Consider the following 51,572-nt stretch of genomic DNA (forward strand, 5'->3'; position numbering starts at 1 on the left):
GTGTCCAAAGGCAACACGAGCCAAATCCCTCTGAATCCTTCTGAGAGCCTTAACCCTCAGAAATGAATCCTTCAGCAGATATTTCAAAGCACAATTCACCTCTGCCGGTAACTCCAGCCCCCCAGCACCGCCTGCCGATGGCACAGCCCGCAACTCCCGCCCCACCAACCGCGGCGGCTCGGGCGGGAAAAGCTGGTTTTAACCAACACTTGAGCTGCACCCATGTGTAAGAGAAGGCTGGAGAAAAGATGAAGGATGCTTCAAGCCACAACATAATTCCTGATCTTAACTCTGCAGCAAATGATTACAGCAGCAAATGAAAAAAGCCTGCTGCTAAATGCATGCCAGGCAGGACAGCAGGGCAAGCTATGCCAACACCAAAATAAAACCTTTTAACTGCAAGATGAACATATTGTACTTACAAATACTGAATATCCCAACGCTGGCTTTAGAGCCAGGTTTCAGCCTGGTGCAATGCTGATGGCACAGCAAGCATTTGCTCACATCCATTTTTTCCATGTAGTTGCTCTCTTTAGACAGAGACTACAGAGATGACAATGCCCACTAATTGATGCTTTTGACATGTCTCACACCTTCCACATATTTAGTTTCCAACAAACTTCTAATAGCTCTCTTTAGTGATTTCAGGTGTTGACTGAGCAGCAAGCTAGAGACTGAGGAGTGACCAAACTGTGATAGCATTACTCAAGAAGGCAGAAGAAGGATTTTCAGTGCATCAGCAGATTCAGATTAACAGGCAGGCAGCCTGTCAGCTAGATCCAAATCCCATCCAAGACACATCCAATAACCAGGACTCTTGTAAGTTTTGCCAAGTGGAGGAGTCTGTACATTTGGGATCCTCACATCAGCTTTACACGACAATGAAAGAGACTATGTGCCTCATGCAAAATCAAATCCACAGCCACTCCATGCTGTCAGCTGAATTGTTAGTCCACATGTCTAACTGGAGCACCAAATGGGTTAATTAGTATGAAGATACTCAGAAATCTCCTTATATGTCATTGCTGTGAAAGTACTAAATTATGCTATCCATGCAATGATGCTAGAGCACATGATGTTAGGTTCAAAGAAGGCCAAAAAAAAAAGCCTTCGGTAATTGGTAATTTCAGTCTTTTTCAGCATTTATTGCTTCTCTCTTGAGTTTCAGACTACCTAGTCCAAGTCCAAGAGCAAGAGGAGAGGACAGGGAGAGAATAGTTTGTATGTCATGGTTCAAGATGAGTAGAAAATTGCAGAGGTGAGTTGAGAAATATTCACGGTAGCCTTTCTTTTTAACTGTTCAAAGCCAGGCCTCTCAAGGGAATGCCTGGACTGTTCCTGCACCCTGCAAATCACCAACAGATGGACCAGGATGTATCCTTAGCAATGCAGAAAGCCCACAGTGTCCAGTTGGATGGCTTATGCAGGGGTTTGCCCTTTCTGTCTTGGGAGGTTTTCTGGTGTATTTAGACAATGACTTAAACCCCAGTGTATCCGTGTTGAAGGACTCTTGAACAACAGCTAAGAACCTTGAATAATGGCCACTCCATACCTGTTACAGGTGCTGACAGAGAATACAATAGCTTAAATGCAAAAAACGAGCCACACTTGCAAGCAAAAGTGGGGAGTCTGTCCTTTCATAACTCTGCATATGCTCTCCTAGGAAAAAATGTTGAGATGCCAACTGAGGAAGTTCTGTCTCCTTCATGTCCAATGATCTCAAGAGCTGCAGGATCTGGCAGCAAGTCAGGCCAAGCAGCTTTCATGTGTCAAGTCAAACACAGACCAGATGCTACCACTTTTCGCTGCAGGCATTTATTCCTCATTAGTATTTTTTCAATAAAACTGTTGCTTATCACAGTACAACTTCATACCCAACTGGCACAAGATGATGTATTTACTTCCTTATAATTCATTTTCACCGTGTTAAAACTGTCTCTGGAAGCATTTTGCAGGATTCTCTGCATTGTTACTTTAACCTGCTCAGTAGGAACACTCCTTGGCACCACACTTGTGAATGGGCCTAAGCCAGAAGCAGATCTTGCCATCTTCCTCTGATTGCCTTAATGAAGAGCTGTGTTAAATCCAGTAGCACAACAGAGTCTGCTGTAATCCATTGTCTTCCCCTAAACTGCTGGTTTGGTTAACTTCAAGTTGAGGTATCAGACTTAACAAGGTTCTGAGAATTTTCTGATACCACTGATAGCAAGAGAAAATGAGGACAGCAAGCACTTAGCTAATCCAATTCTAAATTTAACAAAACCCCTGCTTTTTTCTGTCTTCATCCATCAGTCACTTAGAAGTATAGAGACAGACTCTCAGCTGTAATCCATCTTCCTCTTGTAACACAGCCAGAAAAGTCCATCTGGAGGCCACTCTGGCACAGTGGAAAAACTCCACATAGTTTAGCATTAAACCAGCTGACTTTTCCTCTGCTCTGCCTGCTTGCCAAGTTGGACTTAACAGATTTTAAAAGCCTATGTGAAGAAATATGCCTTCTTTGGATTATAAGAATGGTGTGACACAATGGGTGGCTCAGCAAAGCAGGGCTGTGCTCACTTACCTCCACATAGGCCAGCTTTAGAGTCTCATCATGAAGAATCCTTTAAGGCTTTATAGCCTTCCAGTAAGACGAACACTAAAGGCTCAATAACATGAGCCCTTCAAACAAAGTGCTCCTGTATCTTCCTAGTCATCTTGCCCTTGTAGTTGTGCACTGCTGCTTTCACTGGCTTTTTCATAATACTGTTACTGTGTGAGCTGGGGAGCAACAACAAGATGGGCAGCAACTTTTATACTGTTCTGCAGTGGTGCAGCCCACCATCCAAAGGCATAATAGGCTCACTCTGCTGCTGGTGGTCAACAATACATTGAAACATCAGGTATTTGTAAATTATGAGACTTCATCCGTATTTCCTAAAACATGACTAAAAAAAAAAATAAATATATATATATATATATGCAGGCATTTCAAAAACAACTTCATCACTTTGTCAGTCCTCCTCCATTTCAGCAAGCACTTCTGTGGATCCTGATGTCTCAGCAACATTTAGAAGCTGGTCCTGCCTGTGGGTCTGGACTTTGATCTCAGTATTTTTGCTATGATGATCTCATTTGCTTTTCTATCTCACTGATGTGGCAAGATTCTATAGTGACATGCCTCTGAATTTAACATTTCCATTGAAATTGCAAAGATGGGTAATGTTTTTAACAAACATCTAAGGTTTGAATAATAGGAAACAAGTGATGGTTATCAGTATTCCCCTGATAAAGGGTTGGTCAGTTCTGAAATCCTAAGCCCCGCTCTGCTCTTCCATCCTATTAAATACCACAAAGAAGACAAAGGGAATGTTAGATGGAGAGAAAGCAAGCTCTGCTTTCTCTCTCTCTTTTCAGAAGTAATTTAACTTCGTCGAGAACCAAGAGAGAGAATTTTTACTCCCCTCTGGCTTCAAGCATACAGTAGATGGCAGTAAGAAACCTCAGCAGTTTAACCCGTGTCAGCACCGGGGTGGTTCCACTGCAGCAGGATCTTTCTTGGTTGTCACAGTCTTACTGAACTGAGTTGTTTTAACAGATTCCTCACCAACACGCATGTTTTGGTTGGTCTAGGTCAGTACAGCAGTTCTCAGAGTATTATTATTTGCTTATCAAATAAGGTAACACCTGCATGATTACAGTGTATATACTAACTAGTTCAGTAACACTGTTAACCCTATCAATGTGCACCAATAACATTCTATGCTAGGACAGTCAGACCCAGCCAAAACCCTGACATCCCTTCCCCAAAAGGTACACAAATAGGTGCATACTCACAGCTTTAAGATTAGAAATTTCCCCAAGTTGTTTGCTTGGGGTTTTTTTCTAAACTAATGTCACAGGTGGGTGAATTCTCCAACAACTCCACTGAGAAACATTAGTCAAGAACAAATCTTTAAAAATGTAAGATACCTGGCCCAGGAGAAAAAGTAGCATTAAAGCCAGGTGGGTCTTCACACACCGAGATCAACATGTTTATCATCAGCTCTGCTAGAACCATGATTTAGGTATTTGCTAATCTTAACTTCTTGAGGAGTTTAAACGTGATGCACTTTTTTTACACTACACAGGAACACTGATCCTGTCGTGGTCACACCAGCAGTGTCTCCATGTCACATGTCCCCATCACAAGTTAACACACAGGACAGCAGTGGTGATCCTCAAGCTCAACTAGAAGCCCAGCAGGGCTGGCCCATCCATGCAGCTCATCCATGGAGACTCAGGCAGCACCACAGGTCACTGATGTTTTTTCCCCCACCTCTGACACACACAGACCATAAAAGGAATGTAACTCCAACATAACTCTTTACTCCACTTCCCTGTGTACTCAGGATGTGTCACCTGGGGATTGTTTGCTTTCAATAAAACATTATGAAAACGTTTTATAGTGCCACATTGTTACTGCCTTAGTTTTACAAATTGCAAGCAGTCTATAGGTCCTAGAACAGGATGGGAGTTTGGGAAGTATTTTGCATGTCAGGGAAAGGAATGCTGGAAAGACCATGCTGTGGTTACAGACCAGCCAGAGGGTGCACACATTTCTTTTTCTTTGCAAAAACATCAGTTTTGAAACTAGTTTCTCACTGGTGATTTCCTCATACTTTTCATTCAGTGCCTACTTTAAACCTCTTGGGACTGAGAGGAAAAATAATTGTCAGCAGCTGAAAATAAGTAATGGAAGAACATTTGTGAAATACATCAGCATAAAAAAAGAAAACCATCAGCATCTCCCCCCAAAAAAAACCCACCAAAACAAACAAAAAAAAACCCCAAGAAAATAAAAATCAATAAAACCCTATACAAAATTACTTCCTGTTTTTTTCCTGAAGTTATTCTCCAGGCAACAACCTCTTCTGGTAGAAAATGAGCACAGAGAGAACTGAGCAATTTTGTCCCTGAGAATGGCTTCACATTAATAATTAGCATTCAGTTGCTCTGGTATAACCTTTTTACCCACTCCAGCTTTTCTCCCCACTCAGTGGACACAGGTACAATACACCATGGACAATGATGGCTTGTGTAACCACTACTCACACGATGCAATAGGTACCAGGCAGCATCAGTATCTTTGATTTTTCCAAATACATCTTTTCAGACTGAAGTCTTCAAAACAAAGTAACAAGTCACAGAAGGTGTAATGTAAAACACCTGAAAGATTAAACATATTAACTGTAAGATACAATTCTGAAGCTCATATTCCCAAATATACAATTCAGACATTCAGGCATTTAGGAAAACTTTCCATCTTGCTCTAGGAAGAGCTTCTCATAACTGGGTGATAACCATCTCTCTTTCCACCCTTTCTCCCCAGAAATAAAGCTCAACAAAATGAACTAGTACCAGACAACTCTGTGGCAATAAATACAGCAGTGAGAACTCTTACTGCCTGACTTACTTGGCAGAGAAGCAGACCAGGCAACTACACATCCTGAAGTGCCAGGGTCAAGTGCCACCTCCACAGCAGGTGTTTACAATTCAGGAAGAAAAACAATAGGCAGAGGCAGCAGCAGATTTTGTATGTGAATCTTCAGGCATGTGTGTGAAGAATACAGTCCTGATTTGCATTTACTGTCTGTACCTGTTCTTCTCAATAGAAGACTCTATGTCCTTCTCACTATCTATTCTTCTAGCATTTTTCCCAAACCATTCAACATTATTTGAAGCTCCAGCATGTGTTTTTACTGGTAACTATTTTAACAATCAAATGCTTCTCTGCAGTTCACACCAAATACTTAACCAGCTATATGTGCATGCTGGTTACCAGCCCATTTTCCTCACATTCACTGCTATGACTCTCTCTTCTAGTGTGGTTTCACCTACCTGTGCTGCAAAACCTTCATTTTGCTCTGCAGACATGTTCTGTGCCACTAAAATCACTTAGTGAGAACTGAGAACAGACAGCTTGAGAAACTGCACAGGCTAGTAAAAAAAACAGGAAAAGGTCTCTTATCAAATTAGTAACATCTCGGATATTTGGGTGGAGGCATTTGGCACTGGGCTCATGTATTCTTATGGGAGCAAATCCACACACACCACAAACTCCATTCTTTTGCTACGTGTTATTGTTCCCAAGCCCAGGCATGTTTCATAAGAGCCTCTCTAAAGATGTGTAAGTGCACAATTACTACATGCTACACAGATCAGTACGAAGGGATTTTACTCTGACCCCTTTCCATTCAGGTAAACTAAATCAAGTTATTAGCATTTACATATATTTGTGCTGCAATGGGACAACTGCAAAAACTATAGTAGGTATTTTTGTCCCTTTGCATAATGAGCTATAGGAAACTACTAAGAACATTTTTAAAACTACACTGCTGAGGGAAGACAATTGCCTGGGATAATTGACTTCTGCAGTAAGCACTAAGTGTGGGACAGTTTGTCCCTCCTGCTACATGGAATAACCTACCACCTGCTTGAGTTGGATATAGATTATTGCTGTGACTCTGAACCAAGGGGAAACCACTTCCATGTTTTAGATCCTATATATACTTTCTGGTGTATAGCAGCATTTGTCAGGTACACCTATGCACACAACTTACAGTTAATACTTCAGTGTGATTTACATTACGCAGTAGAACAGTTTTACTACCTGCATACTCTTCACATCTGACATTCAGCTTGGATTCTTTTCATCCTTTCATCTCCAATGAAAACAATCTTGTAGTGCAAAGGCAAGCAAGATACTGATGCAGGCATCAGAGGAGAATCAACCTCCAGGTTCACTGGTGCTGGAAGGGAAGCTCTGATCTACTTAAAGGATGATGACATTTTTTCCAAGCGATGCAATGAAAGCCAACAAGTTCCTACTCGACTCGGTGCTTGTCAAATTTAAACAACAGGTGTGAGTAAAAAACATTTCTTCTACGGACAGCTGGCGTTCACAGAGGAAAATAAAACAGAAACTAAACGAAATCCCCATGCGGAGAAATGTACATGTAACTGAAACAAAGTGACACTGAGTTTCGCTGTTCACGCTGCCCCAGAGTAATTTATTTATTAAGGCTTCAAGGGCTAAACAGACATGGGGAAGAGGAACTAGAAAAACAGATCTCAGACCTTTCTGGTTTTACTGTAGTTTAAATAGGTGTTCTGCAATCTCCTACCTCTAATACAGTATGCAGATGTCCTACCCAGATCAAAAAGAACTGCTCAGTTCCTTTGAACACCAGTCTCTTTAGAAACTGAAATATAGCATTGCAACCCTCACTGGGGACAGCCATTTGTTTTTTAAACCTACATAGCAAATGTCACAGCAGCTAAAGACCCAGCAGCTTTGATGCAAGAGAGATCTTCTCATTGTGCAATGACTCTATACTTGGTTCTACAACACTGGGACTTTGCTCTAATGGAACTGTTTGTTTGACCAAGGCTTGAGCAAACAGGCAGGCTGTGGCTGTACATACCCCATGTATGTATATGGCCAAAGCTGTGTGGTTTGATAAAATTACCTTCTTTAAAACAACTTAGCTGAAGTGACACAAACCCCTATATGATCTGCACTCAATTTAAACTCGGATTGTACTGATTTTCCTTAATTAAATCCAAACTGTTAACAGTAAGCAATTCACAAGAAATAATGGATCCAGAGCAAACCATTCCCATCAGCTCTTTTGCTAGCTGTGTGTTCCTAATGCTGGAGCACATACACTGAGGGGGAAGCAGAGAGAGGAGTCAATAGCTTAACTGCTAGAAACTGCAGTAATCTCTGCTGCTCCTCCACAGACAGAGACACATAGGCCTCTGTGCTTTTTATTTCAATTCACAACAGTAAGTTTCAGCAGAATGCCTCCCATGGATTAACAACCATTTGGGTTCCTCAGGCTGCCTCTTGTATCCAAAATCCTTCCCACCCAGTTGTTAATCTCCAGGAAATGCCTTGCACTCAGACATGGCTGCATGTGAATGTAATAAAAGCACACACACATTCGCTACACGTTTGCTAACTGCTGAAAATCAGTAAAAAAAAGTTGGGGTTTGGCTTTTTTCTCTTTTTCAAACTATCATGATTTCCTGGTTGGTGTAATTGAATAAAGTTCTAGCATAGAGAAATTTAACCCAGATTCTGCTGGTGTGGTGAGAACCACTGAGACAAAGGATTTTTATTGATTTTTACAGGAAGAAGTCCTGCACATTGAACTTGGAACCCAGCTGAAGGGTGACAAAGAATTTGCTGCTTCCTGGGCTTTGCCAGCCACCCTTCTCTGTGGCAGAGGCACGTGTTGGCAGCAGGAACACAAGTGGAGGCTACAGGAGTAGGACAAGGCATAACTACATGGCAGCATTTAGATTAATTGTTCTGCAGATCACATTCACACTGTCTGTATCCTCTTAACTGGCCTTTATCCCCTGGACACAATTCTACCTTATCACTTCCCTTTTAGCTGCTTCCTCACCCAGTTTATCTTCTACATACTCTTTTTTTTCTCCTGGACAGCCAGCACACATTACCTCAGCCCTTGAGCCTATTTTATAGTCTACATGTGTACAATAAGCAAATAAGAACTACTATACCAATCCAGATTAAGTGGAAAGGAGTCTGGCAGGCTCCTCCTCGCTGGCTACAGAAAAACATATTCCAGGAAAGATTCTCAAGCATTTTCCCAGGCTATTTCTCCAACTAGTATTTTTGTTAAGAGAAATATGCAAGCTATTGATGGACCTCCAAAGAAATGCTCTATTTTTAAACTGGACCACAGATCTCCATGTGTTCTAAGAAAATTAAAACAACAGAGCTTTGCAGTTTCACTTTCCTCATTATTCTTTCACAAATTCTACTGCAGAGACAGCAGACCTGCAACATCTTCCTCAGTAGCATGGACAACTGACACTAGGTGTTAGGCCCTTCCAGGTTTTATCCAAAGAAACACTATTTGCCACGAGCTGTGGCTGAGAGACATCACACAGATGCTCCCTTGACATTCCTGTTAGAATATCAGGGCAAAAAGTGAAAACATCATTAGTGAAACAAATAATCCCGAGAAGCAGACCATGGTCAGGCCCTGGAACTCAGAACACTTTGCAGCATCATGGCCCCAAACATACTTCATCCTTTTATACCCATGATCCATAAATGCTTGCTGTAGACAAGTGAGAGACCATGCCCGTGTTATGGAAGGTGGGACGTGTGGTACTGCCAGTTGTAGTTAGCTCTGCAGGAGGGTTTGGTTTTTGTGTTGGATCTATTTTTATTTAGTTGAAAAGCTGCTTTTTAATCTCTATGCAGCCATTCCTCAAACCTGTAACAAACCAGGAAGAAACTAGTGCTGAGGTGCCCTTAAAAGGCCGTAACAGTGAAATACAAAATATCACATAATATCCTTTCATTTCAGTGCATTATGAGTCAACAAATGGGAAGGAATCACTTCTTCAGTGTCTGTAAGACTTCTATCTGCTGCTTTTCTCCACTCTTTCTGCTCTTACACAAATTAACTAAGTGGAGTACCTAGATTGCTCACTAAGCTGCTGTCATTGTGAAGGGTATCCTGCAATTATGCATTTCTCAGCAACAGCTTACAAATTGGCTGTGACTTACAGAAAACCAGATAGGTTCATAACTGAAGCCAAAAAGATTATGCAATGTGATACAGATTTTCCACTCCTTGGAAAGAACACAGCACACACTGAAGAAAGTCACACAGCTTCCCTCTATTAAAAGGAAGTATTCCTGTCTGCATTTGCAAAAACACTCCATGAAAATAAAAAGTATTATCCTAGCTTTCTCTACTGCTTTGAACTTTTTGCTGCAATTCCCACTTAATCTTTTACTGATGGGGCTATTAAAAAGTTTATTAAAAACTTGAGATTAAAAAGGACACCAAAATGAACACCTGAGGAAAAAAATACTCTATTTTCCCAAGTGCTGAGCCACGTAAAAAGCATTTCACCCCTCCCCCCATTTAAAAATGTTTCAGTAGGCTAATAACTTTCTTCTTTTGCTGCCACTAACAGACATCACTGAAGTCACAGACAGCCCAATGTAAAAGATATTACTACAATATTAACAGTATAGTTAAGTTCCCCAATTTAACCCAGATTTTGCATAGTATCAATGACAGCAAGAACTGGTTAATACTCATAATTCATTACAGATCCAGATCTCTCACTCAGGTGCTGGAGCTCTGAGAGGCAGTGCTCATAGGTTCAGGCTACTGTTTTAGCCTTTTTTCTTAAAGAAAAGGGACTTACATGTCATTGTTATCTCTACCTTTCATTCCATTCAACAACTCTTGAACTGACTAGTTTTGACCACACAAACTCTGAAGGGAAAATTACATCTCTGCAAGTTTTGTGAATGTAAGGAACCACTGAGACAGAAAGGGCAGGCCTGTGAGCATCCTGATGGAAGGAATGGCACACCCTGCAGCACGCCTTGCATGTTATTAGACATCAGAGAAACCTCATGAGGGGGCAAGAGACAAATGTCTCAGTATCTGGAAAAAAAATTCATTGCAAGGTTACAACCAACCACGAAACATGAATCTGCAAGAAGGCAGGTTTTGCCAGTTCTGGTGCTCTCAGACCTAGTCATTTCATTGAGAAAGGACAACTCATAAAACAACCAAGACAATTACACAGCATGGCTGCACAATCATGGTATATTTCAAACCGTCAAATGTGGTTTTGCATTGAAGAAAAAGGGTGAGTAGCTCTTCAAACCAAGACACACACCTTGAGGAATGCTGAAACATTCTATAATTTAACAAATTTTTATGGAGTTGGGTAAAGTAGCTGCCAGAGGGAAAATTTTCTATTTGTCTGGAGTGGGGCTAAATCAGAGCTGCTTTTATTTATCTTTACAAGGCAATACTTTGTAGCTTCACTGAGCTTTGTCTGATTAGGCACTGTTTGAAGAGAATCCCTAATGGGTGGTGGCTCATGATACATGGTAGAAACATTCTCCTGCTCCAGCAAATACATCCATGTGCCTATTTATGTGTCTGTTGCTGCTCAGCAAAAAACACAATTGGGTATGATTCACCATTATGTTTGCTGCTCCCTTCAGCACTCCTTGGAACTGGAAAGCTTGCATTCATCTATTAAAAAGCGTTATGGATTCATTTGTGAAAGTGCACTTTGGGCAAGTCTATTCTACAAACAGATTTTTTTCAGAAAAATCTTATCTCCTTGCTTGCACATGCTTATCAAGAGACATTGAAACCACAGCCTCCTCCTTACCCTTACACAGAGAGGTGAATTCAGATTCCCCAAACCACAAGGCAGTTTGTGGGCTCCTGAAAAGCAATTTTAAGCAGCAAAGCGTCTGACCTCACTCAGACACATTGTTAAAGACCCAAGCACAGACCACGGGACCATAAAAGCAACCCAGTGGAGCAGGCAGCACACTCAGCTGTGTAAGACTTATGGCCAAGTGCCAGGAGCTCCTCTACTGGGCTCCCAGCACAGCCTCTGGGTGGCCTTGGGCCCTGCCCTACAAATTACTACCCAGCACAGCACTTCCTACTGGAAGCTGCCCTACTGACTCTGGCAGTGTCACTCAAAGCCACAAGCGCAAGGATTAGAGCCTAATTAACTGACACTTCATCTTTGTGCCAAGGAAGGAGAAAGACAGAATAACTTACCTCTGCCTAGCTGTTATTTGGAGCTTTAGACTGTTGGCCTCCAGTACAAGCTTAAGGCACTGTAGAAGCCCTGTAACATGTACTTTCCTTCCCAAAAACAAAGGGAAATATGAAGCCAGGGATCTCATCCTTACCATTCAGGATGACTTGGCAGCAGCCAACAAACTATGCAAAAGCTGGAAATGTTACTAAAGTTCACCCCTTTATAACGCAGTCAAAAAAAGCCAGAGTCTCACATCAGTACATCTTCCCTCTACAACTCCCATTTAATCTGAAATTATTATGTATTACTTTACCCTTTCACCACTACACCAGCTGCTGAGAAAGTCACTTGTTTTCATTTGCTTGCTAAGGGTCCACTAATGGAGATTGATGATCTGGAATGTTATCTAGCTCTGTCTCCTGCTGAGCCCCTTGCTGCTAGAAGGATGGACAGCATCAGCCTTCAGCAACATACTAGAGAAGAAGGAGGAATAAGAATTATTTTTGAAGTTCTGAAGTTAGTAATTGACAGACCTCAAACATAAAATAAAGCTATCTATAAATTTAGAAATTAACCAGTAGTGAAAAGTTGGATTACAGGGTTTCTCATGAACTTGACACATCATTTTGGAAGGTTTATCACGGTATTGAAGTAAATGAACACATATGAACATGTAAGATATACAAATACATGGCAGTGTTTCCAAAAGCATGGCCTCTACGGCTCATTTCCTATGGAAATCTGTGGGAGGTCTGCAGTGCTCTTACTGAAAAGCCTTGGTCAACAATGAGTAATTTTTTGAAAGCTCTATCATCCATTAGGGGATAGTTTGCATTCTTCACCCACCTGGGAATAAAATCAAGTGATGGGACAGGCTCCTGCAATATGGGCCCCCAAGGGCCCCTCTCAGCAGCTGCAGATCCGCATCAGTCCAAACCACTGCATTTTTTATACATCAGCCTAACAGCACAGCAGAGACTGAGAGCCAGTGTGTTAACAGTGGATCCAAGCGAGACCCACTGCACGTGTCACTGAGATACACAGAAAGCTAATGTGACAAAAACAAATCACAGGAGAGCAAAATTTAAAAAATGTCCTAAAATGTGCATTTTATTCCATATCATTATACAATGTTTACATACAGGTATACTTTTAAAACTGCTCAAAGAAAGTGTGAAAAAAAAGTGAGGCGAATATCGGTTTATAAATTCCTCCCCCTCCCCCAAATCCACACAAATAAAATAGGTTTTAAACAATCTCTTCCGAATTTGTGTTTTCTCCTGAATTTATTGAATCTTTCATTTCAACATGAAAAATACAATTGAATGAATACTCAAGGTGAAATGCTGACCTACACTCTGTATTGAGTTGCAAAAACACAATTTAAAACCTCCAGAAGCCTTCACTTCTCTCTGTTGCTTGAATACCTTCGTTTTATCGAATTAGAAGGCACAGAAAGACCAAATCCTCACGGATCAGTGTAATTCTGATAAAAATAAATTACTGTGGTGGACAACTCCTGACTTGTCTGGTATCAAACAAAAGACTTCAGCAGAGCCTTTTGTTCAAAATAGCACCATTTCCACCTGATCTCTCTTGAACACGAATCATTCTTGTTAAAAACTGTAGTTGGCACTTGAGGTGGGATACTTTCTGCCACAGCCAGGATTCTTCAGAAGACTAAGCATACTGAATTGCTGAACTCTCTACAAAGTGTAGGTAACATTTTTTGTTGGGAAATGGCACATTTAAACCATAATGTAATGTAGCTTAACCCGCATATGGCTTGCCCATTTTGGTGTTTCCCTGACCCCTGCCTGGTAATTTAGCAGATGTTCTTGTGACTGTAGTGAAACTAAAAAAAAAAACAAAAGACATTTATGGGGTTTCACGGCAAGCAGGTGTAAAAATAATGAAACAAATAATGTGGTTGCTGCTAAGAAGGTTTTCACATGTTGTTTAACTCCAGTAAAGTCTGATCCAGCATCTGATGCATACTAAGGTTTTCTTCTTTGGCATGCGCCACTTTCTCTGTGGTGGGATTAGAAAATTAAAACATGAATAGCAGTTCTTTGGAGGCACTGATTCTCAGCACATGAAGGCATGCAATCATCATTTCTATTGCAGCAGGGTTTAGGAAGTAAGGAAATGTGCATGCTCATAAAAACCAATGTCCCCAGACAACACAACCAGGGCAATTCCACATTCATAAAGCAAATAGCAAGTAATGCAAGTTCAGTACTGTTTACAGCTGCATTTGTTAAGAAAATGCACTGCCAACAGAGATGTGATTCTTGCATGTTCTGGAAGCTTTCTGCTTATAGGAATGTGGAGTGATGGATGAGTGTTTTTTTTTCTTTTTCTTTTTTTTTAATAAAACAATAAATAAAACAATTAAGTTCTTTGCAGATCCATACTTTGAAGTTCCATTTCACTCAGAACTTGCAAAGAACAAAAAAATTAAAACTGATTTCTTCAGTGAAGTGACCGTTAAGAAATATTTCTTCTAGAAAACAAATTAAATCAAAGTTAGTAGCTTTATGTTGCATGCACACTTTTATAGGAGAGTCATTCAACACATTTATTTCATACAATAAATGAGCACAACGTTCTAGAGCTGCAGCCTACCAGAATCCAGTAACAGTAACTTCATACTAATGCAACCATACCTTTAAACTGACCGTGTATTTTCAGATGGAGCTCCCATTCCTAGTGTGTTTGTTTGTTTTTTGATTGTGGTTTTTGTTTTGTTTTGTTGGTTTTGTTTGTTTTTGTTTGGGTTTTTTTTGTGTTTTGTTGTTTGATTGCTGTTTTTTTTAAGTAAAATACAAGCCCAATTCACAGTAATGCAAAATTATTGCATTAAAGTCTCCAGATAACAGAACAGCTGTAAGTATCCTTTATGTTGGTTCTAAAAGATGGAAATATGAACCCTGGTGAACATTTTTTGTCTGTCCACATTCTAGTCAAAATCTCAGGGCTGATTCCTGGTGGTTGGTAAACTGAGTGTGTCTCAGGCTGTTACTTTCGGATACTGCTAGATAAATGCTGTAGCTGTTCACTGAAGTGGAAAGGAGCTATTGCACAGCCAAAGAGCTTGTTGCTCCTCCAAAGTAGGTGTGCATACAAGACAATGAAAAGCCTCATCCAGAAGAAGCATTTTCATATTTTTCCAAGAGAAAGTGAGAATTTCATTCATTAATTTACCACAGAATCAACAGCCTGAAAAAAACATATTTCAGGGTTTCTTGCTTATTTCTATATTTACTGATTCATTCTTAAGGAAATTTGGAAGAAGCAGTTTTTAAACAAGTTAACAATATAGCCACACTAAAGTTTAATCCTCATTCAATGCCAGCTTTAGTTCATTAGTTAGGCGACTGTTTTGCTCAAGTTGCTGGTAGAGTTGGTCTGTACAGGCAGCAAGCAGGTTAGAAGGGAAAAAAGAGGCAGAACGAAGACAGATTAGACAGAGAAAACAGTTAAATAAGTTAATAAAGAAACTGGTCACACCACAGACAGTTCAGTAACAAACAGAAATATTTTACCTTTGTTTCTAGAACTCTAGGAATTAAATAGCTAATCCAAGGAATAGCTATTATAACCTATGAAGAACTGGCTAAGACATCTGCAGGGAAGAGCTGTCAGACAGGTAAATTGGAATAGAAATGGAACAACTGCAGGTATGTTCCTGAAAAAAACAACTCCTGCTTTAGTCTTTATGTAGGGTGTGTGGAAGATTTATTTTACAAGTCCTGTTCTTCTTTGTAAGCTATTTAAGCTACAGTGGAATCTCATCTGTCAGTGGAGGGAAAGCAATTGTGTCACAACCAGGGTGAGGAGAGATGCCAGTAGCCAACTACTATGAGGTCTGACTCAACTACCTGACAGCTGAAATGGTATTTTTAGTAGGGAAACATGTTTCTGTTACTGGTATCAACACACTTCGACAGCTTTAACTTGCCCAGTTGTTTCTTTTCATATGAAAACAAACTCATACAGTCAGTGAAAATGAAATGGAAGCACGAAAAGTATGGTTCACGGTTAAAGAGAACAGCCTCAGCTATGCTGTGACAGTGAGAATTGTTCTGCAGAGTGAAAGAACGTTCCATCATGGTTTTTTACTGTATGGTTTTCTCAAATTGTCCATATTCTTCTCAATAGCCTAGATTCAAACTGCACACTCCTGACCTCTTGATCCCAGATTATTCCCCTACAGGAAATGACTGTTTCTGATTCTTTTCCACAAGCTTCCTAACAGCTTCCACAGAAACTCTCTTTCCCTGCAGGCTCTGGAGACAGCAATGGCAAAGCTGTCCAGAGAGCTGGCCTGTAGGACATACTTGTACAGTGAGTGGCATCTCTTCACAGCTTCCTCCCCAGCCTAAACCCCAACAAGCAGCTCAGTAAAATCAGGGCACATTTCAGAGGTCTGATCCTGGACTGCTAACACCTGGGTCTTGTTTCTCTTATCAGGATAATGTCACATCTACATGAAAAAAAGCCATCAAAACCTCAGAGTACCTAAAACTGCACTTTGTTTGGCAGAATGTATTTAGTTGTTATTCAAACATGACAACATAATTTGAACAAAGAACTTGATCATCACAGAGTATCATAGAAAAATGCTCTTTTTAATTAAGCCAGAGTTCTACAGTACTTCTCAACATCTAAAATCCCCAGGTAAAGCATGGCAAGCATTTACCAAGTCTACAGTCAGCCCTTGATTACCCCCAGGTAGAGCCTTGACAGAGCTGAGGGCTGTCTCAGCAGGCAGCCACCCTAGGCCAAACAGGAGTCCCAGCTCTGCTGCAGCCCCAGGGAGGCTCAGGCTCAGCACAGCAAAGAGCCCAGACAACTGAGACATCAGAGCCAGCCCTGCACTCCTGCCAACAAGCTGCATGTACATGACCAGCTACACACACCTGGCCAGACCCTAAAGAATGCTGAAACATACTGCAGTGAGAAACCACACCATCTGCATGGAGATCAAGGCCAGCTAGGAATTCTGTATGCAGCTACCTGGGTACCTGCATTGCATTGCCCTTTTCCAGTACTTTGTCCAGTACTTTGTCCAGCAATTCATCACCTTGCAGTGCAGAGAGCTGACTGTGTGTGTTTGAAGAGGGAAGATATAAACACAGATGTTCAAATCTATTGTGCTAAAAATTACCAGGTACCTGCATTGGATTTTGTTTTTTTCACTTCTCTTAAAAAACAACAGTACTGCAAGGAATTGAGGGGGAACAACAACATTGCTGACACAATAAACCAAAATACACAATAGATGAAGGGGTTGGAGTTGTAGCGTAAATTACTCTGGCTCAGCTGCCAAGTGACAGCCAACCCCACTCCCCATAACTCTTATGTTTGTGATGTGAAACACCTCAGTCATTTCACAAATGGTCACCCGTTATGTTGCATTAACCTCCACACTCAACACTGCACCCTTCAGTTGCAATACCTACTTACTGTATCTTGATTGATGAGTAGTAAGTTATTGAACTTCATTACCTGAACTATCTGTGATTGCTGATACATGTCCCTGTGCTTGGGCTTCTCCCCATAGCCAGTAACATAAGGACATGTGTCTTGGGATGAAAGGCTATGATGAAACAGTTATCTGAGGATGGCCGGGAGGAAGAAGATGCAGGCACCTGCAAGCCTTATTTGGCAATCAGGTTTTGGGGAGAAAATCTAGCCTAGACTGCCCTGTTGAACAAGAAATTGACATTTACATTATTCTACAAGCTAAAAAACTAAAACTCAGCTACACTATGGTGAGTTTATTTAGCTGTTTAGGAACTTCAGCAATATATGCAGTGAGAGGCATAATCAGAAACCAGTCTAGGTTAAACTGATTCACTTTAACGTGAACCAAAGTCTGCATGTTCCACCTTGCAGCAGAATCATTTCATATTTATGGTAATGATGAGAATTTTCCTACTCCAGTTCTGAAACTCTTCTAAGTTTCAGAAGTATAAGTGGAAAGCTACTGAAACCTCTCTGCTGAACTTCCAATACTATCATGCCACTCAAGAGAAGTATATTGTAAAAACTCAAACCAAGCCTGAAGTTAGCAAGCAACCAGGGTGTTAAAGAGGAGAAAACGTTTTTGCAAGACATTTAAAGGACTATTTTTGGGTGAAAAAAATAAATTAAGGTTTCTTTATATTGCCCCATTAAATCTATCTCAAATTGTTAACACATTCATATAAAGACAGAAAGTCTTCAGCATCAAGCTAGGGTATAAAATTTCAGACTTTAAAGTGAAAAATACGTGTCAAGGACTTAACTACTCTCTCAACCACACTCCCATGACCCCAAGGAATTGTGTCCTTGCAGATTTTAGTCTAACAATAACAAAATAAAAAATCTGTCATTCTATCTGCATCAGAATTTGAGAAAAACTAAGACCATAAACTGGTCAGTTCTGACCTCAAAATACCAAGACTAGAATTCTCATCCCATAAACTGATGTCACTGGCTTCGCATTGTCAAAATTCAAGCAAAAGTGTTCGCAGGAAAAAAACGAAAACACCAAAAAAAATTAAATCCCTAACAGAAGAAAAGCCATTTTTATTAATAACTTATATAGGTATTTAAATAAATAAAAGGCAAGGGAATAGCAAAAGGAATACAGCTGGGATGTTTATTTTACATTGAGAGATGTAGAGTTTCTGTACAGCAGAGCACAAAGAGAGCATGTTCTGAGACAGGTGCTAGAGGAATAGAGTCAACTAAGCTAGAAGACAGGACAATGAGCCCATGAAACATCCAAAGCTTGGAAAGATGTTTTATCCAACCCGATGAAGATGTCTTTGGAGAATTGAAGCAAAGAAAATTATCTGCATGAAAAGAAAAAGTGAGATAAGGTAGAAAATAAAAAAGGTGCAGTAAAGACTTCCAAAAAAAGCAGCAACAGCACAGCACAGCTCAGCATGCCAAGATGACTACTAGAGAAACACCACACCATGCTGGGATTGGAACACCATAGTAATGTCCTCATGTGCCAGCAGAACACATTTTAAAGTCTTGTTTTCCATTTAGAAATACACAAAATAGAAGAAATGCTGAGGAGGAGGAGAAAAAGAAATCCATTTACTTGATAAGCCATTGAGCAAAAGCTTATGCTATGGGGGAAATAAAAAAAAGAAATACAGAAAAACTCCAAGGCATACAGAGCAGACTTTAGACACCTATTTGAAAGGTGGGATAGAGAGAGGTAAGTAATGAACAGATATAGGGATAAAAACAAAAAAGCAAAGAAAAAACATTTTAAATATGGGTGCACCAAAATACATTTCAAGGTCTGAGCAAGGCTTACTCTTTGCTGAAAGCATGCTAACTTCCAAAAAGAAATGCTGGGACTGCACATCACAGCTCACAAGCACTTGGAGAGTCACAGCTCTTCCTCTTTCCCATGTCAACTGTGCAGGGTTCATGCAAGTGAAAGGTATGAGCATGGGAAGATGGATTTAGCATAGCCAACCTCTGTTCAGATTTCTAGCTTGATGGAAGAAGAGTCAGTTTGCGTCAAACACTGCATGGACCAGTCACTCCCTGTAATTGGTCACTCTTCTGCTTTCATGCTGCTTAACATACTCCTCACAACTGACGTGGGTATCACCCCAGTCTTGGTACACACAAATTAAATTACTACTACCCTCCACAAAATACGCAGAAGCAACCTAGAATTCAAATGTAATTTTTTAATGGGTTTAAATGACAAAAGTATTTTAAATTAATTTCCACATTTGTAATTTAGTGATCACAGCTGAAATTTTCAGAGCAGTTAAGGAAATCCAGATAAAGACTTTCCACTGCCATCAATAGAGAATACAGCTAAACCTAAAGTTCTTTGAAACTTTTGTTAAGAAGTTTGCCAGACAAAAACTGTGCCAACAGAAGAATGTTCTGAATGCAAATGTATTGAGGCAACTTTCTTTGGCAAACGGAGCATAATGGGCCTGGTAGTCAATGCTTGAACAGAGGTAAACTGAAAGAATAAACACAGAGCCACAAAGAGCAACCACAAGACACAGGGATTGCAGATAGGGATTGAAAAAGTGAACACGAGCTTATTAGGCAGCTTACAAAATCACCATGAGTATTTACCAGGCTAGGCAAAACACTCACCCACACTCTGCCACGGTAAAGAAATTGTTCATGGTATTTTGTACACCTAGTCTGGCTAAAGAAATGTGTCTCCCACCACACAGGGAGTGTAATTTCACAAGGCTGGAATTGCACAATCAATGAGGGCAGGGAAGCAGGCGCAGGCACAAGCTGGGAAGACATTTACATGGAAGTCATATCATTGAGAGCGTGGTCCAGCTCCTCGCTGATGGCTTTGTACTTCAGTTTCTGAGCATATAGCTCATCTAATATTCCCCCAGGGGAAGGCAGAGGTGTGCAAGGAAATGGAGTGGGATCACAGGATGGAAGGTGAAGGTGGTAGCATGGGATACCATCCAGAAGCCGTGCGGAAAGGGAAGAGTGCACAGAAAAGAGATGTTGCAACAGACAAAAACACAAAACCAAATTTACAAAATTAGCAAAGAATAATGTAAAAAACCCAACAGTAAATAGTTTGATGTGACAAGTTCATTAACTGCACTCCCAGTTGGGCAAAGTGTGATATAGAGAAGACAAAGGGAAAAAAGCGTGTAAGGGAAGCAAGATCCATGTCTGGATGCCCTCAATTTTTGTTTTAGTGCACATTAGGAGGACATACAGGAGCTAGGGAGCACAGATCAAAAAATGGGGCTCAAGGAGGATGCTACGGTTTATTTTCTACCACTTTGGTTTTTTAAACCACTCCGATTCATATGATGTCATAAATTCAGTTTCTTACAGAGATTTTTGCTCCTTCTAAATACTTGTCTTACTTGTCTGCTTCCTTCCTAAGTCAGTGATCATAAATTTTCAGCAGCTACCTACATACTTCATACTGTTTATGCAGAAGTCAGCCTGCCATGCCAAGCAATCAAGCTTCTCAAAATCCTAGACTTACTGTAATGCATCTAAACAGTAAATTCCATATAACTTTTAATTACAAAGCACTACTGAATTACTTTCACCGGAGGGAGAAAAAGCATATTCTGCTATACCACTGCAGTTCTGAAAGATTTATCAAAACCTTAAAACCAACTCTCTGAGGTTAAAGAAACTGTCCTCCTGACTATGTACACAACCCATTTGCTTTACTGAAAAACAGCAACTGGTGTATGTCACAAAATGCCAGCCCTGACCCACACTGTATCAAAGTAATAAATTAGGTTAACTTGCTACATTCCTAATTATTACAAAAATAACACAGCTCTTCGTCAGCTTTTCAGTGAGACAATGATGAAAATATTAATGATCTAGTAACTTACCCTATACATTTATATTCCTACAAGTAGAAAAGTATAAAGCAAAAAAATGAAAGGAGTCTTTAGAACATGACAGAAAAAGGAACAGGCAGGAGCAAAACACTGTTCATCTGAAGCACTGACATTATCAATTCATGTCAACTGGACACCTTTTGTGTATTTTACTCTTTAGGCAGAACCATTTCTATAAGTATGACAAGTCAGGTGAGTAGAAGTGGGTACTGAAAAAAAACAATGGGAGAATAAAAGATCTGTATTTGTACAGTAAGTGAGAAAAACAAAACTCATACCTTCTAGGTCATCAATGCTCTTCTCCAGCTTGGTTACTGACCTCTCAGCAAATTCAGCACGAGTCTCAGCCTGCAATCAAGACATAAAAGCACTACTTTAGGAAACACACATGTAGTATTTACGAATCAAGAAGCACCAACTTAAAGGTGGATAAAAGTACAATGAGAGAAGACAAATTAGGTAATACTAATTTTTAGGGGAGACATTTCAACTCTCCAAAATGATGTGGTCATTTTTACAACATCAAAGTAGTGCTTATATTAAGACTCCAAGTTGCATTGGAAGATCTGTTGTAAACAGCAGCTCTAATTTTACCTCCTTCAGTTTGTCAGTCAGGACTTTAATCTCCTCTTCATATTTGTCTTCTTTCTGCGAGTACTGTAATTTGAAAGAGAATCACTGATATCAGACCAGGTGTTCTAAATATACGAAAAAACCAAACATATTTGAGACTCTCTTCTAATGGACCATCCATAAACAAGAAATTATTATGGATATAAATACATTAATTCCACTTACCAGACTGTGATAATACACAGCTTATTACAAGGATCAAAATTCCCATAAGTTACATGCCAGTGCTACATGATAGGAACTTCTGAATTGAAATTAGCACTACAGTTTTAAAGAGGAGTGGCATCTGGAGAAATTTAAACTTGGCACACAAGCGTCATTTTGAGGGACATTCTATAAATAATTTTTAATCCTGTCCGACTACTTAACAGAACATGTGGTCAAATAAAACTAACCTATCTGGAACTAGAAGGAAGGCTAGGTTCTGATTAGAGTCAAAAATGAATTGAGTAGTAAGTCCAAATGCTCATACTGACAATGGCTTTGCTGAAATACTGCATATTGATGAGCTTACAAAAAAACCCCACAGGCCAATCCAGATGACAACGGAAGGGACACATTCTCACATAAGTCTCTAGCCTACCTTCTCGGCCTGAGCCTCCAGCGACTTCAGGTTGTTGGTCACAGTTTTCAACTCCTCTTCAAGCTCAGCACATTTGCTGTTATTTCGGAAGGAAGGCAGGAAAGGGGCGGATGGAAGATTCAGTCAAGCAAAAGAATCAGGAGAAAATAGGGGGAAAAGATAGAGAAAAATGAAAACAATTACAGAGCAAAAGAATGCCTCAAAAGCAGCTGAATCTGTCACAGACTCACAGATTGAAACCAACTCTTTACGATGTCAAATTCCTTGTCAAGTGTACATTAAGATGACTAGACAGAAATTACCTACAGTCTTTGGCTTACTATTTACACATGAGACAGTTCAGCTTCTTTTTGGCTGCACAAGAGATCAGTTTTAAAGGTAAAAATGAATAAATAAACAAAAAAGAGACCAAAGAAAACCACCAAAGCAAGATGCAAAAAGAATAAAGAGCATAGTGAGCACCTATTTGTTACTACTGAGTGAGCTAACCAGCTATGGAAGCTGAAAGGCTTGGGTTGCAGTTAAACCTAAAAACTCTTTATTAGTATCAGTACCTTATCCTCTGCAGCCATTAATGCTTTCAAGGTTTGATCCATTATTCTTAACTGTTCTTCCAGCTGTCGGACTTGGCTGTTAGTGAACACATGAAATGCACAAAAGCCATTCACAAAATCAGTGTGCAGGTACAGCATGCAGTGACAAAACACACGCGCACACACATACGAACATTTACTTTGGCGTTGATCATTTATTTCAACCAGTAGAGTAAATGAGCCAAACATAGCTTTGAGCTGAACACACAGTGTACTGCCAATGTTTCATGCTGTTACAGTTGTCTTGTAGCATCTCACACACATCTCGGGGCAGTTCAACACTTACCTTTCTGATAGTTCAGCACGTTCTTCAGCCCTCTCCAGGTCACTCTCTATGATCACAAGCTTACGAGCCACCTACAGGAAAAGGCAAATTACAATCAGGGATTTTAAGCTGCTGCAGCACGTCACCTGTCCCTGAAACCTACAAAGCAGGAATGTGGGCCTCTTCCTGTCTTTTGGTCTATGTGTTATTTCGGTTATGTGACATCTTCATTATTCGAGCCTTTGTTATCTGATATTTTTCAACACCTCTCCTTTCAGCCAGCAAAAGGCAACTTGAAAATATTTTTCTACCTACAAGGCCAAAGAATACTTTCAGCCCTTCTAGTGCGAAGATCTGAGTGCAGATCTCCTGCCACTTTGCATTTTGTCCCCTGAGGTATCTGGGTGCCTATTCTTCCTTCCACAGCTGCAAAGAGTGCCATTTGTGATCTTTTAAACTTAAAAGGCAAAGAGAAAAAAGAAAAAAAAAATTATAGGCAGAGCTTAAAGGGCTTTAGTAACAGAAAACCTGTACTCAAGAACTGACCTCTTCATACTTGCGGTCAGCCTCTTCAGCAATGTGCTTAGCTTCTTTAAGCTGGATCTCTTGGATTTCCATCTTCTCTTCATCCTTCTGGGCTCTATTTTCAATGACCTTCATTCCTCTGAAAGACATGACAAACAGGAAATGTGAGGCTCAGGGCTTGCCACTTTATCTCCAGCTCTACTACTACTGGAGTGCAACTTTCAGACAGGTGTATCAAGGTGAATGAAGCATGTCAGATACTTGATTCTTCACATCATAGATCCAGTCCTGAGCATTCACACTTCAGAAGTTTAAAGGAAAGAAGCACATCACAGGAAGAAAGAAAATTTATTTTGTTTAGCTCTTGTCATAGCTCAGCTGTACTATTCTTTTTTTGTTTTAAATTGTAGGAAAACTAGTCTTATAAAAAGACAAAGAAAGGGTCTTGCTTCTGATGACCCAGTAAGATGACTGAAGACATCTGTGCTTTTACATTTGCCATGAAACACCATGTTACAGATCCTGCAGGACTGACAGGCATTATGTTTATGGGCTACACAAATTCCCATGAGTTTGCCATGTCAGAGCCCTAGAGCACTGAAGCTTGCTGTGCTCTGCATAAACAAAATTTAACTCCTTCACAACAGGAAACACTGACCCAAATTCTCCTAAGCCTTTCACATTACACTGCAAGTCTTGGGTGTTTGTTTTTTTCAACAAGCTGCATCATTACTGTCCTGTTCTTCATGTGAAATTTTCTGTCCACAATGAAATCAAGAATCACCTGACAGCACAACAGTACACATCATCTTCAAAAAGTTGTCATCCATATAGAGAAGTCTGGACTGGGCCAAGCAGTTTTCTCAGGACGTGGGATGATAAATCAAAAGCCCTACCTCACTCACATCTTATCTTTACAACCGAGACAAAAAATAATTCAAACCTACACATTCTGGACATCCCTATAGACAAGCTGTAACTGAGGTCCATGTAGGCAAAGGAAGAGTGGATTACACATTTTCAGAGACATAGGAGTGGTTTAATTTATTTCCCTGACCCACACCCTGGCAATTATAATCTTTGTCATAGGGGTAATGATCCACTCGAGAGTGGCCCCACCCACCTCTCACTCTCATCTGCAGCCTTCTCAGCCTCCTCCAGCTTCTGCAGGGCAGTAGCCAAGCGCTCCTGAGCCCGATCCAACTCTTCCTCAACCAGCTGGATGCGTCTGTTCAGAGAAGCTACTTCGCTCTCAGCCTAAGCAGAGGAAAAATAGAAATTAATTGACAAGACACACATGACCTCTTCCAAAAGATTAGCCCACATACCTGCTAGTGCCATTTAACAGCACCTCAGTAATTTCTGGCTTCATCCACTAAAACGCCCATACACAGAGATGTACCTGGCTCACTGAATTGTGAAGTTATTTCTTAACAGAGGAAAAAGTGATTAATGTTTTCTTTAAATGAAGCACATTAAGGACTGTACAATCTGTACAGAAAGAATGGCAATGGAAGAATTATGCATCATACTCCAAATATTTTCTGTTATTGTATTAGCCAACATTAACCAATTACACTATCCCCCCCCTTTTTTTTTTAAATGAAACCAATTACCCCATTCTTCCATGTTATCCCAAATCCTTTATTTATGACCTTTTGCCATATTTTGATAAGAACCATTCCAGTATTTTCTTGAGTTCCATAAGAAGGACTCAGTGTAAACATGTAAAAATACACTTAGGTCAGCATTTGCAATGAGACAGCTGATACAGAGAGAGCACGAGAACATTCAAGAAATGCCTGAATATCCACAAGTTTTGCTTACAGGCAAGCTATGCAAGAGATGACAAGGAAGGCACCAGCAGAGCCTGCATCTCACAAGGGCCCTACTACATGCAACAATCGCCTAAAACAACTTGGGTTTTTTCCCTCCATACTGCCACCCCCAAGCTTGCCCCAGATTTGCCTCTCTTGCACTACCTGTTCCCTTAATCTGTATAACACTTGCAACTCCTCTGCCTCTTATCATTACAAGCTTTTACTTCTGATGTTCACAAACCTACACTTAAGATGCAATATAAGTTCTATAACAGCCTCCTCGTAGTAATCTCATCATTCAAGTTTATGTCTTTCAAAAGGGTATTAAGTGCAAAATATACAAAGGTTATTATTCTAAGAAGCTAATTACTCAAAAAAACCCCAAACAGTTACTCTTCATTAGTACCGAAAACGATCTGGACAGATTTGGGGAAGTAAACATCTGAATTTCCCATGATGTCTAGTTGGGGCAGGGGAGAACCACCCTCTATTAAAAGTAGATACCAAAAGTATGGGTTTGGGACTTTAATTAAAAGATTAAGGAACTTATTAGTTGCTTGTACTAATCAGAGGCAGCTGGATACAGCTGGCCACAGCTGAAAGTTTGTTGTACATAACACAAGTCAGAATAAGTTACACACCAGACAAGCAAAGCAACCTTTGGCGTAACAGTAACATTGCCCCACTAGAATAATTGGAACTAACACCTAAACAGGAAAGCAAATATATACCTGAACATTAATGAGTACTGGCAGTGAACATGTGGAACCAAGAGCAGATGAGGTTTTGTTCTTACAGATCCATATTAAGACCAATATAAAATCTTGAGCTACGTAATCAAGAAATAGTACTTCAAACCTGTATTTTCAGACTTCTGGCTTTAAAAAGTAATAATCTGAACATTCTTATTTGAGAAAGAAAATAACCTTTCAGAAAAGTTCCCTTTGGGAAATTTCTAACACTACAAGTTAATTATTATCATGTCAAGACTCCTCATAATGATAAGAGTATACAATATGCTTAGAAAACACAGGGTGGTTAAAGTTCAGTCTTTACTTCCTGCTCCAGTAACTCACTAAGGGTTGACCAACCAGCCTTATATGGCCCAAGTTATTCTTTTGCAGAGCAGGACTTCTCTCCTTATATGGTAAGGAAGGAAAAAACCCCAATGACATTAAGGGGCACTCCCACAGCTAATAGACTAACATAAACTTCTGTGTTTTTGCCACAGCACTTATACACCACATATTTTTACAGTGAGCAATGACATGGATAAGTCACCACTGGGTGTTAATTATTACTGTTGTAAGGGAGATTTTGTTTGCCAGAAGGAAAGAAAAACATGTTCTGAAAATGTGATTGTCAACAGACCCTTGAGATGGACGCACTCAAATCAGAAGATTGTTTTTGAAGCAATGGCTGCTATTCACAGCCTTGAAACTTGTGACAATTTGGTTTAAGAATCTAAAGCTGTAAGCTGTGATAGGTTTTGACCACAGCTTTAGCTTTTTCACTGTTTGCCTATCTGTACCTTGCACAGGAAATAAAAAAAACCCACCCCAAACAACCCTAGCTGGTCACATGTTACACATGTAAAGCATTACACTAAAGGAAGGGTCAGATTCACACCTCAGCTTGCTTGCTGCAACGTTCTTGAGGCCTCCCTCCTCAAGCATGCAGAAATACAGCTGTGACAATAAAAAAACCTACATACAACTAGCACTACAGCAGAGGCACAGCTCTACTTGTGCCTGTGAGCTCAAGTTTCTGCCTTTATTCACCCCAGCACTGACCCCTCCATACAAAACTTTAAATACCATGCAAATGTACCGCAGAATTCCACATCATAAACCAACTCCAAGGAAGAGACAAACATTTAACCTTTAGGATCATAAGCCTTATAGCAACGTGGCTGAGCTCCAATAGGAAGACTTCACCAGCAAACTGTACTAGCTCCTCCAACATGATTCAATCTGCCACAAAAGGTTAACAGCAAATATTCTCATTTTAATGGAAAACCCTTAATGTTGTTTAGAATATATGTTATTTGAAGTAGGAAAATTGGGTGTCCTGTACTCCAAAATGCTTAGAAAATTAGTACAGGTTGTTGGTTTTTTTGAAAAGCAGAAAGCCTTATGAAACATGTTAATGCCTGTGACATGATTCCTCACTGGAAAAAATGGATATGTGAAGTGATCTGCAAGAATGCAGTAGTTACACAAGCATAAGAAGCCATATTTCGCTCCTTGTGAAGATCACCTGCATGTAATCAAAAGGCTCTTCCTTTGAACTTGCTACCCAGAACATGAAGAAAACTCAATTTTGTAAGGAAACCAAATACTCAGCACTTTTTCTATTGTAATAAACTACATAAATAAGAAATCTGTTCTTTTGTGCCACTTTTATGCAACCACCGAAGACGCGAAAGTCGCCGCTGAGGACGCTACACACTTTATAGCAGGAAACACAAAGATACAGCTGCTACAATTCCCCAAGGTCAGTGGCAAAGCAAACAGCAGCCCTATCATTTTTTTTGCCATAACTGCCACCCATAACTACACCTCTATGTTACATGAGTCTACGCCATTCACATCTATCTTCTCTCTGCCTAAAACCATGTCTGCTTTTCCCTTCCCATCTCAGGAGTTGTGACAAGCTAAGCATACTACTGATGTATAGCAACAGGGACAATATGATAACATCGTTGTGGCATTTTCAGGTACTGTGGCAAGTCCTCTGACGTGGCCATCTCGGGTTCAGTCCTAGGTACTGCCTTCCCACCACTGAACTCGTTTGGATGGGACAATCAGACAACTGACACAAAAATCACCCGACAAAACCATAAAAGTTTGCTTAGAACCGAACACAAAGCACCCCATATCAAACACCTCGCCTAAACTCAACCTCAATCCAGTTCAGCGTTTTGCTGTTGGCCAGACATACTGCGGTCTACTTCGGCCCCGCAGCTTAGTCTGCCCCGCGCCCCGAGCAGCGCCGCAGGCCCAGGGCCGCACCCGGAGCCCCCCCGCGGGCCCGCCCGCCGGGCACAGCGGCTCAGCCCGGGGGCGGAGAGGCCGGAGCCGCAGGGCCGGCAGGTAACCATTTTGTCGGCGACGGGCCGAAGTAACAGGCGCCGGACCCGCCAGTCGGAGAGCGGCGAGGGTCAAGCCGCGCCCCGCGACCCACGCCCGCTCCCACCGGGCCGCGGCAGCCGGGCTGGGCTGTGCGGGTGGCCCTGTCCTACCTCCTCCCGCAGGGCCCGCTCCTGGTCCACCTCCCGCTGCAGCCGGCCCGCCCGCTCCTCGGCGGCGTCCGCCTGCTCCTGCAGGCTCCGGATCTTCCTCCTCACGGCCTCCAGCGAGCTCATCGCCGCCATACCCGCGCCTTGCCCGGCCTGCACCTCCTCCCTCCGCCTGCCCCAGCCCCGGAAGTCCCCCCGCGCCGCAACGCACCGCGCACCGGGGCGGGGCTGCCGGCACGGAGCTGGGAGCGGCGCACCGGCGGGGCGGGCGGAGAGGCAGGCCGCGGTGAGGGGCCGGGCTGCAGGGCCGGGCCCGGAGAGGGCCGGGCTGCGGGGCCGGGCCGGGCTGCGGGGCCGGGTCGGGCTGCGGGGCCGGGAGAGGGCTCTGCGGCGGGGCCGAGCCGGGCTGCGGGGCCGGGCGGGGCCGCCGCCAGGTGGGTGCACTGGGGCGGCATCGCCCCCTGGCGGCGCAGCGCGCACGGGCTCCCGCGGGCCCGGGACTCGGTTTTTCTCCTCAACAGCCCCAGGATGAGCGCAGGAAAACGACAGCCTGAAACCTGGCCCCGGCAGCGGCTGCTGCACTTGGCCTAGCTCCTGAGACACGGGGAGGGGAGAGGGGCTGCGGCTGCCCCCTCCCAGGTGAGGTGACGCTGGGACTCGGGATGTGCCTGGCTTTTTCAAAGTGAGTAACACCGGCGAGGGAAGGTTTCCTCATCCCCCTCTGTAAGGCGAGTCCATGCCAGGGAGCTGGCACTCCCTACCCTGCCCGTGTCTTTCCTAAGGCTTGGAACTATCCAAACTAGTAGGACAAATACCGGGTCAACTGCAATGCCTCAAAGATACTCTGCATTGCCAAAAAAGAAACACATCCTTAACATGTCAGACATATTCCATGCATACTATTAAATACAGCATTTGCCTTGATGAAAAGAAGCCAGACACTTGCCTCCCCTCTGCCTGAGGGATGACTGCAAATACAATTGCCTTCAACTAGCTTTCAAACACTGTTTTCCAGCAAAGGAAAATGGCATTGGGATTGGTTAGGAAGACCTTTCATTTCAAAAGGGGAATCTAGTAGCATTTCTCCTGCCTTCATCCTAGGCGAGCTATTTCCAAATAGTCTGCATACTTTTCCTTATAAGGAATATCTCCCCTGGATCTATATGCGGTTTCTTTGAACAAGTTAAATAAACGTCCTGCTAGAAGCTGCCTCTCATCTCTGCAGCCATACACAGAAGACAGACATCTGATCCACATTATACACACAGCCCCTCTCTCCTGTTCCTGTGCACACTTAGGTTTGTTACCTTCTCCAGTTCTTTTTCAAAGCGATACAACTTAACTCCCATAATGAAGTTAAATCTTTGTTTTAATCCTTTGTCCATTTTAGAAGTTAAATAAGATTAAAAAATGTCATCTTTCATAAAAAGTTGGTTTTTTATAACGTTTAAAAGTCTCCTCTCTCACCCTGAAATATTTTGCTTGCTTCTTCTGTGGCAACTCCTCTTTTTATTGTGGCTTTGAGGTTAACTTTTTTAAGCTGAGTTATAGGAAAAGGACAGTCATTGCTTTGGAAATACTGTGGTTTCACCTAATCCTGCAATTCAGACCCGAGATTTACTCAGGGAGAATGGGATTGTACAGCATTAGCCGCAAAGATCTGGACTTTACCTGCAGAAACAATAAACTTGTATGGTTCCATGCATGCAATACATTAACTGCATGTCAGGGGCAGACAGGTGGGTGGGATGAGGGCCTGGGAGAAGCACAAGCTCTTGCATTATTACCATATAAAGTGGTGAGCTATATATATCTCCCAGCTTGCTCCCAGGATGTCTGTCCTCTGAACTGCAAACTTAGCAAGTATCATCTTCCGGACGATTTTCTCTCACATAAGACTGAACCTTCCTTTGACAAATTAAACAGTTTCAGTGATTTCCAGGGTAAAAAAACCGACCAACCAACCCTAGAAGAGATCTGGGTGAGCCAACTAGGATCTGGCAGCACTTCTAATGCGTGCATGTCTAGGAACAGCTCTCCCAAAGAAAAAACTAGCAGCCCTTGCTCTTCTGGATCTGCCTCTCCTGTATCTAATTGCTATTAACTTTCTGATTCTGCTTCACTATCAAGATTCAAGATCATCAGTATCAAGATTGTTCCAGCCTGAGCCATTCTCCCCATCACCTGAACAGACAATCCACCCTTTCTTCAGTTTCCCATCTACAGCCACAAATACACACGAAAAGCACATGTTGAGTGAGCAGAAACCCAGTCAAATGCCTCTGACAGTGTGCAAACCTCATGCAAGGAGGCAGTGCTGTGTTTCCCACTTCCCTGCCCAGGAGATGCCTGGACTCCAGCCACCAGCAAAGCTTTGGAGCACCGCTTGGTAGGAGTCCTGGCTGTCCTGTGCAGAGGGAGCATGGGGTCTCTTTACTGGGGTGGTGGTGAAAGGGATGGGGGTAACTTACATCTGTGGCCTTTTTGTCAGCCAGTTCCAACTTTTCCTGGGCATCTTTAAGGGACTCGGAGTATTTGTCCAGTTCATCCTCAGTGCCCTTCAGCTTCTTTTGTAGAGCCACCAGCTCGTCCTCCAGCTGTGATACGGGTGGAAAGTGGTGCAGAGGGGAGGGCGGGCAGGAAAAGGTGCAGCAGGCAACGTGATCGTGCAAAGGGAGAAGTGCAAGTGCAGAAGAGACAGGAAAGGACAGACAGAGAGAGAGAGAAGGAGAGACAGTTAGATTATCTTTGCTTGCGACAAGGGCACAATACCTTGGCAGCATTCTCCTCTGCGGAGAGGAGGCTATCCTCAGACTTGTGTAGCTCTTCCAGCACTTGGTCCCTTTTATCCTCCGTCACATGCAATTGCTTTTCCAATTGCACAATGTCATCCTCTAGCTAGGTGCACAAGAGGAAATACAACGCACAAATATGTTTCTCCTTGGGCTTAGAAAAGTGGGAAATTGATTTTTAAATCCCTCTCCCTTCCTCCCTCCTCCTTCAGGATCTCCCAGAAACGTGCAACCAATGTGTTGCCCTCCCCCAGATGAATAAAGCCCTGGGTGTAAAGGAGGGGGGCTGAAGAAGCCAGAAAAATGGGACACACATCTGGAAGGGGGAGGAGAGCAGCTGGCATCAGTCTGCTGGGTGGTGCTGGAGGGGGCAAACACATCTTTTAAGTATCCCTTGCCAAATCTCAGCACCTCTGTCCATTGCTAGCCAGGTGCTGGAGGCAGCCTCTCCCAGCGGTGCCTCTGTGACAAAGGTACAGGACACGCGGCTGCCCCAGGGCCCTGCTCCCCAGCTGGGGTGCAGGGGGCGGGGAGAATGACCCCCTGCCGGGCCGCCGGAAACCTCCAGCCAGGGGCTGCCAGGGTAAAGCTCTGCCTTAAGAAAAGTTCAACCAGTTCCGCAGAGAGGAGGAGGAATAGGAGAAAGTACCCAGGGGGGAGGGGAAACAAAAAAAAAAGAGAGAAATAGTCTGGAAAGACTTGTGCCCCGGCGCTGGCCAGGCCCGAGCAATTGGTGCAGACCTGCTTGCTTCTCTCCTCTGCTGCCTTCTTGTCAGCTTCGGCTTGCTCAGCTCTGTCCAAGGCATTCTCCTTGTCCAGCTTCAGCATCTGCATCTTCTTCTTGATGGCATCCATGGCGGCGGTGGGCTAGGGCGCGACCCCGCGCGAACTGCACCCGAAAGCAAAACTTGAAAAGCTGCGGGACAGTCCCGAGTCCAAGACCCAGCCACGGCCCCCGAGGGAGCGGCGGAGCTGCCAGGAGCGGGGCTGATCCGTGCGGGACCGGGCGCCGGCGGAGTGCAAGCGGCGGGCAGGGACCGCCTCACAGATATGTACTTTCCCAGGGGGCTGACTGCATTCCTCAAGACATCCAATACTTTTTTGGAAGGGTGGATTTTTTTTTTCTCCTCCCTCCTCCGTTCGTTCGTTCCTACCCCCTTCCCTCTCTCACTCCCCCCCCAGCTTTTTTTGGGAGGCTCAGCGCTCCCATTCGCTGCTGCCTGCCATTTGACCGTAGATATGACTATATATGGGATACGACGGGCGAGGTAAGGCGGGGGAGTAATTTGTTCCCATTTCCAAATAGGCAGGACGGGACGTTTCGCTGCTACTCCTGGGAGGAGGGGAAAAAAAAAAAAAAAAAAAAAAAAGGCAGCAAGCCGGATCCGGGGGAGCGGAGGAGACGGCAGCACAGGCTGGTCGGGGCGGGCAAAGCGCCCGGAGGAGACCAACCCCTTGCTGTCCCCACCCCTGGAAATCAGCCCGTTTCAAAGCAGGAGGGGGGGCGGAACACGCAGGGCAGGGGGGCAGCTGAAGGGGCAGTAAGGGGTTAACTGCGTGCACGTACAGAATTAAGGCCTTTTAAGACCTTCCCCCTCAGCAGCCAGAGACAAGAAGAAGGAGGGAGAGGGGCGAAGGGGCACCTCTACTGAACACAGCAGTTGCGGGCAGCGGGGTGCCGGGCTGGCCCGTGCCGAGCACGAAGACCAGACTTGTCGGCGAGGCCTTGTCCGGGCAGGCAGGGCCGCGGGCAGAGCTTCCGCCGGGACCCACACCGAGGGGCAGGGGCTGAGGTGCCACCCAGCCCTCTGGGCAGGTGACCCTGGGGTCACAGGAGGGCTCCACTCGGCCCCTGCGGTGCCAAGGCAGGGCAGAGCTGCCAGCGGCTGCCGCTGCCCGCGCCCCCCGCCCGCCTCTGCAGCCCCTCGCTGGGACCTGTGGCTCTGCAGGAAGGGCAAAAACACTGAACTGAAAATGAAAGGCAGAGAAGAGATAGAACGCCTTCAGCTGGGGCAGTAGGGGGGCAGCTACCTCCTGGGGGTAGCCAGAGCTGCGAGAGATGGAGCCCGGGGGGAGCTGGGACAGAGAAACTGGCTGGAGGGGTGGCTTACACCCTCTGCCTGCATCACCAGCAAGAGGCAGAATTAACAAAATAAGATATAATTAAGTGGAGACCTATTTTGGCTTCAGGCAGGTCTCCCCGTCTCATCAGCAGAGCCAGCAAGACACAACACGCTCAGTCCCCAGGACGCACGCTCCCTCGTGCAGCGCCGAGCACACAGACCAGCATGAGCCCCACAGGATTTGGGTTGCACAAAGAGAAAATTAAGCAGCCTCTTTGCGCTCAGCACTCGCAGCAAAAAATTCCTCCCTGGTGGTGTCACTGGATCCGCTGAACTGATGTTACTTTGTAGCAGGAGGGAATGACCCACAGCTTCTGGCCTCCTGTACTTGCCAGGGCAGGTCTTGGGAGTCCAGCTCCGCAAGAGCTTCCACAAACTGCACCATGAAGCTTCAGGTCTACGAGACAGCACAGTCCTCTGATCAGTGTTCAGACCAGCAGTTGTCTTCCCCTGCTCCTGAGAAAGTCCATACGCTTGAGCTCAGCTCTGAACTGTGTCGAGAGGCTTGCAACTGGGCACAGGGATTCTCATGTGTTGCTGCTAGAGAGCGTGGAAGACTATTGGCAAAATGGAAGCTTGGCTTATGCCTGCTTTAAGAAAAGATGACTTCTCACTGCATTGATTTAATAACCAAACTCCTATGACAATAATAGTAACATAATAGTAAAATCATGAAGTGAAATTCTCTTTCACATGCAGACAATACTGTCCATTCATCCCTATCTATCAGTTCCAAAAGAATACTATTTAAACCCATTAAAATACAAAAAGCATTGCACTGTCACAGAATGTTTAAAAGGGCCAGGCAACATAGTATTTAAAAACTCTACAGATTTAATCACAGACAAGTGTAAAGTGTATTTTTTCTGTTTATGCTTATCTTACTTTTACAATATAGCCAATTAGAATAGATTAAGGGCTTTTCTGAGGCAAACACAGTGAATATTTAAGACATAGTTACATACCATTCAACAACCCAACTGCATTATGAAATGCATGTTTTGTTCCTAGTTTAGGAGAACTTACTCCTCTGCCACAAAAGTTTTCTTAAAAAGTGAAGAGTATGATGGCTGGGAGTCCACTGAGGTAGCTCTTCTGGCTCTGGGGAAAGAAAATGTCTGGCGAAATTACACAAACAGTATCCATTCTGGCTAATTTGGGAGTGGTGCTGATAAGCTCTTAAAGCATTCCTGTGCAGCTCCATTTTTCTAAAAGAATGTTAATCATGACATGGGAGCCCCTGGGATACATGAGAAAGTATGAGATGCAGGGAGAAGGAAAGGAACCCAAAGGTTTTTTTTTAAATATCTGGAGGATGCGATCAGCTCCACAGAAAAACAAAATATTGAGGTTCCACTTACATGAAAATGTCCAATTAATAAGCTTTGCTTATATAAAGATGACTCTGTATCCATGGGGCTGAACTGACTGATAGTGTTTAGTATTTTTTTTACCTCATAGAGAGAATATGAAAAGTACAGACATGTGTGAACATGCTTGCTATACCTTTCATTAACAATTTCAATTGCCTGGAAATTTATGTTCCAGCTGGCTAAGAAAGACAGGCTTGGAAATCAAACAGCTTGTATAGTCTCTCCCTCTTTAATTGATACGTGAAGAAAGACAGTATACAAATTATTTTTGCATACTGAAAAAAGAAGGCAGCATAAACTTTGCTTTTCTGACGTAATGCCAATTCTGTAATGTCACTTGGTTTGGTTTCCACCACAGCAGCTACCTCTCACATTGCCAAATGGTGTAGGAGCTCCCTAGCAGCAGTTTTATTTGCTTCTGAGGAGTACCTACTGTTCTGTTAATCTAATCAGACTCTTTAGAAAATCAACACAGCCAACACAGAGGACCAGAAAATTACACACTGTTTTTGAAATTCACTACTCCTCCTATGACTAGGTGATGTTACAGTTCAGGCTTACTGACAATATGGCATTTTTTCCCAGAGCAAGGCTGGAAGTTGTTCATATCATGATGTTTCTATCATGTTATATATCCCTTGACATAGGCAGAAATTTGCCTTGAGAAGGATCTGCTTTTTTGTGCATGGATTTGGCTGGTCAAAGGGAGTTCACACTGTTGATTCTGGTAACAGACAAAAGGGCTGGCGGATATAATTCATTTGGAAAAACTTCAAACATAACCTTGGAATTGCTCTTTCTTTTCTCTCTTTTTTTTTTTTTTTGAGGAATATGCAGGAAATGACACCTAACTTCATACTACAACTGGTTCTGCCAGTTCTATGGAAAACACGTCTCTTAAAAGATGATTAAGGATTCAAATTAGGTCAGTCAGAGTGAACTCATAGGCCTGTATGTGTCATTTGAAAAGTGGAGTGTTCCCTCATAGGGAGGCAAATATAAATAAAATACAAACTAAGTTCTCAAAGGTCTCTGAGACCTCTGCAACCCTTGTAAAACAGAAGGTTCATTTTAGACAAAGGGAACAGCAACATTAGTGTGGCATATAATAATAAATAGGAAATTGAAGACATCTGTATTCACCAGGAAAACAAATAAAACAATAGTGATGAAGTTAGGCAGGTTTAGTCACTACAGTTAGTGTATTTTATCCCGTAAGGATGTCTGAGAGCTTTGCACTAAGGGAGCTGAGGGGAAATATTTCTGAGAGAAGTGTATAAATGGAAAAACTTCCCCTGTGGGAATTGGTCATATATGCTCCAGCCATAAGGCAAGAGAAGGCCCTAAAATAGAGGGTAGGAATCCTGACAGCTAGTTCTCTGCACAGCTCAGCAGGCAGCAAGTGAGTACAGAAATACCCCTGAACATGCCAGTCATGCTTAAAAAATACATGCTGTTACTCTGTAAAAGGTCTTCTGTAACATTTCTAAGCTAACGGTGAAGAGCAATTTAGCTTTTACAATTAAGAACTATGGGATGATACATTGGAAAAATAAAGCTTTAAATTCTTCTAACACTTGAATAGTTTTCCTCTTCAGAATGAGTATGTTTCTGTCTGGTTTGTTATTCAATAAATTTGCAAACTCCTTAAGGGCAGAAGTATTTATAGTCCAGTCTTCTGCACCTGCCCTGATCTATAATCCAAGGGTCTACTCAGATACCACACCAAATGCTAAGAAGCTCATGACCTAACTCATGACCTAAGATCTTAAAATAGGTCTAGTTAGGTGGGTTTTTTTGTGGGTTTTTTTTTGAAGACTCCTTTCACTCAAATTACACTACTGTTATTCACTTTTTTTCAGCTGAGCAAACATGTCTCCCATAGTTTTGTATTGTGTTTCCTTTTAAAATGAGATTCGATTTAGCTGGTAGTTATGAATTACTAATGTAATTCTTTGAAAAAATAAATGAAAAACAAGTAATGGAAAGACAACATTTGGCAAGATATTTTCCCACATCCTTCTTTTTTATAGCTCCAGAGCTTTAGGCCAAAAAAGATTAAAAGATAATTTAAAGCTGTTTGCTTGTATTTATACATAGTTGGATTCATGTTCCACTTAGTGAAGTCTCTATTGAAGTCACTTACTTTGACTTAATTTGATTACAGTAAACTAGTTTTCAAAAAAAAGTCTTGCAAAAAAACATCAGTCCACTTTGATTTAAAGGATGCTATTGTGGAAGAGAAAAGAAGAACACTGAAAAGGACAAGTAACAGAACAGGGCAAGTCATATGTAATGTGGGGGAAAGAAAAACAGAAGACTAAACTGAAGTGTACCCAAGCACCAAGCTGAGAAGAACTGTGAATCAATAAATCCAAAAGGCAGTGACTCTCTCCTGGTGGAAGAGCCTGGTCATAACTTTACACTGGTGCAGAATCCCCTGATTTACACTATGTCAAATGGTACCAGACCCAATTCCACTGAATGCAAGGCAAGAAAAAAGCCACAGAAAGACCCACTGTCCTGGACAACAAGAAGGCCTATAGTTGCAAAAGGCATATATTTCCATCCTTGTTAAACAGTTCATTTGCCAATAGTTTGAGCTATATAAAGATAAATACACTATCACTGTAACATCTACTGCCACATCTACATGACTACAAGCTGAAGTTTAGCTTTCCACTTTTGTTGAGGATTCTTTTTTTTTCCTGTCACAACAAAGACCAGTCACCATTGCATATCCTTAACGGATTTATTTTACTCATACAGCAACATGTTGTCAGTGAACAACGGAGCAGAGCAGTAATGGAAAAAAGGAGACAAGAAACCTAATGGATGTCCACCCCTTCACATCACAGTACGGAGGGGAGGTGCTGTAGGGACATATCAGGGCAGACATATTTTCCTTCCCTTGGCTGCAGATGAGAAAACTGGAAGTGTTTTAGGAATGTCCTGAAATCATATAGCAGAGTTCATGGCAGGGAAAGTACAGCAGTAGCAACTGCTGCAGCACAGAAGGCTAAAAAAGAAAAAGCTGCTCCTGCAAGTGAATCAGCAGAAGCTTCTGGGGTGTACTTGTGAGCACTCCTCTCCTGCCAGGAATCAGTTTTGGTTTTGTGGAAGTTTTCAGCTGTCACACAAAAAGGCATCAATCTGAATTTGGACAGGATTTAGGAAGACATGCCCACCTTCATGCAGCCTCAATTCAACCTATCTGCCTATGACTGATGGCCTAGGAAACTGGATAGAAGTCTCCCAGAGATTCCTAGCCAAGAACTAATACCAGCATGGGGAATTTCTGCTATGAGAATCTGGCTCTGGGAAAAGCAAATTTTCTGATAGCAGATAGAGCTATCGTTACACTTGATCTTCAGCAATAACTCCATTTCAATCAAACTATAGCTCCACAAAGTAAGCGAGCAATAAAACTGTCAAAATGTGTTATAGAAGTCTACAAGGTAGAGAGGCTACTTCTGGAAGACAGTAAACTTTAAAAATCTGATCTGAATATTCACCTTTCTGGTGGGAAGATCTTAAGAACCTGACTGTGTCTCTAAATAGTGGAATTTTTTGTCAACTCTTACACCTACCAGTCCTGGACAAAGTTTTGCTGTTGCCATCAAGCCTGCACCCACTGGGGAACAACATAAAATTTTTAAAAGGAAAAGAAAAATTCTCTACTGAAACTCAAGCTATTTTCTCTGATCTGAGTATTTTTTTTCTGAGAGGGAAGAAAGATGCATTCAGCCTTATTTTATGAAATTCATTCCTCATGTAGCAGAACAAATAATACTTTATCCCCTCCACTTCAGGCCTTATATTTGTACAGCCTGAAGCTTGCTGCCACAGCAAGAGAACTGTGAAACTGTTTAGTCTCAGCTCAGGAAATGAGTGTAGCCCAGGTACTAACTCTACCCTTCTGACATCTATCTCCATGTATCCCACAACCTTAGCTTGTTCTTTCCTATTCTCTCTGATAGCAAATACGCATCTTATATCACTGAGATCTTTGAGCCCGCAATTTGACGTGTTATTACCATGACAGATGAGATTCAGAAAAAGTAAACGCAATAAATTCAATCCACTGGAATAACAAATACATATTAATCTGTCTTCTCATTAGCTCCTTATCCTTCTTCTTTGTAACTGAAACATTTCCCTAGTCACTTGGCTGTTAATCCTTTTCTAGTTAAAGAACTTCCCTGACTTTCCCATTAGTCTTCATGCTATCTTTGCCACAGAAAGCTCTTGACAGAATTCATGGGTCTGTACAATTTACATTTACACACTCATCTCTGCCCCAGTGAAATAGAGAAAAGCAATTCCCATTACATTTGAATGTACCCCAAGTCTCAGAAGACGTACTTTTATGTTCCAATGTAAGAACCAAATTATCAGATACAAAGGGAGTATCTGAAATAAAAAGTTTACATATTCCATGAAGAATACCATCTTTCTTCAGAGAAAAACAGTATTTGGGTTAGTTAAAATTATCTCACATACCATAATGCCAAAATGAATGGCTTCCCATTTCCTTGGGAAAGCTACACAGGAATGTTGGATACAAGACTGCCATGGGATTACCAGAAAACAGCCCTTGAGTAATAGCAAAGGGAACAGCTTCTGCACACTTATTGCAGGGGTCTGGAGGAGTTAATGCAGTACACCATGACATGCATACTTCAGCATGCAGAGCACAGTTTCAAGCATTAAGATCACTGCAGATCACTGGAGCTCACAGCTCCTTTTCACTAGGAAGATAAAATGGCCTCTGTATTCCCAATTTACAGACCACTTTTACTGAGCAAAATGTTGTTTAGAAATCTGTCTAGAACCTGGTGTCACACCTCTCCCACCTAATCACTAGCACCATAACAATGGTTAGCAAAACAGCAGCTTGCACGTGCCAGCAGTAAAACGGTCTGAAGTGGTAATCCTCTGCCTGTCAATGTGTCTAACATCCATCTTAACCGTCCCGTGGTCTGTATGAATTGTTAATCAAGAAGAATTGAAAACTGGCTCTCAAATGGCATTGCCAGCTGTAGCTGGGTAACAGTCTAGGCGCCAGCCAGAAGCTAAAGTTTCATTAGAAGCTATTTTAGCATTCATTTGTCTGCAAGGACAACAAGCTTAGCAAACAATTGGACTTTTACTAGAGTATCTGCCAGAGTGACTCTTGAAAGTTCATGACTGAAGTTAACATTTTACAAAGAATCAACTGCACGCTTTTCCTGTGCAGCCAACAGTGAGCCTAACCAGAGGCAGAATTCCCCAGCGCCCTTTTTGCAAAAGCTTTACTTTGTTGATTACAATTTCACTTGAGCTGTTTATGAGAAAGGATGATAACTTCTAACAGAAGCTCCATGACTTCATGTTCTACTTCTGACACCAGCATATCAAACACAAATCCTGGCGAAACTGAAGGCAGCTCACAGCTTTTCTTCTTTAGTATGCAGCTCTAGACCAAAAGCTTCAAAAATATAACTGCTGAGAGTTAGTGAGATTTGGATACTCTGGACTCATTCATCCAGGCTATAGAGATGAGTGGGACTGCACGTTCTGACTCATCACTGAGGGAAGGATGTTCTGCATGCCAACAGCTACTCCTTCTAAAGACCTTGTTGAAAACTGAAAACTGCTACAAGTGTAAGCTGTTTAAGACAGGGGCAGTTTTTCAGTCCCTGACAGGCTGCTGGTTCAACTTTTGTCTAGACAGCTTTTAGTTTTTGCTGTTGCCCCAGACAGCCTGAATGGTTTTCAAGGCAGTGTTCACTCATCTGCTCCCACTTATATTAATAAAACTGGTAATATTCAGCAGATATGTAACATGTGCACACTGATGCCAAGGAAACACTAAGGAAAAAAGGGGGAGTTTTAAAACATTTTACTGATATATTTGAATTTGAGTGTGTAACAGTTAAGTTGTGTTTTAAGACTTGTTGGTTTGCTGAAATAAATCCTGTGTCAGAAGTTGGGGGTCATGCTGAGCAGCTAAACCTTAGCTTGCATTAGAAAAGCAATCCAACATGCTTTTGTCAGGGCTGTCATGAAAACCAGAATTGTTTCACACATTATTTTCCTTGCAAAAGCAGAGCATTAATTCCATTCTGTTGTTCTCCACAACCACTCAAATCAGAAAAGTACTTCGTATACAACACACATGGGTCCTTCTTGTTCACACTAAGTACTTTCCAAATTACTTGGCTGCAAAGCAAGATACATGTGCCTGTTTCTAAAATACTCCAGGGTATAAATGCATTTCCTGTACCGGTATTGTTATTATTTATTTTTTCCCTTCCCACAGCATCACTTATTACCAGGTGCATTTTGCAGATCCTTTAGGCACGTATGTATCACGTAATGAGCACTTTGTAAAAAATCCCCAAGCAAGTATTAAACAAGTTCGTGTCGGAACTGAAAGAAGTTCAGCTGCATTAGTACACAAAGGTATATGGGCTAATTAGCACTTTGAGCACTGCCAGGACCAAACTCTGCCTGGTACCTCTGCATATTGTGCTGCTCAATGTCGAATCAGCAGCTTGCTTGGAGCTAAAGCTGGGATTGCTCCTAGAGGGCTCTTCTCCCCAGAGTAGACCTGACCCTTGTTTTCTCTAATTGACCAGGGTACCTGCACCACCTCCTCTGTTCTGCAAAATACAGCCTCAGGATGGATGCATAGGTAAAACACCTAGCTCTGGCTGCTGGGTGCTCTACAAATGGGGAAGATAATAAATTCCTGCACCACATGTTAAAAACAGAAATAATAAAAGATAACTTGGTCTGAAATGTTACATATGAGATATTTCATTTTAGTGAAAAATACATTTTAAAGCAAAAACAATGGGATCCTTCTGCCTCCAATCTGAGATTAATTAATTCTCAGCATTAGTGTAGAAGCTTGAGAGGTGTTGAGAATAAGCTCTTTGTATTTCTTTTTATCCTTTTTGAACTCTGTATGACTTTAAATTTCGCTCCTTCCTGCACACAGTTTATTTTGTTTAATAACTGGTTTTCAAAGCATGAAGACCTTAAGCTCTCAAGAATTCTGACAAAAGGGTTGGGGGATATATTTTTTTTCTTCCCCTAAGTAAATAAGTTATTCAATAAATTACAATGCCAAGCTTCATAACAGCTTTGAATCTTGTTCTTTAAATTTAAATATGTTACACTAAGGACAAATGTAATTGTTTTGATGGATTGGATTATAAAAATATTACATAATTTTCTTATTTAAATTAGAAGGTTTTTATAACACTCCTGTAACATTGCAGGGATTAAAAAGAAGAAAGGAATCCTATTCTAAGCCAGAACTTGCCACCGATTCCCAGTTGGTGCCTTCACCACGTCCCTCACCTGCTTTGTCCCTTTGGTTTTGAGTCTGTATATTGTGAAAATGTTTGAAACTGGTTAAAAAATTTCTGTTTGTGAAGCACTGTGAGAACTGTACACAAATGAAGTATATTGCCATCTTCCACTACATTGCTTTTTATTGAGAATACATCCTAATTATTTCTAGCAATTTATACAGCACATCTTACCAAGGGAAGAGGGAGAACATTTTACTAAAAAACTGAAAACATCAACATGAAGTATCATTAAAATCACTGGAGCTAGAAACCATATGGAATCACATCAGTTTCTTCAACAGTTTTGTCTTTGAGATAATACAGCTGCTGACAAGAGGCTTAGACTAACATGGCATTAGATGACCAGGTAAGACTCTGACCAGCTTTGCCACAGACTATCCAAGCCATCTCTAGCAAAGCAAATATACACACTCCAGGTCTCAGCAAAATAGGATTACATGGATTACAGGGATTCTATGATTCAAACATGAGGACTCCTCCCTCAGTTCATTTGTATCCTCGTATCTTAGGGCAAAAGAACTCCACTTTGCACCACAGACAGCATTAACAGCAACAAGTAACACTCTAAGTTCACAGGCAATGAGCAAAGCAAAACTCAGACCCAAAACAGTAGATTCTTGGTTACTTCATAGCACACTTTTTGCTTGATCTTATAAAAAGATGTCAGGGATTTGTTATTCAGTACTGGAATTCAGCATAGAACCTCCACTGCTTATTTTTAAAGGAGAAATTAGACACTCAAGATAAAAAGAAAAATGAGCAAGTCACTGAGTGATTTCCCCTGCCAGACAAGTGTTTCGCAGCTCACAAAATCTACTACACAAATAAATAAATAAATCTCCACAAGAAAAAGATCCAGGATCTATAACACCCACATGGTGATCTTTGACCACAGATCCCCAAGCTCTTCATCAGTACAATGCAAAAACACAGGACTGGGTGAAATCTTTTTGGGTTCAGGGACACTGGTGGCACAGACGTAGTGTGCCACTGAGGACCAGATGCTCCCAATGGAAAAGGGGTCTTACGGCTCTGTTTCCACATGACTGCACATGACTTAATCCAGAATCCTGCATCTACAGGTGTTGACTACACCTCCCACAGAAGCTTGTGGTATATGAATTAGCAAAAAATACTGCTGAAAATAGCAGTTCAGCAGAACAAAGGACTGCAATTTTTTTTTATTTTATTTTTTTTAAACCCAATAACAGTCGATTTTAGCCTGCAGCTGCTGGGGCCAGATGACATTTGATTATGATCAGGGAGTTCTCCAAGGCTGTTGACAGTTTCCTTGAGAACAGGTGATTCAGACTTCTTTTAAAATGAGGTTTTGGTGTAAATCACATATTAACATATGCAACTTATCTGCTATGTTGCCATCACAGCACCCTGACTAGTACCTAACAAGGTATTTCTTTATTTACCATGTGTAGCTTAAGGCTGAAAACAGGGAAATGAGCGCACAGTGTTACAGGTATCATGCAAGCACAGTGAATGGCCAGGAATCCTTCCTCCTTTATCATTAACTGGTTTCAAAGCAAAGGAGCAGGGGGTGCAGAGCTTGCACGGAGAACTGCATCAGTGCCTGTTAGTCATGGGGATAGGAATTCCCACATTTCAGGCCAAGCTGATAAAAAAGCAGGAGCAGGACAGGGCAGTGATACACCAAAGGCAGATTCTATATGGAAACTGTCTGGGATGTTAGGGGATAGTTTGACCAAACCAAATCAAACAGCTTCCAGCAAAACCACAATAACGATAAGTGAGTTTTTTACTGAACACAAGCTATAGAGTGAGGGTTAAAGATTCAATACCTCTGATGTTATCATTCCAAACTGTAGACTACTACATAATATACACTATTTCAACTTGTGGAAGTTACAAGGAATATTGTAATCAAATAATATTGATTCTGAAAAATAAGAAATTATTCTGATTCATAATCCCAAATTCAGAACTATTAAAAGCCCTTAGATTCAGCTACTTCAACAATGACAATTTGGTCACAGAAATAATCAGAAATTGTTAAAGATTTCCCAGTTAAAAGTTGTCTCCTGTAATTTTAACTGGCTATAAATGAGGAAAGTGGACAGACTAACGTCAGGCAAATGACTTTTCAGAGAGAAGTAATGTACTTTGGAAAAAATGTTCTGAATTTCACCTGCTAATAACTGAGTATAACTGCCATAGGGGCTAATTGTTGACAGATCTGTTAAAACCTCTGTTTGTTGGGCTGATGAAGTTACAAATGTTAACACTCAAGTGGAAAAAAAAAAAAAGACAATATTAAAAGGAATGAAAGGGCTACCTTCACCTGTCTGAGCGGGTTTAGTTCTGGTGAGCATGTGGGCAAAGAAAAACTTCTCTTGGAAAAAAAACATGCAGGAAAGGAACAAAAATGTGTATTTTAGAAAAAAAGATTAACAACAATTAGGATAGATAAAATAAGAAATGGTGCAAGAAAAAAGACAAGAGTTTCTTTTTGGCTACCCTAATTTTAAAATTAGATGAGACGCTGAATAAGGAGCTGGAAGACAGAAATTTTAAAATAGATTAAGAGAAAACTTGGATAAAACATGCTTAATCCATGAAACTCACTGCTTAAAATTGAGGCTAATATTTCAGCAGACAAAAATTAGGACCAGCTATGAGATCATCAGGAGCCCAAACACCATGGGAATTCTGCACAGCATAGTTTTTTAGCCCTCCATGCTGCCCTTTTCCCCCTCCAAAGAAACAAAACTGAACCAAAGACTCAGTATATAAAGTCCCACACTTCAGGGAAAAAAAATCAGTAATATGAAAGAAACCTAAAACACAGGCAGGTTATGTCAGAATTATACTTTACAGATTTGGGATATTCTCTTTGGAACATCTGGCTCTGGCTATAGACTTCAGAACTACATTCCTGAGAGCTAGCATGGCAAGTTTAGCTTTTGCCTTTATAATTGTGTGTATTTTGCTTTTCTGTCTCCCTATCTGTTAGAGACACAGTCAAAGCTTCCTGTGTTTACAGAATGTCTGCAAAAACCACTAGTTTTTTGGGTGGGGAAGACTGACCACAAGTGCTGAATGTTCAGAGGTTGTCTCAAAATTCATCTGATGATTAAAAACAGGCTTCGGGAACAGAAATCTCCCTCTCTTCCCCAAAATCAGTGTGCTGATTTTAATGCATGCATTTTTTTTTAAAGGAAGATGCATGGGTTTTTCTTAAAATAAAGGAAAAATAGAGGATTTTTTTTTTCACTAGTAGCAAAGACTTGGATTGTGTCAGCTTTGAACTTTTCAAGTTCTGTTTCATTTGTGTTTGGATCTCAGTTAGGCATCTTCTCCCACTGTGCACACACATGCAAATAATCTTCAGCAATTTCTGTGGAGAAAGAGAAATAGCAAGCAAATATCCTGACACCCTCCCACTCTGCTCAAAATACTAAGTTTTTCACCAGTCCTTTGAAAAAGAACCACCACACCAGCTTGGGTCTCTCTCTTTCTTATACTCCCTGACCAGAGAAGTGAGAACCGAGCGAAGTCTGGAATAGCATTTGCTAGAACCACAGTCCAACTTCCTCAGAAAAAAAAAAAAAAGAGGAGCACGAGTGCTCCAAATGCTTCCCACCCAGTGAATACTGCCTTGAAACCAGAGTGAGCTGGTATCCACTACATCAAGCTCAAGAAAGGCAACACTGTGAGCCTGACAGGAGAAGTGAGGAGCTGAGGCGTGGAAAAGTGAAACCATTTCCCTACTATAGAAATTCTCCTACGAGAAGGGACTTTCACTCAAGTCTCATAAATACGAAAACAGTGGGCCAATTGCTGGACTACCTCTTCCTGGAAGTTCTATTCACTCCCCACTTGCTTTCATGACTTCCTTATTTAGCTGAAGACTCCAGCTAGATACAGAAAAACTTCATGTAATACTGAAAAAGATAACCATTCCTCTTTCCTTTGTACTTTTTCTGATGTAGTGGGAAAGAAAAAAAAAAGAAAAGAGAGACCATTTTTCTTTGTAAGGACTTGACAATATAAAGATAAGCACAGAACTGCTGATGAGGTCTTAAGTCCAGTAAATTTCTTTCTTCATGAGAACTGATCACGTAACAAATCTCAACTAGATGCTGCCCACTCTTAGTTCTTTCTCATTGCAATGAAGATGTGTATTGGACTTTATAAAGAGCTGTAGGGAACAGCACTATGAATTAAACTTATAGGGACAAACATTCTCTCTCTCCTCTTTCTCAGAGAGGTTTGCTCATCTAGGTATTCTAGTTTGTTCATTCTTACCTACACAGGTAAGAATTAGCACTTGCCATGTGGCAATTTATGGTCTGCACAACGTAGCTCCCAAAGTGAAGAACATGTTCAACTGAAACTGAAGAGAAGTTCTAGGTAGGAGGAAAAGTTATTCACACTTGGCTGGAAGACAGGAGTTACCATCATTTGCAAAGTCTTAGGTAGTTCATATGACAGGAGATACTGGATGCAACATGAAACTGAAGTCTCTTAGAGCCTTCAGTAAAGACATGCCAAGGAAGGAAGACACAAGCATTTCAGCTTCACATTTGCTGTGAGCTCTATTTTCCAACCATTGCTATTACTGCTTTCATTTCTGTAAGAACAGAAAAACAGTAGAAGTGGTGGAGCTTAATCAACAAAGCATACAAAATCAGCATCAACAGTAAAAATTCTGGAGCTGAAGCAGTCTAGTTGAATTGCTTGAAAACAGAAGAGGGCTTTAGCACATAGATCTTACCCCGAGGTAATTTGTGTAGGGCCCTCCAGCATAGATGGTCTCACATTCTTTTTAACAGTCTTGCAAAAAAGGTTGCAGAAGCTCTAACTATCACTTGCTAGAGGCTAGGCAGAAAGCAACTCTGATTATAAAGGGTGGGGAGGGAAAAAAAATAATTCCAAAACAATCCTTCTGTTTTTCAAGTATTACTCTTTAAAAAGTCAGTTTTACTGAACTACAGACTGCCTGTGGAGCCATTCACTGACCAAGGGTATTTTGGAGCAGCTGGCTTCCTTTAATATGTGCATATACAGAGACTGGTGTTACTCCCTCCCTTTCCCACTGTGACTTGTCTTTGAGCTATTCTCAAGTGCTTTGGTCAACTTAATTAGTAGAGTCAGGCCAGGCTCATTCCTCTGGCACCAGCATTTAACAGCTCTGGTCAGCAGACAAATATTTGTGGGTAGGTTTCATGTGGCTTAAGTTTGAAATAATGAGAGGGGAAAAAAAAAAAAAAAAAAGGCTAGCCCATGGAAGTGGTGCCATCCATCCATGGGAGATACAAATAGATGACTTGATCCCGTATTTCACACTTTCACTTCTGCAATGCTCCAGCTAATGTGACAGCTGACAGCAGTGAGGCTGCGTTTTCTACAATAACAAACTGCCGAGTAGGAGCTTAGTCAGAGATGTGGAAAGAGACAACAGGTACAGAACAGTATTATTGGACTGTAGCCTGGCAGTAGATGTAATGCTGTTTTTTTAAAAGGCATGAGGCCAATACAGTTACTCTTCAACTACCTGAGCTACCAATTTATTGCATAAATTTTATTTCCCATTTACAATTATGGGAAAGGATGAGACAGAACACACCCCAATGATCACAGATACTCCCCAATGGCCATGCTATTTTACATGGAATACGTTCACATTCTGCAATGACAGGCAGTAGTATCGGCCTCTAATAACTGAAAACTTTTTACACCTTCAAGCCTTTTTTCTTACATATTTTTTAGAATAAGGTATTATTTCAAATACTCGTGTTTCTAGAAAGCATAAGGTGAGAATAATAGAATTATACCTTTAAACTGCTAGGTCTTCACCATGGGAAGATAGATTAAAATAATGAAAGATTAATTCTTCTGGAACAATCATCAAGGGTAAGAGAAATAAACCCATGAATGAAGCACTAATGAAGAAGGGCCAGGAAACCAACAATAGGATAAATTTGAGGTGATACATTTTTCAGACACTTCAATTATATTATTCCCAAAGAAAAACTGTCTGGTAAACAAAATTATTCATACTTAAGCTATCTCATTATAAGTTCCTGTTGAAAGAAACCAGTTCTGTAACACAGGAATGATAAGAGAATGATCCTCCCACCTGCGAACTACACGGGTTCCACTGAATTTATCTTCCAAACAAAACTGTTTCCTTTTGGCTGTTCTGAGGGTGATACTATGGTTTCAAGCAATACAATTCACTTCTTGAAACATCAATATCTATTTGTGCCAAATAGCTTTTAGTAACTGATGGCTTGAGCAATACAAGATGTGAAATTATGAAGTCACAATATACTAAAGTCCTACTCATAACACTTGCCTTCATCAAATATTCAAGTGCAAAATTCTCTTTTGGGACTGAGAGATTTTTATGCCATACTGTTTTTATCCTTAATCGCAGAATTTAGTAGGCAGAATTAATTCAGAAGATTTCTCATTACTCTTGGGGTATAAAAGTATAGTGCAGAGCAAACAGAATCAAAAGTTCTTTGATTTGACATTGACTGCAGTACCTGTGGTCTCTGGGAGACATAACAGGTAAGTTAAGCAGAAAGAAGCTGGCAGACAAGGGAGACAACAGTGGAGAATTTTGCTAGTGATTACTTAGAGACCTTTGAGCACAGAGGTCTTTTCATAAAACAACAGGGTATTACATTCACAGCAGAAGCTACAAAAACGTGCATATTTAAAATCCTGCTAGTATTGTTAAGATGGCTTTACCCCTAGTGTATTTTGGATATGGACTGTGTGATACAGTGCTTTACCGAAACATAAGCCAGTTAGGATCTTGGAAGTGGAAAAACTTGGATTGTCCTGAACCACACCAGCTAATAAGTTGTGTTCTCACCACAGCTAAAATACCTGGCGGAGAGCAGCCTTCTCGTGGCTACACTGCATCATGCTGTGCCGGTGCATCCTTTGCATTGGACAGGCTGAACTTAAGAGAAAACAGGAGGTTTCACACCCACTGACAGCACCAAGGGAACAATGCTAGAGCCGGGACTCAGAGCTGTGCCCCAGTAGAATCTCCTGTTTCCACTGCACTGAATTCATTCAAGCAAAACCCAAACACTGATACCGCTTTTTAACACCAGTAGGTTGAGTAAAGTGCCTTTTAAGCACATTAATGCAATGGCTAGTTAATGAACACAGGCTTTGAGACAGAACGAGTTACAAGGAAAGCTACCATTCCTCTAAATACTGTGATCCGAACAGCTATAAATGAAGCTTCAGGTGAGTAAGAAAAACAGTTAGAGGAAAACTTGGGACAAAATGCTTAACTTCCCCCTAAAATGTAAAGTTAAGGTTATAGGAGAAATCACTTGAAAAAAGCACAGCAAATGTGCCAATTCTCTATGAATCAAGCACCTTAAATCAAAATGTTGTAAAACAGCATCTCCTGGATAAATATCACAGCAAGATGAGAAAGATACGCCTTGCCTGAGGCTCTTTCTGGCATAAGACTCCCTAGCAATCCCAGCACTCGATGCAGTGATCCTGTGAATTTCCCACAGCAGGCAGTGGGAAGGACAAACATTCTTTTCAAGGCTATCCCCAGCAGTGGACCCCTCCAGGCTCTTAAAAACAATCCCTTAATCCCCTCCACTCAGTGCTGACCTAAAGAAACAGAGGATCAAAACACAACCTCTGGAATGACCTTAGCTTGCTGTGTAACACCTCACCAAGGGTCAGAGATGTCAAACAGCTCGCTGCAGGCCCTTGCTGTTCTGTAAGGAATGTGCTCTTTTTCAGATAAACAAGAAAGCTCCTTTAGAAATATGTAACACATCCACGAGGACTACTAGTCATCTTCCTTATGACATGTACAAGCAAATCTGAAGGCAAAAATGACATATCTACAATTAACTTATCAAAGCCACAGTTTTTTCAATGCTTCCTGTGTAAATTTAGTTCTCCAAATAATTTCTATAATTTCTTTATTTTCCAAAATGCAGCAGAAGACACAAACAACCATGGCACAAATTCAGAGTTGAAAAAACCCAACATTTTAAGCTTGCAGCAGCCACTGCTTAATGTACCGTCCTCCATTTTTTATGCTTAAAGACATGGAACAAGGCCTAGAATACAAGTGCAGGAGACTCAGGACCACAGAGAATGGTGCAGATTTCCTGCTGTCCTTTCATGCACAAAGTCAGAAGAGAGGGAAAGAATTTAAGCATCTTTGTAAATATAATTAACATGGTTCTGAGAGAAGCCTCTGTTCAACTTGGTTGTCTTGAAGCAAAACACATTTAATTCTCTTTTAGGAAAATGACAAAGTAGCTGCTTGATTAATTATCCCATTAAATAGACCTTTGGAAGCAGTTACCAAGATTTTTAACTGCTTCAGATAGTTTATAGTACAGAAAGCCTGTGACAAAGCGCAGGTAAATGAACAACTATTGCACTAAAAAAATCCCACACCTGTACACAGAAGAACTTAGTATTCAGATTCTGTTCCAAAATGGAATTTGTAGGTGGTGAGAGAAACTCTAGGATGACAGCATCAGAGAGACAGACAGAAAAGCAGAAGTTAATTCTGAAAAAAAAGCACCACAAAACATTAACTGAAAAAAATCTCAGGAACATTTTCTGTTTCCTGTTGCTTATTGAGTTAGTACAGAAGCACACTTTTACACCAGTGTTTTTTAACCCACAGATCACGGGCAGTCTGGGGTAGGCAGGAGTAGAAAGTTTGCAAAGTAACTGAAAGAAAAAAAACTCACAAAACATTACATACAGATGCACATTGCTATGCACTTACATTGGGCAGACACCAAACAAAATGAAGAGCACTATAAATTATGGAAGAACAGTCCAAATTTAGCCTCATTTTCATTATAGTGACAATGTGTGTGGTGTGTGAGATGGTCTTTCTGTTGTTTTCCAAACAACTTGGTGGTCCTTGGACAAACAAGAGCACTACTTGCCCTAGAGCACTGCTACATTCTAGGATCTGCCAGCATGCTGGGCAGACTCAGCTGAGTGTGTTGTGTAGTCTTAGTATGTAGTGCAAGCACATAGGTTGCTTTGTCAGTTCAAGGGAGTGCAGAGCCATGCTGTGACTCTGCTGCATCTCTGCCGAGTTGCCAGTCATCTGCCTGCTTGATGCCAGCCTTTGCTTTATTTTGCTGCCTGGATCCATTTGTTGATTGCCAGAGGACAGGCTCTGGTATTCCTTTTCCCAGCAACAGTGTCTGAGCATGACCAAGGATATCAAAGCAAATTCATCATGATGCAAACTAAAGC

General features: G+C 41.6%; 1 protein-coding gene and 2 long non-coding RNA genes across 6 annotated transcripts; 1 reads left to right on the forward strand and 2 right to left on the reverse strand.

Annotated features, from left to right (window-relative positions):
• Nucleotides 1-1,773: 1,773 nt before the first annotated feature.
• On the reverse strand, nt 1,774-7,481 carry LOC127388928 (uncharacterized). The gene is made up of 3 exons (XR_007890485.1): nt 5,860-7,481; nt 5,074-5,187; nt 1,774-2,927 (listed from the first exon to the last, which is right to left on the reverse strand). It is a non-coding gene; the product is annotated as an uncharacterized LOC127388928 (long non-coding RNA).
• Nucleotides 7,482-12,687: 5,206 nt separating this feature from the next.
• TPM1 (tropomyosin 1) lies at nt 12,688-32,517 on the reverse strand. 4 transcript variants are annotated; one of them, XM_051628913.1, is made up of 10 exons: nt 32,187-32,517; nt 31,125-31,250; nt 24,716-24,849; nt 23,614-23,731; nt 23,089-23,159; nt 22,210-22,285; nt 21,588-21,650; nt 21,272-21,341; nt 19,910-19,988; nt 18,155-18,452 (listed from the first exon to the last, which is right to left on the reverse strand). In XM_051628913.1, exons 1-10 carry the CDS (start codon nt 32,298-32,300, stop codon nt 18,449-18,451), a joined length of 855 nt encoding a protein of 284 aa, XP_051484873.1. In that variant the 5' UTR covers nt 32,301-32,517; the 3' UTR covers nt 18,155-18,448. The 4 variants fall into 4 exon arrangements, 3 of the variants coding, with proteins under 3 accessions (XP_051484874.1, XP_051484873.1, XP_051484875.1); XR_007890486.1 differs by having other exon boundaries at nt 18,243-18,452; nt 19,744-19,988; XM_051628914.1 differs by lacking the exons at nt 18,155-18,452; nt 19,910-19,988 and adding an exon at nt 12,688-13,635.
• A 62-nt stretch (nt 32,518-32,579) lies between these two features.
• Nucleotides 32,580-36,523, forward strand: LOC127388930 (uncharacterized). Its single transcript, XR_007890487.1, has 2 exons — nt 32,580-32,713; nt 33,636-36,523. It is a non-coding gene; the product is annotated as an uncharacterized LOC127388930 (long non-coding RNA).
• Nucleotides 36,524-51,572: the final 15,049 nt, after the last annotated feature.

This window comes from Apus apus, chromosome 10, assembly GCF_020740795.1.
Source record: "Apus apus isolate bApuApu2 chromosome 10, bApuApu2.pri.cur, whole genome shotgun sequence".
In the NCBI taxonomy this organism is placed as follows: Eukaryota; Metazoa; Chordata; class Aves; order Apodiformes; family Apodidae; genus Apus; species Apus apus.

Bases quoted from the DNA above. Each gene is read 5' to 3' on its own strand.
- TPM1 (XM_051628915.1), bottom strand. From the start codon at position 32,300: ATGGATGCCATCAAGAAGAAGATGCAGATGCTGAAGCTGGACAAGGAG. The intron at 23,732-24,715 runs GTGGGTGGGGCC...CATGTCTTTCAG, and splicing joins GCTGCAGATGAGAGTGAGAG to AGGAATGAAGGTCATTGAAA. The intron at 18,453-21,271 runs GTATGAGTTTTG...CTTTTCATGCAG, and splicing joins GAGCATTGATGACCTAGAAG to ATAATTTTCTTTGCTTCAAT.